The sequence below is a fragment of the Raphanus sativus genome, chromosome 8, assembly GCF_000801105.2.
Source record: "Raphanus sativus cultivar WK10039 chromosome 8, ASM80110v3, whole genome shotgun sequence".
Classification (NCBI taxonomy): Eukaryota; Viridiplantae; Streptophyta; class Magnoliopsida; order Brassicales; family Brassicaceae; genus Raphanus; species Raphanus sativus.
Window position 1 is genome coordinate 11729692 of NC_079518.1, and position 60948 is coordinate 11790639.

General features: G+C 35.5%; 17 protein-coding genes, 1 long non-coding RNA gene and 1 other non-coding gene across 26 annotated transcripts in view; 11 read left to right on the forward strand and 8 right to left on the reverse strand.

Annotated features, from left to right (window-relative positions):
• The window catches only part of LOC130498976 (glycine-rich cell wall structural protein-like), a 1412-nt gene extending 779 nt beyond the window's left edge, over positions 1–633 (reverse strand). The window contains exons 1-2 of the mRNA XM_056992845.1: positions 394–633; positions 1–298 (exon numbers count right to left, since the gene is read on the reverse strand). The exon at positions 1–298 is cut by the window's left edge and continues 243 nt beyond it. Of these exons, the coding sequence (XP_056848825.1) occupies positions 1–298; positions 394–633 (538 nt within the window). The remainder of the gene's footprint in view (positions 299–393) is intronic.
• Positions 634–7625: 6992 nt separating this feature from the next.
• On the forward strand, positions 7626–9476 carry LOC108822972 (F-box protein CPR1). Of its 2 annotated transcripts, none has more exons than XM_018596187.2 (3): positions 7626–8942; positions 9024–9109; positions 9190–9476. In XM_018596187.2, the coding sequence occupies exons 1-2, from the start codon at positions 7762–7764 to the stop codon at positions 9061–9063; spliced, it is 1221 nt and encodes a 406-aa protein (XP_018451689.2). In that variant the 5' UTR covers positions 7626–7761; the 3' UTR covers positions 9064–9109; positions 9190–9476. The 2 variants fall into 2 exon arrangements, with proteins under 2 accessions (XP_018451689.2, XP_056848746.1); XM_056992766.1 differs by having other exon boundaries at positions 7718–8942; positions 9024–9104.
• Positions 9477–11457: 1981 nt separating this feature from the next.
• On the forward strand, positions 11458–12927 carry LOC108819969 (putative F-box protein At1g53360). The gene has a single exon (XM_018592973.2). It carries the CDS (start codon positions 11552–11554, stop codon positions 12710–12712), a length of 1161 nt encoding a protein of 386 aa, XP_018448475.1. The 5' UTR covers positions 11458–11551; the 3' UTR covers positions 12713–12927.
• A 1364-nt stretch (positions 12928–14291) lies between these two features.
• On the forward strand, positions 14292–15659 carry LOC108819970 (putative F-box protein At1g53360). The gene has a single exon (XM_018592974.2). It carries the CDS (start codon positions 14437–14439, stop codon positions 15628–15630), a length of 1194 nt encoding a protein of 397 aa, XP_018448476.1. The 5' UTR covers positions 14292–14436; the 3' UTR covers positions 15631–15659.
• A 1935-nt stretch (positions 15660–17594) lies between these two features.
• Positions 17595–18909, forward strand: LOC108837387 (putative F-box protein At1g53360). Its single transcript, XM_056992492.1, has 2 exons — positions 17595–17730; positions 17928–18909. The coding sequence occupies exons 1-2, from the start codon at positions 17653–17655 to the stop codon at positions 18831–18833; spliced, it is 984 nt and encodes a 327-aa protein (XP_056848472.1). The 5' UTR covers positions 17595–17652; the 3' UTR covers positions 18834–18909.
• A 206-nt stretch (positions 18910–19115) lies between these two features.
• Positions 19116–20812, reverse strand: LOC108822996 (uncharacterized). The gene is made up of 8 exons (XM_018596216.2): positions 20608–20812; positions 20440–20533; positions 20138–20257; positions 20014–20062; positions 19820–19919; positions 19671–19732; positions 19534–19595; positions 19116–19410 (listed from the first exon to the last, which is right to left on the reverse strand). The coding sequence occupies exons 1-8, from the start codon at positions 20757–20759 to the stop codon at positions 19306–19308; spliced, it is 744 nt and encodes a 247-aa protein (XP_018451718.1). The 5' UTR covers positions 20760–20812; the 3' UTR covers positions 19116–19305.
• A 628-nt stretch (positions 20813–21440) lies between these two features.
• On the reverse strand, positions 21441–23455 carry LOC108822994 (uncharacterized). Of its 2 annotated transcripts, none has more exons than XM_018596214.2 (6): positions 22937–23455; positions 22648–22762; positions 22389–22560; positions 22110–22312; positions 21796–21958; positions 21441–21719 (listed from the first exon to the last, which is right to left on the reverse strand). In XM_018596214.2, exons 1-5 carry the CDS (start codon positions 23371–23373, stop codon positions 21836–21838), a joined length of 1050 nt encoding a protein of 349 aa, XP_018451716.1. In that variant the 5' UTR covers positions 23374–23455; the 3' UTR covers positions 21441–21719; positions 21796–21835. The 2 variants fall into 2 exon arrangements, with proteins under 2 accessions (XP_018451716.1, XP_018451717.1); XM_018596215.2 differs by having other exon boundaries at positions 22648–22759; positions 22937–23454.
• Positions 23456–23855: 400 nt separating this feature from the next.
• LOC108819568 (alkaline ceramidase) lies at positions 23856–25480 on the reverse strand. 4 transcript variants are annotated; one of them, XM_056992493.1, is made up of 4 exons: positions 25364–25480; positions 25026–25230; positions 24626–24934; positions 23856–24542 (listed from the first exon to the last, which is right to left on the reverse strand). In XM_056992493.1, exons 3-4 carry the CDS (start codon positions 24877–24879, stop codon positions 24029–24031), a joined length of 768 nt encoding a protein of 255 aa, XP_056848473.1. In that variant the 5' UTR covers positions 24880–24934; positions 25026–25230; positions 25364–25480; the 3' UTR covers positions 23856–24028. The 4 variants fall into 4 exon arrangements, with proteins under 4 accessions (XP_056848473.1, XP_056848474.1, XP_056848475.1 ...); XM_056992494.1 differs by lacking the exon at positions 25026–25230 and having other exon boundaries at positions 25364–25471; XM_056992495.1 differs by lacking the exon at positions 25026–25230 and having other exon boundaries at positions 24626–24925; positions 25291–25460.
• A 2237-nt stretch (positions 25481–27717) lies between these two features.
• On the forward strand, positions 27718–28566 carry LOC108851034 (glutathione S-transferase T3-like). Its single transcript, XM_018624468.1, has one exon. The coding sequence runs from the start codon at positions 27718–27720 to the stop codon at positions 28564–28566; it is 849 nt and encodes a 282-aa protein (XP_018479970.1).
• Positions 28567–28766: 200 nt separating this feature from the next.
• On the forward strand, positions 28767–29504 carry LOC108851033 (uncharacterized protein At4g04775-like). The gene has a single exon (XM_018624467.2). It carries the CDS (start codon positions 28801–28803, stop codon positions 29341–29343), a length of 543 nt encoding a protein of 180 aa, XP_018479969.1. The 5' UTR covers positions 28767–28800; the 3' UTR covers positions 29344–29504.
• Positions 29505–29809: 305 nt separating this feature from the next.
• LOC108819976 (uncharacterized) lies at positions 29810–31571 on the forward strand. The gene is made up of 3 exons (XM_018592978.2): positions 29810–30650; positions 30882–30971; positions 31549–31571. Exons 1-3 carry the CDS (start codon positions 29810–29812, stop codon positions 31569–31571), a joined length of 954 nt encoding a protein of 317 aa, XP_018448480.2.
• Positions 31572–31821: 250 nt separating this feature from the next.
• Positions 31822–33227, forward strand: LOC108819977 (putative F-box protein At1g53360). The gene has a single exon (XM_018592979.2). It carries the CDS (start codon positions 31891–31893, stop codon positions 33124–33126), a length of 1236 nt encoding a protein of 411 aa, XP_018448481.2. The 5' UTR covers positions 31822–31890; the 3' UTR covers positions 33127–33227.
• Positions 33228–34140: 913 nt separating this feature from the next.
• On the reverse strand, positions 34141–35954 carry LOC108820750 (uncharacterized). Of its 3 annotated transcripts, none has more exons than XR_001944363.2 (6): positions 35677–35954; positions 35366–35396; positions 35094–35276; positions 34890–35004; positions 34657–34775; positions 34141–34480 (listed from the first exon to the last, which is right to left on the reverse strand). It is a non-coding gene; the product is annotated as an uncharacterized LOC108820750 (long non-coding RNA). The 3 variants fall into 3 exon arrangements; XR_001944362.2 differs by having other exon boundaries at positions 34141–34568; positions 35677–35953; XR_008937498.1 differs by having other exon boundaries at positions 34141–34775; positions 35677–35953.
• Positions 35955–36114: 160 nt separating this feature from the next.
• LOC108821364 (histone deacetylase 7) lies at positions 36115–38093 on the forward strand. Its single transcript, XM_018594404.2, has 5 exons — positions 36115–36742; positions 36859–37293; positions 37390–37532; positions 37639–37729; positions 37829–38093. The coding sequence occupies exons 1-5, from the start codon at positions 36200–36202 to the stop codon at positions 37853–37855; spliced, it is 1239 nt and encodes a 412-aa protein (XP_018449906.1). The 5' UTR covers positions 36115–36199; the 3' UTR covers positions 37856–38093.
• Positions 38094–41762: 3669 nt separating this feature from the next.
• LOC108821733 (putative F-box protein At1g53360) lies at positions 41763–43144 on the reverse strand. The gene has a single exon (XM_018594721.2). It carries the CDS (start codon positions 43040–43042, stop codon positions 41834–41836), a length of 1209 nt encoding a protein of 402 aa, XP_018450223.2. The 5' UTR covers positions 43043–43144; the 3' UTR covers positions 41763–41833.
• A 1097-nt stretch (positions 43145–44241) lies between these two features.
• Positions 44242–45616, reverse strand: LOC108819978 (putative F-box protein At1g53360). Its single transcript, XM_056991864.1, has one exon. The coding sequence runs from the start codon at positions 45509–45511 to the stop codon at positions 44321–44323; it is 1191 nt and encodes a 396-aa protein (XP_056847844.1). The 5' UTR covers positions 45512–45616; the 3' UTR covers positions 44242–44320.
• A 169-nt stretch (positions 45617–45785) lies between these two features.
• On the reverse strand, positions 45786–47497 carry LOC108822229 (short-chain dehydrogenase/reductase SDRA). The gene is made up of 6 exons (XM_018595261.2): positions 47187–47497; positions 46893–47009; positions 46672–46806; positions 46417–46542; positions 46208–46309; positions 45786–46101 (listed from the first exon to the last, which is right to left on the reverse strand). Exons 1-6 carry the CDS (start codon positions 47322–47324, stop codon positions 45952–45954), a joined length of 768 nt encoding a protein of 255 aa, XP_018450763.1. The 5' UTR covers positions 47325–47497; the 3' UTR covers positions 45786–45951.
• A 518-nt stretch (positions 47498–48015) lies between these two features.
• TRNAY-GUA (transfer RNA tyrosine (anticodon GUA)) lies at positions 48016–48101 on the forward strand. Its single transcript is given in 2 exon segments — positions 48016–48052; positions 48066–48101. It is a non-coding gene; the product is annotated as a tRNA-Tyr (tRNA).
• Positions 48102–48217: 116 nt separating this feature from the next.
• Positions 48218–49707, forward strand: LOC108822231 (iron-sulfur cluster assembly protein 1). Its single transcript, XM_018595264.2, has 3 exons — positions 48218–48596; positions 48965–49019; positions 49301–49707. Exons 1-3 carry the CDS (start codon positions 48299–48301, stop codon positions 49458–49460), a joined length of 513 nt encoding a protein of 170 aa, XP_018450766.1. The 5' UTR covers positions 48218–48298; the 3' UTR covers positions 49461–49707.
• The last annotated feature ends 11241 nt before the right edge of the window (positions 49708–60948 follow it).

Below are 60948 nucleotides of genomic sequence, written 5' to 3' on the forward strand. Positions count from 1 at the left end.
CGGAGGTTCTACCAGTGCGTCCTTCCGTTCCACCATCACAAACTCCGCCAGTGCATTCTCCAATTATTTCACCTGAACCTCCATTCATCTTACCACCACAGCTTCCATCAGTGCCTCTTCCAATTACACCATCAGAAACTCCATCAACCATATCACCACAGAGTCCACCCCAAACTCCGCCAACCACACCACCACAAACTCCACCAGCACCTCCTCCAAACACACCACGACCTTCTCCTCCTGTAAATTTCCAACCACCACCGCCCCCACCGCAGACGCCTCCGTCTCCTCCCCCAAACTCCCAACCACCACCAGTGCCTTATCCAATTTTTTCACCTGAAACTCCACCAGTCTTACCACCACAGATTCCCTCAGTGCCTCTTCCAATTACACCATCACAAGCTCCACCAACCACACCACCACAGACGCCGCCACAAAGTCCACCTCAAACTCCGCCAACCACACCACCACAGACTCCACCAGTGAGCCCTCCAAATACACCACCACTTCCTTCTCCTCCTCTAAATTTCCAACCACCACCGCCCCCACCACAGACTCCTCCACCTCCTCCCCCAAACTCCCAGCCACCACCACCACCAGCTTGTCCCAGAAATGCCACTCAATTAAGGGCATGTTCAAATACCATAAGACGTTTTGGTAACTTCCTAGACTTTGGAAGGGCACAACCATGCTGCTCTCTCATCCGAGATCTATCTGATGATCAAGTAGCTGCTTGCCTATGTGGTTTGGCGCAACCACAAAGTCAAATATATTACCCTCCATCTCGCAATATTTTTATCATTTGTAGGGCTTGTGGTCGCCCGATGCCTCGAGGTTTCATGTGCCCATAATCGTTACTATATGTACGTTTATAAAATTACCTATATACTTTAACGTACTCACTACTTAAACCACAACTAAAGATTTGCGGCCTTTTTTTTTATATCAATACTAATGTAATAAAACATCAATAAATTCTCTTTTACATATGTTGTTTGTTGTTCTGTTTCTGATCACATTATCTAAGCTATTGAAATTTATAAAAGCATGCAGTATATACATGTATGAATATGGTTAGTAATACAATCACTAATAAAAACTATTTTAAGACCTAGTCTTATAGATATTGATCTAGTTAAGAACTTATCCGAAATAATTTAAGCATTAAAATGAATAATCTTTACAGAATGCAAATACCTTATATGATTCTAAACAAACACAAATATTCGTAAAAAATATTAATATACACTAATGAAATAGAGCACCCGATATTTTTTCAATCCTTTTCATTTTTTTTTAAGTTTCAGCTAGTAGTACAATATATTCCAAATCTTTGTAGTATCCAAAATGATTGAACAGATTCTACCGAAGTTTTAAAATATATCTTTGAAACTGAAACATACGCTACAACCAAAGAGCTGAACAACAAAAAACCTACGGAAAAAGAAATTCTTGCCATACTATCTTTGGCACAACCACACTATTTTCGTTCATAGCAAGTGTTTTTTTTTATATAAGTTGCTCCCATGTAAAGATTCTGGAGAAACCTGAATGGTAGGAACTAGATGTGACCCAAGAGTAATATCTGGTCCGTGGAGAGGACATGGTAGAGACGCTCGAGAAGAATATCACATGAAGGATTTGAAGATGCTGGAAGAAAGCTCACTGAGAACGGACCCTCTAGCTCGAGGAAATTCCTAGTAGCTGAGTACCCTCATTTCCCGTAAAATTCAAAGGCGGAGTTAAGTCTGCCAATGATCAAACGAAAATCTCCCAAGAGAAGTATCTTCTAAATCGAATAGGTATAAAAATAGTGTAGATCGATAATTAAAACAATGATATAATTATATGAAAAGAGAAACTCATTTTTAAATTTAAAATCGACAATCATATCGTTCCAACATTTTAATAACGAAAAAAACAGTCAAAAATATATTTGCGGCACTCAAAATTATATAGCAACAATAAACACCAATATACAGTACTACAATAAACAGATGAAGTTTTTTATTATAATTTAAGTAAGAGATGTTTTTGTCTAAAAATGAAAAGTAAAAAAAAAACTAGCAATTCAAATGAACATCATCTATATTATCAAAAGAGAAGTACCATTTAAAATTCCGGCACAGTTTTTCAACTTATTTACATTTCTATGCCACTGATAATTTAATTACACTTCTATTTTAATGATTTGTATTTTCCACTTAATGTATTTTCTAAATTAAATTTGAATTAAATACACTTCATTCACTTTTCCACTAAATCAATATCAAAATTATTTATTTTTATCAGCTTCAAAAAAATATATTCATTTTTATTGTACAAACAATTCATGAAAGTTATAATTTCAACTCTTCATTTAACGAATCTAAATGAAAAAGTATTACCAAATTCAAACCAAAACTGGTTAAATATCCAAATAAATTTACAAATATGGTATCTAAAGAATCAGAACCAAGCCTGATCCGAACGAAAATATTTCGGGTATGCACATATATTTGAATATGTTAGCTATTTTTAAAGTTAACATTCAACATATAAGCTATTTTAAAATTGTCTAAAATATTTGAAAATATAAAAATAGTCAAAATAAACATCTAAAGTAAATAAACAGTAATCAAAACACTAAAAATACTTAAAATATATATTTATTCTCAATCCAAATATTCAAGTTAAACATTTTTTTAATTTAGGTATTTTATTTTACATTACTCAAATTTATATATTATATTATTTTATTTTTAGACTCTGAGAATTTAAAAGTATATATGAGTTTTGAAAATTTAAAAGGGTTATCTAAACCTGAAATGAACCCGCAAAGATCTAAATCAAACTGAAATAAAAATTTATAAATACCCGAATGAAACTGAAATTTTAAAACTCGAAAATCTCAAATCCAAATAGATTTTAACTAAATCCAAGTGCGTACCCAACTATCCACCCCTAACTTAGTCAATGTAAAATGGTCAAATATTAAAAATACATTTAAAACAGAAATTAATATATGTGCAGTCGCACGGATCAATAATACCTATAGTATAGTTTTAAAGAACAAGCGGCGTTTTTCCTACAAAATCTATCTAGTTAATGCTAAGCCGAATAAGTAAACTCATATAGTTTTCTTTTTGTTCAAGTAAACTCATATAGTTTTTATTCTATAACTAGCATTTAAACATGTACCTAGGTGAGATAGTACCTATTAATTGGTGTCAAGTGGATGTACTCCAAAGAACGTAGTATACGTAAGTGCCGCCAGCTTTAAGATGGAAGATGGGTTTTGTTTTGGCAACAGAGAAGATGCTTTACTATAAATAGTTCCAAGACAAATGTTTTTTGAAGAAATCTCGTATACGTAGAAAAAATTCGGATCCTAAATTGCTAACTAGCTACAAGGTATCGATTGTCAAGTTTTGTAATATATCTTATACATTTTTATCATTTCCGAAGGGATATTGTACACTTTTTTTTTGTGCAACAGATACTGTAAACTTATCTCTTTCGATTGGTTGTAATTAGGTCTCAAAATTCAGAATTTCAATCGGGTTTCGGTTTTATCCAGTCGGATTTTTGTTTGTTGGGTTTATCAAAATTAGTCCTATTCAGATTATTTGAAAGTTCAGTTCGGGACCGGTTCGGATTCTATTAAATTCGGGTCGGGATTAGTAAATCTTCAAAGAATCGATATAATCCAATGTACTTTTGGGTTCGGTTCGTAATCGGTTTTTCGATTTTAATATACCTGATTTGAACATATTTTGTAACAAAAAATAAGTAAAATTGGTTCTTCTGGTTTAAAATACATGCTTTAACTTTTTGCCAAAAATAATAATAAAGGAACATCAACCGTGAACATTCAAAATCAAACGAAAGGAAAAAATATTTATTAATAAAAAAGAAACCAAATAAATCAAAGTATAAAACGAATATCAAATTCTTATGAAATGAGAAATATTGTTTAATGAAAACAAAATGTAAATCTAAATATTTCAAGATTCAACAGCTACCTTCAACCATCAACATTCATTAATAGAACTACCAACATTTATATAATAGATAAGTATATTAGATGTTCAATATATACATACTAGGAGTTGAGATCATGTTTGATATAAGATCTTTTTCGGGTTTGAATATTTCAGATTATATCGGATATCCATTTAGATTCGTGTTTGGTTCAGATAATATCTATAATTCGAAATACTATAAAACAAGATTCATTTGGTATTTATGTCGGGTTCGAATCCGTTCTAATTCATTTATATCGGATCGAATTTGGTTCGGAATTTTGAATTCAATTTATTTGACCAGCCCTAATTGTAATCTTCGCATATTGGGCCTCAACGGCCTATATATACACTTAAAATCCGAAACCATTATTAACATGTCTAATAGGTCCCCCAACCCAAGATTATTTTTGATTTAAAGAATCTCAAAAGCATTATCAGAATGAAGAGAAAGAAAACTGATATTTGATAAAAACAAGTATTATTTCTAGTAAACAAATTGGGAAATTCATTGTCATTGCTGAGGGTTTAAACCTCCAAATTTTAAATTTCTTTAATAAATCTTTAAATTAATAATATTCTTAACACAAACTATGAAAGTGGCGCACATATTTTCTTTGTTATTATAGTGGACATAGTTAAAATTATCATTGACGTGATATTTAACTCCATTAGTTTTACTTAAATATATATTTTATTAATATTAATTATTATTTTTATCAAAACATAGTTTAATTTATTTATAGATAAATTAATTTAAAATCTCTAGCCGGTTTATTATGTAAAGCAGTCGTAAAAATCCAAAAAAAAAATAATAACAAATTTTAGAAACTTGTATATGTTAGAAATGATAAAAAATAATAATATTCTTAATATTTTAATATTCTAATCCATATTTACATGTTCTAATACGTGGTGCTTTTCAGTTTTTTATTTTATTTTTATTTGCAAAGCTTTCTAAAGTTTATAAGATAACTGTTTTAATTCATTTTGATTTGTAAATGTAAAATAATTTTAGGCTGATATATTTTTCGTATATGAATTTTTTAATATAATAAATTTTGTTTGTTCATACTTGAGGAAACAATATAATATTTGATTTATCAAAAAGACAAATATAATAAAGTATGTGTTTAAATAAAACAGACGAAGTTAATCTTCACGCCAGTGTTTATAATTTTGTCTACCAAAAAATAATAATAAAGAAACACCTAAATCACTCTTCTTATTTTCGTAGATTATTTTCACTTTAAACTTTCAAACTTTAAATTTTTATAATAAATCTTTAAAACATAGTTTTAAAGTATTTGTTTAAATAAAACAAACGAAGTTAATCTTCACAGTTGGTGTTTATAATTATGTCCACCATAATAAGAATAAAATACCTAAGTCACTCTTCTTGTTTCTGTATATTATTATGAAAATTTAAATCTTGGAAAATTATTATGGGAATTTTTTTTTATGGTTTAAAGTAGAAGTCATAACCATTTTGTAGGTTTTTAATGAGATTTTCTCTAAATAAATTTGTAAAAGTCAATTAGTTAAGATTCATTTTAATTATTCATTATGATTAAAAAAATAATATAATTTTTACTATGGAACAAAGAAAACCAGCATAAAAGAAATTCAGTATAATAAAAGACTAAATGTTTTTTTCACAAACAAATGATATTATCAATTATAAATTATTAAGTAACTAGATTTCTTAATTTATAATACAGAAATTGGTGGGATTGTCCCTAAACCAAACCATAATTAGCGATTTACCCTTAGTTTTCAAGATCCAAAAACTGGACCATTTTACACTTATATCATTCTCTCTCTCTTCTCTTCTCTATCTTCTAATCTCTTTATCTCTCACACATATCATATTTATGCTTTCATTTTTTCACCATAAATCTCTATTTTTTACTCTGATTCTTTTGACACCTATATTGCTAATGTTATTATCTCATACTAATTCTTTTATTTCAAATTTCATATCTTGAAATATACATTCTTTTATTTAGATTTTATGTAAGTTACCAGCTATTTCATTGTTTACCCGTTATTATTATATTTTAATAAATTTGTAACAGATACATAGAGTGTTAGTTGTTACAAATAAGTTTACGGCTATTTGATAGATAATTGATTAACGGTTAATATATGTATTTTTATGATACTAGCATTGTTAACATGCTAACCTGTTTGTTAGCGATTTGTTTAACACGTTAATAAATAGATGTAACCCGATAACAAAATTTGTAGCATGTTAAAATTTTGTTAATTTGCTAACAATTTTTATATCATGTTAAAAATATGTTAACTCGCTAACAAATTTTGTATAACGAAGTAAGGATAATTTTGTCCATTCAAGTCACAAAAGTCATCATATTTTGCCTTTATGTAACATCATAGGTATTTCTCTAATTTGGACCTCCGTTGGGGTATATCACACATTCACTCTTTATAATAAAATTAGAAGTAGATTTTAACCCGCCCTTAAAAGGACGGATATATTTTTCTGTTTTATATTTTAAAAAATAAATTTGTATTTGTGTTTTTAATTATATTTGTATTTTTGTCTGTATAATATTTTTTAAAATGATTAATAAGAAGTTTTAATAATTATATTAAAATAGTTCGACTACGCCTATATCAATAGGTCATGTTCCTTTTTAATAGTATTGATTTTAAATATTATTTATACACAATTTTAGTTGGTAATTTAGTTTTAGCATAGGGATATTCCATTTACTAAAATCGTGGTATAGTTAATATTCTGTGTAACTATAAATATAGTAACTACATTCAAAATATTTTTTTATTATAATTTATTATATAATGGTAAATTATTAAAAATCATATCATTATATTATCATGTAAAAATCTAATGGTATTCGACAGTCATATAGATGCATTGGTCTATGTTCTAAATGACTAAATATATAAAAACTGTCATCATGAAACTTATTATAAAATTATTATGGTATATGATGTCAATATGTATTCTATGTAACGTCATATACATATGTAATATATATTTTGTGTAATATATGATAATCTAGTATGATGAAAATGGACAAAATATGAATTAACTATATTTGTTATGTTCAGTTAATGATTTGAAGATAATCAAAAACATTTTAAAAAAAAGAAATCAAAAACGATCATCTATGCTAACCTGCTGTCCAATTAGAGTCGGTGGTCATAAGAACAATCATGTATTTCTTCTAATAGTTGATAATCGTAGGTCTAGTTTTAATATAATTTTGGAATATAACACGGTTTAGTTTCATTAGACCATATTAGTTAAGTTTAAGTAAACCGGTTGTATTATCTAAGTAGTGTTTAATAATATTGTAACAAACGTGAAAGGTCCAATATTTAAGTAGGTTAGTAACAATTTTTAAATGGTCCAAATTTTAAATGATAATTTTTAACGGTAGATAAATTTAGGATTCTAAATTAATAGAGTAGATACAAAACTATTTCGAGAGATTAAATAATAAAATGTGTGAAACAAAGTAATAAAACTTCCTAAAAGAATCAAAGAAACCAATATTATTCAAACACATCCCACTTAAAAACAGTTGTGTAATGAAAATCACTTTATTCCTTTTTTATAACATTATCCCGAGAAAGGAAAAAAAAAATATCATCATCTTCTTGTTGGTAGATGAAACATCCAAGCATCTTCTTCCAACAAAGTCACTATAAGCACTCAAATCCACTTTCCCTTTAACCTCAAAAAAAAAAGAAAAGAAAAAAAAAGATGGCGAATATGCCGATGGACATCATCACCGATCTCTTCCTCCGTCTCCCGGCGTCGACGCTAGTCCGATGCCGAGTCCTCTCCAAGCCCTGCTTCTCTCTAATCGACAGTCCAGATTTCATCTCCTCCCACCTCCACCACACGCTCCAAACCGGAGACCACCTCATGATCCTCCTCCGAGGACCTCGCCTCCTCGTCACGGTGGACCTCGATTCGCCGGACAAAGTCTCCGACGTCGAGCATCCTCTCAAAGCCGGCGGGTTAACCGAGGTTTTCGGTTCTTGCAACGGTTTAATCGGTTTATCGAACTCACCGACGGATATGGCTCTGTTTAACCCTTCAACACGGCAGATCCACCGGTTACCGGCTGAACCGGTTGATTTCCCCGAAGGGTCGAGGACGCGTGGGTACGTGTTCTACGGGTTCGGTTACGATTCGGTTAACGAAGATTACAAAGTCGTGAGGATGATTCAGTGCAAAGGAGGCGCTGCCGACGAGCTTGTGTTCGGTTTCCCGTACGAGGTTAAAGTGTTTAGTTTGAAGAGGAACACGTGGAAGAGAGTCAAACGTGTTCTTCCCGCGATTCAGTTATTGTTTTACTTTTATTACCATCTCTTGTACCGTCGCGGGTACGGTGTGTTGGCTTGTAATAGTCTCCACTGGGTTTTACCTAGACGACCTGGACTCATCGCTTTTAATACCATCATAAGATTCGATCTCGCCTCCGAGGAGTTTGAGATTCTTAGCTTCCCAGAGTCGCTTGCTCACGAGAACATCGATATAGGGGTTCTTGAGGGTTGTCTTTGTTTGATGTGTAACCATGAGTTTACCTCTGTTGATGTTTGGGTCATGAAGGAGTATAAAGTCGATGAGTCTTGGAGTAAGGTGTTTAGCGTTCCTAAGCCGAAGAGTGTTGAGTCTTTTGACTTTATGAGACCTCTGCTTTACTCCAAGGACAGGAGGAAGGTTTTGATTGAGGTGAATAACGCGAAGCTATTGTGGTTTGATTTGGGGAGTAAGAGGTTGAGGACGCTTAGGATAAAGGACTGTGATAGTTCTTATAGTGCGGAGTTGCTTGTGAGTAGCCTTGTGTTGGGGTGTAAAGGTGATCCTAGTGAAGCTAAGAGAAGGAGAGAGCGTCGAGCTTTGGAAGATAAGATGATGCAGCAGAGGAATAAGAGGTGGTGTATTTGCTCATCTCTAGTTGGTTTTGATGTGTTAATGAGATGTGCTCATAACATGTTATGTTGTTACGTTTTCAGGGATGATTTTCTGTCAAAGGGGTTCAAGCTGGTGTTATGAGCAAAGAAAAAGGGAACTTTGATAATAAAGACCAAACCCATGTAAGGTAACTGTAAATAATCTTATTGGAAGTTTTACTTTTTTATAGTATTTAACTATTTTCAAGTGTATAATATTTTTCTTCAGGTGGAAGTGACAATGGAAAAGAAATGGTCTTACTACTAACTCTCTTAACCTATGTATGTTTAAAATATGTGTATGTAGAAGATATGTGCTCTTTATATATAGAGTTGTTCCACGACCAAACACAACAGCATAAAGGTGTAACAGAGTGAGTATAATAATCGTATATGCAAACTCTTTTTGAGTCATGTATGTTTCTGTTTTTGGTTTTGCATCATTTGTTTCTTATGTCTTGTATGTCTATATACTGGATTTCATTAAACCACAATATATTATAGAAACTTAATGTATTGAAATTGTAGGACTGGACTACTTGAGTCACAATGGTTGACTCAAGAAGTAGTAGAACCAGTCAAAAGTTTACCAAAGAAATCTGATTTCATGCAACTCAAACTGAAGTGAATGTAGCTTGGTCGTTGGGCATATTTTAGTTCTTATATATTTCTTATTTAACTTCTGATGAAAGGGCTGCTTTAGAAGCTTCAATAGTTTTCCTTGTACGTTCCAGCTCGCTTCGTCTGCTTCAGATTATAAGCTTATTTCAACAGCACGCAAACTGCTGAGCAAACGCTTTTGATTCTTTTGCAAATAATAAAGCTCAGTTATCTGACTTGCACAAACATACAGACCAAAATCATATTTTATCATCCAAAAGAAAAAAAATATACAGCAGAAATAAAATACTTGATTGATAATTTTTAAAATTTTTATCTTTACCCTCCATGATACCGAATACTATATGGCAATTTCATCAAGAACAGCTTGTGAAATTAATAGAACTAGGTGATTTTCCCGTGCTCATGCACGGATATAAATATTTATAAAATAAATATAATATAATAGCTGATTGCTATATATTTTAATTTTAAATTTAATTTATAATTTTAATGCAAAATTTATATTAATAATATTGAATTACTTTAATTCGACATATGATTTTACATATGTTATATCTAGTGGATTTAGTTATCATTTAGGTATATTGGATTGCATTCAACTATAATATTTTTTATTCTAAATATATTAAAAATTTGATTAATTTTCTTATTTTCATTTAGGTTGGTTGTTGTCTTCTTTAATTTTAATATAATATATTATTTTAGATATACGGTTGATTAGTTTATGTTACTTAATTATTTTATGTAATCATCTAATAAATTAGATAGATATATCAAAATATTTATATTACTTTGAAAATATATATTTTATTATTTAAAATTATGTTTTATAATAAATAATATTTTTAATATCAAAATTATCTTTCTGAAATTTTGTTTTTATAAAATCACATTATATACAAATATATATATATATATATATATATATATATATATATATATATATATATTCATCTAAGAAACAATAAATATAAAGTAAGTATTTTATTACTTCAAAAGTATATTTTATGTTATTTAAAAATATTTTTAAATTAGAATATTAGTATCTTGAGAAATTTACCTTTTTAATGAAATCATATTATATATACATATATTTTCGGTTTTAAATTTATAATTTTTTTCTTTTTAATATATATGTTATATGGAAAATTTAAAAAAGACTAAAAATAATAGTATTTAAATGTAATATTTTTAATTCATTAAAGGTATCAGTGTAATTAACTATCATGAAAAATAATGTGAGCGCAACACATAAGAAACTGACTTCTCAAATTATACATAGATAGATATATATTTTTATTGTTTAAAATTATGTTTTAAAATAAATAATATTTTTTTCTAATATCAAGATTATCTTTCTGAAATTTGTCACATTAGATACAAATATATATATTTTCATCTAAGAAACAATAGATATAAAACAAGTATTTATTACTTCAAAATTATAATTTATGTTATTTAAAAATATTTTAAAATAGAATACTACTATCTTGTGAAATTTCCTTTTTAATGAAATCTTATAATATATACATATAGTTTCGTTTTTTAAATTCGATTTTTAAAATTTTAAAATTTTCCTTTTTTAATATATATGTTATATGGAAAATTTCAAAAGGGAAACTTAAAAAATAATAGGTATTAAATGTAATATTTTTAATTCATTAAGAGTATCGATGTAATCAACCATCGTGAAAGTTAACGTGAACGCGACACATAGAAAAGTGACTTCTCAAATAATATTATAGAGATCTCTACAATACATAACCGATTATAAACCCTGAAGAAGAAGAAGAAAAAAAACTTCACACCTAGTATGTCTTGGGCCTTGATAGAGCCCATTTAGGATATTTGCATATAAAGTCAAGTCAAAATACATGATTAAGAAAAGAAGGGTGAGAACCTATAGCCTAGGGTTTCGCTCGTTTTAAGCTCTGAACCTATTCTAGGGTTTGTAAAATACATCCGCCATGAAACATCTGAAGCTATTTTCAACCACAACCAGACATGAAACACAATCATCAAACTCAGTAAGAGAATACTCATCAGACCAAATCCCTGTTGATCTACATATGGAGATATTCTCTCTTGTCCCGGCAAAGTCTATAGCTAGGTTTCTCTGCGTATCGAAATTATGGGCATCAATACTTCGTAGTCATGATTTCACTGAGTTATTTCTGACCAAGTCTTTGACTCGTCCACGACTCTTTTTCACGGTAAAATCTAAGGGCAAGTTGTTGTTCTGCTCTTCACCGCAGCCTCATAATCCAGACGACAATTCTTCTCTTGTTGCCACTTCTTATCACCCTACGTTGATTCCTGATTATCATCCAACTTATATCTGTAAACCGGTATGTGGATTAGTCTTGCTTCAGGGATGTGGAACAAGAAAAGAGCGGCTGATTTGTAACCCTGCCAAGGGAAAAGTCCGAACCTTACCTAGTATACCTAGAAATGGAATAAACTCTCCCAAAGGAATATACTTAGGCTATGACCCGCTGGGGAAACAGTTCAAGGTATTGTGTTTGGGTATGAGAACCTATAGACGCAATAAAACTCATTGGACTTTGACATTGGAGTCTGGAAAACTTTTGTGGAGAGAGCTCGAACCCAAATTCAGTTTTAAGGCGAATGGTGATATATGCGGTGATATATGCATAAATGGTGTTTTGTATTTCGAGGGTACGTTGGAAGGGTCTTTTGTGATAGTTTGCTTTGATGTTAGGTCAGAGAAGTTCAGTTTTATTAACAAAGATGAAGACATGTTACCAAAAGCTAATGATCATCATACTAGTCTTTCAACTTTGTTCAACTATAAAGATAAACTAGGTTTACATCGTCGGTTTAAACAAAACCTTGTGTTGTGGGTTGTAGAAGATTCTATAAACCATAAATGGTCAAAGCATAGCTATGTATTTTCTCTTTTGGGGTACAATATAGTCAGAGATAATATGTTTGTTGGAATGACTCGTACAGGTGAAGTTGTCTACTCGATGGGCACTTGCGTTTTCTTCTACAATATAGAGAGGAAAACTTTTAAAAGAGTTGTTATTCAGGGTCTGGAAGGGCTTGAGCATCCTATAATTTGTCGCACCTTTGTGGACTATGTGGAGAATATGAAGTTCATGTAACTGTGTTCAAAAAGGCTTTCATGTATTTTACTTTATACTTTATATATGTCCGGATTTCAATTCTATGATATGATATTAAGGTTGTTTGCATTTAAACTTTGTGCTATAAATTAAGCACATTGCTCTGTTTTTTGTCTCTTCTTTGCTGTCATTTCCTCTCTCTCTCTCTTACACTTTAGGCTCGTTATTGTTTGGTCGGATTACAAATGGACGTCTAGTGGTTGTTGTCTGTTGTCGGGATTTTCATTTAGATTGTTGATACGTGATCAAGTCCATATATGTTCAATCTAACTTGCAAAATCTTCTAATAATCCGTTTTATAAACATATCTTATTGGACAAACTAACTCTCAAAAAGTTTTATTGGATCATATGCATCAGATCATAAGGACCATACATAACCAGATTAGCTGAACCAAAGTAATGTTTTTAGTAATAATACTAAAGATTTAAAACAAATCATATAAAATCAAAACTAGTGTAGAAAGTGAAAACTTGAATGTGATGTTTGTACAATGGAGGATAATGAAACACACAATACTTTTTAATATCATGTCCTCTCGTCTCTACTCTTTTTTTTTGAAACACATTCTTAATTGATTAAAAGAAAGTTAGTTGGGAGCATTAACAGCATCCACAACCACCAAAGGTTGAACAACATTCAGGGCTCTCTTCGCCAAACAATAAGCAGCCATATTCTTCTCCCGTGGGATCCAAACAAAAGAAACAGATTGAATTCGAATTAATGCATAGGGCGGACTATACTTTTAAATATCAGCGTCTCTACTCTATTGTACGAGTTTTCTTAGATAAAGGACTGTGATAATTTGTATAGGGCGGAGTTTCTTGTGAGAGCCTTGTTTTGTAAAGGTGATCTAGTGAAGCTAAGCAACTGTTTAGAAGATAAGATGATGCAGCAGAGGGAGGTCTTGTATGCTCATCTCTTTATGTTTTGTATGTGAAGGTTTATGTCATCTGATTCCTTCATAAGCAAAAGGTGTGATGAAGACTCTAAATGGTTTAGAGGTTTAGACTCAAGCTTAGTAAACATGTGAGAGGCACGTGTGGGTATTACTTCTCTCAGCCAATCAGAAGAGAGTTCTTATTTCTTTGCATTGTATCTTCTTCTTCTTCGTGAGAGTAAGTTCGAGAAGTTTCGACGAGAGTTGTAACTTGTAACAGAAAGAAGAGAGGGGTAGAGAGAGAGATACGATTGATAGAGAGAAAGCTTGAGAGAGTTAGGTGATTGTAAAGACTCTTATTCATCACACATATCTAGTGAATTCCCGGAGAGTCCTCCGGTCCGGTGAGTATAGCGGCTTCTCCACGTTGGAGGAGTGCGGTGAACACCGGGTAACAATCTTGTGTGTCTCTTTCGTTTGTGATTGTTGTTCTTAGTTCGATCTCCAAATCCAAGTAGATTCATGATAGGAATCGCACAGTATGCTCACCTCTTTACGTTTTAATCAGCACAAGTTTTTTAAAATTAGAATTTTATCAAAAAAAGAAAAATTAAAATTAGAAAACATTAAAAATTTTAATTTTATGTTGATAAAAGATTCGATGATTTGGATAAAGGATCCCACTTGTCATCTAGTCTGTATTGGGCTGGGCCTAATACTGTTTAAGGTTTCTTGCATATAAAGTCAGATAGAAATCCAGGATTAAGCGGAAGTCTAGGGCTTGATTCGTCTTGAGCTCTGAAGCGGTTTAATAAAATCTACCATGAAAAATTTGGATCAGCAGTCCTTGGAAGGACTAATATCAATCACGTCCAGACATGAAACACAATCGTCAAACTCGGTAAGAGAATACTCATCAGACCCACAGATCCCAGATGATCTGCTTATAACTATATTCTCTCTTGTCCCGGCAGAGTCTATAGCTAGGTTTCGATGCGTATCTAAAACATGGGCATCAATACTTCGTCGTTCTGATTTCACTGAGTTGTTTCTGACAAAGTCTTTGACTCGTCCGCGGCTCTTTGTCGCGGTAAAATCTAAGGGCAAGTTGTTCTTCCACTCTTCGCCCCAGCCTCATAATCTAAACAATAATTATTCTCTTGTAGCCACCTCTTATCACCCTACGTTTGTTCCTGATTATTGTCCAACTTATATCTGTAAACCGGTTTTTGGATTGGTCTTGCTTCAGAGATGTGGAATAGAAAAAAGGCCGATGATCTGTAACCCTGCCAAGGGAAAAGTCCGAAACTTACCCGAAGTGCCTAGAAAAGGAATAAACACTCCCAAGGGAATATACTTAGGCTACGATCCAATCGGCAAACAGTTCAAAGTGTTGTGTTTGAGTATGAACACCTCACTCTATAATACTCATTGGATTTTGACATTGGAGTATGGAGAGTGTTCGTGGAGAAGTCTCGAACCCGAATTCAATTTTAAGGAGAAAAGAAGTGGTGGAGTAGATCGTGATATTAATATATGCATAAATGGTGTCTTGTATTTCGAGGGTTGTTTGGAATGGTCTTTTGTGATAGTTTGGTTTGATGTTAGGTCAGAGAAGTTCGGTTTTATTAACAAAAATGAAGACATGTTACCAAAGCCTTTTGCTTATGATTGTACTAGGCCTTCAACTTTGTTCAACTACAAAGATAAACTAGGCATACATTGTCGGGTTGAACGAAACCTTGTGTTGTGGGTTCTAGAAGATGCTGGAAATCATAAATGGTACAAGCATAGCTATGTACTTCCTCCTAGGTGGTCCGCGGTACCTACGGAATGTATGTTTGTTGGAATGACTAGTACAGGTGAAATTGTCTACTCGTGGAACTCTTGTGTTTACTTCTACAATTTGGAGAGGGACACTGTCAAAAGAGTCAATATTCACGGTCTGGAAGGGATTGAGCATCCTACATTTATCAACACCTTTGTAGACTATGCGGAGAATATGAATTTTATGTAACTGTGTTCGAAAGGCTTTCATGTATTATTAGTGACTATATTTTGGATTTCAACTCTTGTGACATTTTGTTCCTTTCAGGCTTTGTTTGGATTCAAACTTTATAATAGCTTTTGCTACAAAAATGAGCATTGAACACACACTATTTTGTTTTTCTTTTGTAATCTTCTCCATCTGTCTCTTCTCAAGATGTTTATTCTCACACGTTAGGCTCGTTATTGTTTGGTCGGAGTACACGTTTTAGCAGTGGCATCAAAACATGAGACGAGTATTTGTTATTGTCGAAAACTGTTGATACTAGATCAATTCCATATGTTCAAGCTTAACTTGCACAATCTTCTAGTGATTCATTTAAAATGGGAGCACAGTAAATCTTGCTTGACAAACAAACTCTGAGAAGTTTTATAAGATAATAATAAGCATCAGATCACAAGCACCAGCATAACCAGATCAGCTAAAACAAAGTAATGCTTGTAATAATGCTACAGACAGACAACGACTTAAACTAAATCATACAAATTAAAAAATCAGAGTACAAATGTCCTCTCTCTACTGCACGAGTTTTCTCAAAACGGACTCTGCGCGGTGCTCGAATCCGGGTAAAGCCCATTCATGTTGAATAGTGTCGAGACCATCCTTCTCAGAATTTTTAATATGTATATATTTATTATTAAAATTAAAAAATATATCAAAAGATATTATGATCAAAGCAGTTCAAAGATTATATATATTATTAGTCTTACTAAAATATATTTAATAAAATTTTCTAAGAGATTGTTCAAGTTAAAAAAATCACACATGAAACAAGTCATATTTCTAATTTAATAAATAACCAGATCTTCATTCGCGTAACCGCGCGATGTTATTTTCTATTTTATATGCATATATATTTTTTTTTACATCATTAGTATACATTTTTAATTTTAATCATATATTTAAATGTTTATATAAGTATTTCAAATACAATAATTTATAGTTAATATGTTCTAAATAGTCAGATATTTAAAATCGTCACATGTATTTGTTGCTTTTCTATATATTTATCTTATTGTATTTGCATTTAGTTATTAAACATATTAATATGTTCTTGAAAAAATATATTTTAAAATTATTTTGTATTTATTTTATGTTAAATTTTTGCCCGCCCTTCAAAACTGACTTTTTAGCAATATTTTTACGTTTATTCATTTTACATAATATATTATTGCATATACATAAGTTTAGTTTTAATATAAGTGTTATATAGTTTCCTAATTTTAAGTCGTTCTATTGTCATATTATATTTTTTAACATAAAATTTTATATTTATGAAAATTGAATGTATAATTTTATCAATTTATATAACTTTATCATATTTTATGTAATAATTTTTTAATATGATTGATTATGATTATAAAATAGATAAAATTAGGATAGAATTTTTATTTTAAATTTTATAAATAATAACTGAATATATATTAATGCATAATAATAGTTATTTGCTAATTAAGAAATTAGTGAAAATATTTAAATAAAGTTTTTGAAAATTAAGATATTGTTAAAATGTTTAGATTCTTTTAATATGATTGATTGTGATTATATAATGGATAAAAGAGGATATAATATTTATTTTTCATTTTAAAGACAATAACTGAATATATTAATGTATAATAATATCTCAAAACTAATTACGAAATTAGTGGAAATATATATATATAATATTGAAATTAATATCTTGTTAAGATTTTTTTAAACTGGTTTAGAAATTTTTAATATATATAATATATATATATATATAATTTTAAATTAAAAGATATCAAAAGATATTATATTATGATTAAAGTAGTTCAAAGATTTTATATATTATTAGTCTTACTAAAATACATTTAATAAAAAATTAAGGGTTTAATGTGTCTTGGGCCTAAAACTGTTTAGCTTTCTTGCATATAAAGTCATACATAAACACAGGGAAAAGCGGAACGGAAGTATATAGGGTTTGGTTCATCTTAAGCTCAGCGATTCAATCTAGGGTTTATAAAATCAGCCATGGAAAATTTGGAGCATCAGTTCTTGGAGGGTCTAATCTCAACCCCATCCAGACATGAAACACAAGCATCAAACTCGGTAAGAGAATACTCATCAGACCCAATCCCTGTCGATCTACTTATCGAGATATTCTCTCGAGTCCCTTTAAAGTCTATAGCTAGGTTTCGCTGCGCATCAAAATTCTTGGCATTCATACTTCGTCGTCATGATTTCATGAGTTGTTTCTGACAAAGTCTTTGACTCGTCCGCGGCTCCTTTTCATTGCAAAAACTAAGGGCAAGTTGTTGTTCTACTCTTCACCTCAGCCTCAAAATCCAGACGACAATTCTTCTCTTGTTGCCACTTCTTATCACCCTACGTTTGTTCCCGATTATCAGCCAACTCATATATGTAAACCGGTATGTGGATTGGTCTTGCTTCAGGGAAGTGGAAGAAGAAAAGGGCCGCTGATTTGTAACCCTGCCAAGGGAAAAGTCCGAAACTTACCCAAAGTGCCTAGAAAAGGAATAAACACTCCCCAGGGAATATACTTAGGTTACGATCCAATCGCCAAACAGTTCAAAGTGTTGTGTTTGAGTATGAACAACTCACTCTATAGTAGTCCCAATACTCACTGGATTTTGACATTGGAGTCTGGAGAGTGTTCGTGGAGAAGGCTCCAACCCGAATTCGATTTTACGGAAAATAGTGGTGGAGCAGATATTGGTGATATTAATATATGCATAAATGGTATTTTGTATTTCAAGGGTTGGTTGGAAGGGTCTTTTGTGATAGTTTGGTTTGATGTTAGATCAGAGAAGTTCGGTTTTATTAACAAAGGTAAGCCTACTTATGATTATGCTAGTCCTTCAACTTTGTTCAACTACAAAGATAAACTAGGTATACATTGTCAGGTTGAATATGACCTTGTGTTGTGGGTACTAGAAGATGCTGCGAATCATAAATGGTCCAAGTATAGCTATGAATTGTCTCCTTTGGGGTACGCGATGGCTACAGAACTGATGTTTGTTGGAATGACTAGTACAGGTGAAATCGTCTACTCATGGAACTCTTCTGTTTGGTTCTACAACATAAAGAGGGACACTGTTAAAAGAATCTCTATCGAGGGACTGGAAGGGCTTGAGCATCCTACATTTATCAACACATTTGTAGACTATGTGGAGAACATGAAGTTTTTATAACTGTGTTCAAAAGGCTTTCCATATATTATTTACTTTGTGACTATTTTGGATATCAACTCTTGTGATATATTGTTCCTTTTAGGCTTTGTTTGGATTAAAACTTTATAATAGTTTTTGCTACAAATTGAGCATTGAAAACATACTGTTCTGTTTTTCTGTCTAATCTTCTCCTCTTCATCTTCTCACACACGTTAGGCATTGTTGTTGTCGAATACCGTTGATAGTAGATCAATTCCTTATGTTCAAGCTAACTTACACAATCTTCTAGTGATTCATTTAAAATGGGAGCACAGCAAATCTTATTAGACAGACAAACTCTGAGAGTATTATAAGATAATAAGCATCAGATCACAAGCACCAGCATAACCAGATCAGCTAAAACAAAGTAATGGTCGTAAATCGTAATAATGCTACAGACAGACTTAAACCAAATCATACAAAATCAAAAAATCAGAATACAAATGTCGTCTCTCTACTGCACGAGTTTTCTCAAAACAGACTCTGCGCGGTGCTCGAATCCGGGTAAAGCCCATTCATGTTGAATAATGTCGAGACCATCTTTCTCAGCGCCCAAGCTCTGTTGGCCAATTTTGCAAATACAAGACAGTACAATCAGGACTTGGACCAATGCTAGAAAGAAACAATGTTGGATGATGATGATTCAAGAAAGACAAGAAGGTGCTTGTGATAGAGATAATACCTTTGATGCATCAAAACCAAATCCACCACCCATTTGCATCATTCGTTGTGTATCATCAATAGCTGCATAAGAAAGATGATATAACTTGCAATGAGTAAAAGAGTTCTGTGAGGAGAAATGGTTAGGTGAAGACTAACCATTTTCATCTCCAAGAATGAGACTAAATAAGCCTCTTAGTCCGAACAAGTTCAAGAAGTACCTAAGACATGGAAAGAAGAAGAGGTCATGAAACAAGAGAATATTAAAAAACATAAGAGTGTCATCCTCTATGTAACTAGATAGATACCATGAGCGGCTGCTGACATAGCTAACATCAACAGTGCTCAAGTCAATCCCGTTCTGTAGCATAGACCTGAACCTCTGAGTCAGTGGAAATGGTATTTTGGCTGTTAAGATAAGATTAGGTAAGTTTCAGATACTGTCGAGTCTGTAAAAGCTAAAAGGAAGGAGGGAGAAATATGTAAAAAGGGGGAAACAAACCTGCAACAAACCCAGAGAAGAAGAAGTTGACCCATGCATAAGTGAGTGTCTGGCATATACAGTAGAGTTCATCAGTTTTCCTATAACACGAAGAATGATAAAATAAAAAAAAATTGAACATTACCTGTGGTATAATCATAGAGAGATTTTTCTTCATCATATCCATGGCCATGTTGGGATCAGAAAACATCTGAGCTTGTGGGTTTTGTGCTTGGTCCTTGGGCACATGTAGCAATCCATTTTCCTGCACCAATGAAGCAAAATACTTAAACTTGAGAGAGAGCACAGAAGCTATACCGCTTAAAGCCTTTCTAATTCTATAGTCAAAGCTGGTGCAAATCAAGTCGTAGTAAAGACTGCTATTGTCAGGAGACTATACCCCCCAATCTCAGAAAGTTGCAAACTTTAACAATCAATCAAACCTACCTCGTTGCTGAAGTAGAATCTCCGAGCTCGGAAGGACTTGGGCGGGATGAAATTGGCGCCGGCCTTCAGATTCCGAGCCCTGATTACAACTTGCCTGAAATACACCAAACCCCCAATCAGATGATTCTGATAAACAGATCTGTTTGTAGAAGAAAGATGATGACTCACCCTTCTTTGACGATCTTCGCGTCGGGAGTGGGAGACGAACGCATGAGCTTGGAGACGAAGTAGCGGAGAACACCGATTAGAACCATCACTACGGAGAGAGGGATCAGAACCCAGTCTCTGATCGCCGTGTCTAGTACCAGATCTTCCGCCATTTGATAATTCTCTCAAGAGTTTTCGATCGGAGAATCGAGGATTCCAACGACAAGAAAAAACTGATTTAACCAAATTGGATCTGATAACCGAATTAAACCGAACTGTGTCTTTAACCACCACTCCGTTTTTTTTTATAAAGCTCACCAACCGTACCAGACCGCCACAAATCGTCCATATCACCAGAGCTAACCGGGATATTTTCCCTTACCAAGTAGGATGACGTAACTGTTGTTGTGACGACGGTTTACTTGTAAGGCGTACAATGAACTGAGAAGCCCCACACATCCAATTTTATCGTATATACACATAAGTAATGCATGAGTTTAGAACCAGTCTTTCACATAGAGCCGCCTCTAAGACTAGTGAGTGAGCCTGGCAATTCAATATTAATCTTTCATATCATGTAAAGTTTCATAAGATAGTAGTCACCGTGGCATTCAATTTTTCAAACAAAATCCGCCATTGCACTAATCCTCTGTAAAACCCTTAATTTACCCCCTAGCGTTTTTAACACTGATGGCGTTTTTATGTGGTTTATATCCTCTTCTGTTACAGATAACTATGGCGTTTGCAATGAAATTGGCTGAGAAGATAACCATTTACTCTAGGCCAGCAGAAAACATAATAATTAATAAGCAGAAGCAAATACTCTACTGCTTCCTAATGAACACACAAACAAATAAAATAACTTTTTCTATTTACTTTTTTCTTCCTAAAACATTCATTGCTAAATAGCGTTGAATACAAACCATCTACACCATTTGCCACTTAAATAGTTACACAATTACACTAGAGTTTTCAGTACTAGAAACATCACCATATATACTGTATCAACCTAACCATATTGATACACAACAAAGGAAGATGAAAATAGCATTAAAGTTAAAAGTGAAAAGGTACTTTTCTTCCCTATCAGAGTTCTACATCCAAGAGTCATGAGTAGGTCCACCTAGATACACCTGCAAGAGGATTGTGATACAGATATCAATAGCTGGTATATAAATATCATAATCTGTGAGATCAAGCTTCACTTACACTAGTAGTTCCTAGTCAATTAAGTCAGAACCAGAATATATCAAGACCGCTTGTACATTTGGCGCCTCAGCATCTCATTTACCCCCACAGCTGAAATGCTCTCACACCCAAGAAGCTCGCGGAGCTTCTCATCACACTGAATAGCCATTGGATTTACCGGGTCCTGTAAACATATTGAAAAGCAGAATCAACTATGCATAGTTTTCTTGTGTATGACCATTCAAAAAGGATTATCTTATTGAGCTTTTGTTTGGCAGTAAGAAGGGAAACTTTGTGAAGAAACAAAGGAGGAACCAGAGACTTTCAACACTAACCTCTAGATTGTTGAGTTTTATATATTCCCACACACGGCGAATAATCTCTTCCTCAGTCATCTCCGTCTCACCAGTGCCAAAGAACTTAGCAAGTGGCTCAGATAATGCAACAGTTGAGGAGGTTGAACTAACAGGCTCTGTGGTCTCAGTCTCAGCCTTAGTCTCCACCTCAGCTTTTGCCCGTTTCGCTTGACCAGAGTCCTCTGCTTACAAACAGTCAGTAACTTGAATTAACCAAAGACATTCGAAAAAAAAAAGAACTTGTAATGAAAGCATTACTTGATGGATCAAGGGGGAGAATATGCTTAGAAAGCAACTTATTCATCTTAAACATATCAGTACAATCAGTCTCGAAAACCACACGCAAAGCATCATCACAGATGATCTTCCGCTTGTTACTCGGGTCTTGGAGGCTGTTCTTCCTTATGTACGCCCACAACTGCCTCACAATCTGACAAACCAAAAGCCAAAAACATTAACAACAAACCCCAAATGGCTTTAAATACACCATTGTCATAATCGTGAATGAGCATATAACCTCAGTTCTGGGAAGGGCAGGTTCACCAACAACGACTTGAAGCTCCGGAGAAACTCTACAGACTTTGTTAAGTCCTCCAGGACCACCCTTTCTTTTAGTTCCAGTTGGTGCACTGCTATAGAGACAAACCCAAGTCATAAAGCTAATAACTTTACATCAAATAAACAAACTTGACTTAAAGATTTAAACTTTCCTAAAAAGGAAACCTCCAGTTACTGCAATTGGAAAGATTACGAACATTAAGCATCAAATTAACGAAACCGAACCCTAATAGTCCCAAAGATCGAACCTTTCTTTTGGGGATTGACTAACAGAGGTGGTTCCTTGTGGAAGTAGCAAAGAGGGTCCTTGTTGCTGACGCTGCCGCGGCGGCATGTAAGGAGGATACGGCTGCTGGAAATTGAGGTCATAAGAGTGGTAAGGAGAAGGGTGGAGAGAGAAATGGGGAGGAGGAGGGTGAAGTGCGAAATGCCCTTTCGCCGGAGCATTGACGCCGAAATGCAGTTGCTGAGGAGATAGCGAGGGTGGAGGTTGTGCGGTTGATAAGGAAGCTGGTGGGAGGAGGAGATTGATTTGGTCTCTGATGAAATTGGTTTTGTCGGAGAGGTCTAACCCTAGCTTAGCCTCGAGGTGGTGAACGACAGTGGATAAGGATGTGAGAGAGGTGGGGTCGGATTGTCGGAGCAAAGTCTCGACTCCTTTCGCTAGATCTTGGTCAGACACCATTGACGGTGGAGACAATTCACGGCTTTTATCATTTACTTAAAAAAAAATGTTTCTCTGTCTTATCCGCTCTCTCTCTATAGTTACCCTTGTCTCTTTCTCTCTCTTCTTCGTTGTCTCTGTTTTATCTCTCTCTGTATAACTCGATGAATGACGAATATGCCCTTCATGGTTGCTTAAATAAAATAAAAACAATTTTGTTCGACGTAGTTCGATTGATTTGTTGTGTTCACCCAACTCACGAAATCATCACATCAGAGATGATGCCAAGATCCTGTATGTGGAACCCTAGTGACGACTGACAAGTTCGGTGGTCTGCTCTATGTCTTGCATTGTTCGCCTCTACAAGAAGGATCTTGGTGGCTTCTTTGAAAACGGTTTGAGCTTCCCGACATAAAAACACATGTAGACCAACACACAAGAGCGAAGGAAGATTAAAAATCTATAGTACAAGTTAAGAAGAAGAAGCATGTGGTGATATTGACTGACGCAAATTAAAAATCAATTCTTCATAAAATCATCACCGTCCCCAATAACTAAGACAATAAAAGAAAAATCTAGACTGTAAGTTTCTCACTTCCCAAAAAATAAAACGAAATGTTCCGACAAAAAAACTATATATCTCTATATATAATCTTCTTCTTCTACGCTCTTCCTCTCATTGTGTCTTCGGCTTCTCAATCTTGACATAAGGAAGAACTCCAAAAAAGTACTTCACCTTCGGACTCCACCCACGTTGCTGAGCTCGACAGAACATCAAAAACGTGTTCGCGCAGTACGAGTTAAAACCCATAAACACATGCCACAGAGCATGCCCCTGAGGATTCACAGGCCACCGAGACACCCTCTCGCAGAAAACACGGTCGCAGAACCAGCAAACGCTTCCCACCAGTACCGTCGCAACGTACCATTTCGCGATCCTCTTGGCCGCATCGTCCTCCGTGTGAATGTAGTACTTGTACATCCTAGGGATGCACAGGAGGCAGAGCACCACGTAGTGGACCTTGAAACCGATCCCGAACCTGACGTAAGCGTGGACCACAGCGAAAGCAGCACCGTAGAGGAAGAGAAAAGTAGGCATGGTGCTTCTGTAATGCCAGTCTGGTGAGTAGAGGATGTACATGTAAAGAAGTATCTCCCACACCATTGGCGTCTCATCACTCTGTTGTAGCCTGGTTTGGACACATAACTATAATCAGGATAAGGTAACGCACGTGTGAAAAAAGAGAAGGGTGATAATATATAAATAACTTACACGTGCTGTAAAGTGGCGTGGTAGAGCATGCTGCCGATGATAAGGATCATGTTGGAGATGTGAAGGATGGTGAACCTCTTCTCGAAACGTTGTCTTAAGGCGTTGACGAGACCGATGAGAGCCAATAGGATGCCAGGGAAGTTGGAGATGGTGTTGTGGAACTCAGCGATGTAAGATGAGTAGGCGTAGTTCTTCTCACAACACTGTGTAGTAGAAGTGACGGGACCCCAAAAGCTCGATATCCCCTCTGCCATTTTTCTATCCTCCCTCCTCCTCTCAGTAATTAATGAATTTTAACTCCTTCAGACACTAACATGATTCATTACAAAATAAAAAAGAAGCTTTTGAATCATTCATAGATTAAAGGTAAGACATTTACTTGCAGAGAGGTGCAACATACCTTAAATAATAAGTATTAGAACTAACTAATGATTAAAACATGAAACAAGACACGCTAATGGTGACAGACAGTTAGGATTTCAAAAACTATTCCTCTCATGAGATAACCACCATCACTCAGAGAAGTCGTTGACTGAAATCGGAATCTAGACACTCAAATCTAGTAGAACAAATCAGATAGGAAAACTCCTCGTCGATTCCAGAATCTGACAGGAGACAAAAAAAAAAAAAAAAAAAACAGAAGCCATGTGAAACGAAATACAAACCGTTTTCTCGCCAACGCGGAAAGAAATCTATCTATCGGAGGAATCAGATTGAACAAATCTTCGTATGACCGACCTTTTCGCTATCTCTTCTCCCCGATCGATCGTTACTCTCTTCCTTTAAGGAGCATTGTCGTCTTTTGCTTCCGGGATTTTGGATTTAATTTTTAAGATTATTTTGGCACACGTCGACATGTGATGATGTGGTGAAGGTGATAAACTAATCATTACTCATTTTTATTGTATTTATTTATGGGTGGGTCCCTTTTCTTTCAACGTGTTTTAGAAAATTACTATGGACATAATCTAAAGATTCTAGTTCCTACGGCCTACAGATTTAGGCATTTCACTTAGCATTTGTTTCTTTTTTACACTTGGTAATCACCGATAGTGTGTAGTCAATTACATATAACATGTGTCATACTGCTGAACAACTACACAGGTAATGACTTCACGACAAAGTTTTCAGCAAAATAATTAGAGACATCTTTGATAGATTCTCTAGAATAGACAACTCCAATGTAACACTTCATTCTGTAGTACTCTAGAACTTTCAACAAATTTTACATTTAATAATCTGCAAAGAAAATAATTGTTTTGGACTCAAACTTGAAATATGAATGCAAAAGCTTTTAAACTTTTAGAGTATTTGCTACAGTGTTTCGCAAATACTTGTTACTTTCTTATTTATTAAATTTAGGCATTCCACTAAATTTTTAGTTGTTCTAACACTGGAAAGAAATTAAAGTTAAAAAAAAACATTGAAAAAGATTTATTAAGTAAGCGTTCGTTTCTTAACAAAATTGAATGGGTAGTAAAAGTGAAGTGGGATTGAAAATGATCCTTAACTAAATGTAAGTGTCTCTATCTCTACTTGGAAGTTGAAAATCTTTGATATTAAGGTCTTATGTTTTTATTTGTTTTGATGTCACCTTGATTTGCTTGAGACAAGGCTTCAGTAAGTTATAGAGTTTTTTCTTTGTGTTGTTCGAATCAGGAATACCTACAATCTAAGAGCACCTTTATCGCCGGTTATTATGGCATTTCTTATGCAATTAAAGGCCAAAAATAAATGAAAAATGCTTATAGACGAGTGAAACGTTTGTTAAATAAGAAGTGTTTTATGTCGTTCCTTAAAGGCACGTGTCGCTCCCTTGTACGACGCACACTTCTCTCCTTCTCTCCTTCTCTCCTTCTCTCCTTCTCTCCTTCTCTTCGTCTCCTTTCTCGACATCTCTCTCTCGAAGGCGAGTAGACCCAACTCTGTCTCTGTGTTACCGATCTCTCCACTCTTTATCTCCATCTCTCCTTCTCTCCTTCTCTCATTCTCTTCGTCGATCTTCTCACCATCTCTCTCTCTCGACGGCGTCACCGACATAGGATTTGCCGATCTCTCCGCCGATCTCTCCAACGATTTGCTTTCTCAGTCCACGACGAGATCACCGCCGAGCTCTCCGCCGATTGTCTACCTCAGTCGACGCCGATCTCTCCGCCCTTTGCAACCGACTCCTCAGTCCATCGATCTCTCCGCCGAATCGAAAACAAAAAAACAGGTATGCCTTTGTCTATAGATTAGTGTTCTGTCCTGATTAGTTTTGTTTATGGAATATATAAAAATGTTAATTAAGGTTTTCGATTGACAAATTGACTGGTTAAGGATAGGATTGTAACTTAGGGTTTGCGATTGACAATTTGTCTAAAGATTAGTGTTCTGGTTATTAGAATTGTTTTCTTGATTGTAACTTGATTGTATGCTTGTGATGAGTATTTGATTGTATGGTTGTGAGTATTCGATGCCTATATCTTCCATTGATGAGTATGTCTTCCATTAGTAAGTACTATTGTTTAGGTAACTTGAACAAATTACGGTAGATTTCATTAGCAAGTAATGATGTATTTAACTCTAGGTTGAAGGTTTCAAACATTGTAACCATTAATGGTGTATTTAACTCTAGGTTGAAGGTTTCAAACATTGATGACTATGTCTTGTCGCTGCTATAGCAAAAAGAAACCATTAATGATGTAACCATATTCTGAAAAGAAATTTATTAGTGTGAAATGAGTTGAGTTTGTTTTCAACCAACTCGCTTACAGTTTGAAGTTTGTTTGTGAAATGTGTAATAGCTTTGATGGTTTGTGTACTGTGAATTGAGTTTAGTTTAGTTTGTTCTCAACCAAATTTGAATCTGTATTACAAGTTAATTTTCGCATAGCTTTGATGGATGTGTAATAAGTTGTGATTAGACTGTGGTGGTTTATGGTTGTAACTTATTACTAGTTCTAATTTTCACCTATTTAACCCCAACCCTCCTTCATTGTATCATATATTCCATCATCTTCTTTCTCTCTTCCTTCATTGTATCATATATTCCATCATCTTCTGTCTCTCTTATGGATCAACCGCTTCCATATAGCCAGTCCTCTAGCTATATGAGCCTTCTGCACAGTCAGAATGACAGTGTTCTCCATTCGAACTTTCCTTTTGAGAGTTCTCCTTCTCCTATCAACATGGGAACAAACGAAATCCCTTCTTTCAGTACCCTACAGTCTGATGCTCCAACTCCACCCGAAGTGAGACCAAAGAGGCGTAGGATAAGGCAGCAATGGACCCCAGCCGATGATGAGGTCCTGATAAGTGCGTGGCTAAACACTTCTAAAGATCCCATTGTAGGAACTGATCAAAGGGGTTTGACGTTCTGGCAACGCGTTGGAGAGTACTACTCCTCAAGTCCGCATGCTAGGGCTACTGGTGACAAGAGAGGGCATCTGAACTGTAAACAAAGGTGGCACAAAATCAATGAACTGACCAACAAATTTGTTGGCGCCTATGCAGCTGCAGAGAGACAACAAAGCAGTGGTCAGAGTGAGAGTGATGTGCTGAAGGTCGCTCATGAAATCTACCACAAGGAAATGAACCTTAAGTTCAACCTTGAGCACGCTTGGTGCATTCTAAGGTATGAACAGAAATGGCAAACACTCAACACTCCTCAAAGCAGTGGCAGTGCAAAGAAGAAATCCTATCCAGAAGTTTCAAGCCCCAATGGTGAGGAAGAAGAGATACGGCCTGAAGGTATCAAGGCTGCTAAAGCAAGAAGGGCTAATGGTGGGAAAGGAAAGGCTGCTGTTCAATATGACCGCATTTGGGAGATCAAGAAGGAGGATTTTGCACAGAAGGAGCTACTGTCAAAGCTAGCAATTCTCGACACTCTGCTTGCTAAAAAAGAACCCCTAACTGAGGCTGAAGAAGCAGTCAAGAATAAGCTACTCCTCCTTATTTGAAAATGTTGTCTGTTTAGGTTGAAGGTTTCAATGTGTTGTCTGTTTGTTTGCTTCTGTTTTTAATGCTTTCTACTTTATCAATGTAGTTCCTTTGCATCTGTTGCTTTGCTTTTGTTTCTCTGTTATAAATGTTATCAGCTTCAATGTATAAATAAATGTTTTCTTTTGGTTCATCTGTTGCTCTGCTTCATCTGTTGCTTTGGTTCTGTTTGTTTTTTACAGGTTAGGGCAGCAATGGGAGTTGATTACAGCTATACACAGCCATCAGAATCCGAGCATTATGATGGGAACACAGAAGAGAGTGCCTACAGTGAAACAGATGAGCTGATTCGTCTTGATCAAGCAGAGCTAAGCTACAATTGCCCTGAGCCGCACCAGTACCCTCCACAACCGGAGGTGGAATTCGGATTCCCCCAGAAGTGCTACTGTGGTGGTGATCCTCTTCTGGAAACCTGTTACACCCGAAATGATCCCGGTAGAAGATTTTACACTTGTGAGAATAGGGATGATGGCGACTGTCATGTTTGGAAGTGGTGGGATGTTGCGGTTATGGAGGAGATGAGAGCAATGGATGGACAGACGCGTGAACTGGCTCAAAAGGTTGATTCTCTTACCCAAATGAGTGACCATGAAACAGAGCAGAAGCTGGCTAACCTAGAGATGATTGTTTCTGAGCTAGGTAACAAGAACCAGAGGTTAACCAATCGCTTTGAAATGGTTCTTGCTGCAGTGGGATTTCTTTTAGTGGTAATAGGTATGGTTCTAATGTTTAAGTAAGTCCATCGTCAAACATGGTTGTAATGTAATGTTTTTAGTGGGATTTCTTGTATTATTATGGCCTTCTTTCTCTCTTGTATTATTATGGCACTCTTTCTAGATTATCAGAACTTTGTATTATTATTATCAATGCAGAACTTTGTATTATTATTATGGCAGTCTTCTAGATAATGGCACTCTTCTTGTCACTCTTGTAATTCTTGTCTTCTTCTCACTCTTGTCTTCTTCTCTTCTTCTCACCCGTGAGTGACTGACTAATATTACACCCGTGAGTGAGTGAGTGAGTATGAGAGAGTAACACATAAAGCCATAACCCGTGAGAATGAATGTGTGTATCACGGGTCTTTGAAACAAATATCTGGACCTTCTAGGCTATAAGTATGAGAGAATTTCTCTAGTTACAAATATACAAATCATCCATCTTCAACATTATTTCAGAGCATTTTTTTTTATTTTTACATTTAAAATGGCATCATCTTCTTCCCATTTTCATTACCACAAAAGCCGTAATGATGATGCTGAATTTGAATCTCTTTTTGACGAATTATTAGAAATTCCCGATGACATTCCCGAACCAAAAATGAGGAAAAAACGTGCTTTTATCGAGAGACACCGGGAAGAAGGAGATATAAAGCTCTGGAATGATTATTTTTCTGAGACTCCTACATACCCTCACAATATATTCCGGCGACGGTTTAGAATGAGCAAGCCATTGTTCATGCGTATTGTCCATCGTCTCTCAACGGAAGTAGAGTATTTTGCTCCAACACAAGATGCAGTCGGAAGGTCAAGTCTATCACCGCTCCAAAAATGCACCGCAGCAATTCGTCAGTTAGCATATGGTGGTGGGGCTGATACGGTAGACGAATATGTCCGATGTGGTGAAACAACAGCTCGAAAATGCTTGCACCAGTTTACCGCCGGAATTATTCACTTGTTTGGCGATGAATTTCTAAGACGGCCTACACCGGAGGATCTTGAGAGACTACTACATATTGGAGAACAACGTGGGTTTCCCGGGATGATTGGAAGCATCGACTGTATGCATTGGGAGTGGAAGAATTGTCCTTCCTCTTGGAAAGGTATGTATTCCCGAGGAACCGATAAACCAACAATTGTGTTGGAGGCCGTAGCTTCTTATGACCTTTGGATATGGCACGCTTTTTTTGGAGGTCCGGGTACTATGAATGATCTTAATATTCTTGAACGATCACCTGTTTTTGATGACATAATTTATGGAAGATCTCCGCAAGTCGACTTCACTGTCAACGGAAGGGAGTACAATTTCGCCTACTATCTCACCGATGGTATTTATCCGGAATGGGCGACATTTATTAAATCTATCCGACTACCACAACAGGAAAAACATAAATTATTTGCTAAAACCCAAGAAAGAATTCGAAAAGATGTTGAGCGTGCCTTTGGAGTCCTGCAAGCCCGATTCGCCGTTATTAAAAATCCATCCCATTTATGGGATAAAAAAAAAATATCAAATATTATGAGAGCATGTATAATACTTCATAATATGATTGTTGAAGATGAACGACGTACAGAGACTGAAGATGAGACGTTCCAAGGTCAAGATACTTCTTTTTGCGTCAAGATCCCGACTGAGCTTTTCACTCCAGGTGATCGTCGAGAAAGAATTAAGGCAAGCCCAGTCCATAAACAATTAAAACTTGATCTGATCGAACATATATGGAATCAATTTGGTGTTTAAATAAATGTATTTTTATTCAAATTTTTAATGTTTTCGAGTTTGTAATTTTTTTTCCTAAGACCACATTTTCATTAGTTATCTATTTTAATGTTATATGTTTTATTATAAACACAATTAATTAACTCAAAAAAAAATTAATCTAAGAACCTCTAAACGTATCTACCAATAATGTTCTGTTTTAATCACGTTTCTTAGCTACGTTTCTTAACCTACACATATTAATAAACTATTCTAAGAACCTTAAATTTTGTTTTAGCAATAAGGATGCTCTAAGGGTTGCTTGATGCAGGAAAATTGATTGCTACATGTTAACAACGACGACCCCCCCCCCCCCCCCCAAGGTCAAAAAGGTTTTCTGATCTTAGCATGGCCATGGATATAATTACGTAGAGTACATGTCAGTTTTTTACCTCTCTTATTTTTATTTCATGATTTCCTTGCCTCCCGTATTTTTGGTATAATTGTGTGGTTTAACTCTGGAGAAGTCACAGTTGATGATGAGAAGTAAGATAACTGATTTCATATAACCTTGGTTTTACACTTTACTTAAGTTACTCCATAAACAAGAGACATAATTTTTCTTTCAGCTGAGGTTGATGATTCTAGCTGCTTAATTTTTGTCAATTCTTTGAGAAAGATTCTAATGACCCCATTTATTACTATCGTTGCAAATAAACTCACCGATTATGTTTTGGGCCTATAAAGCCCATTTAGGACACTCATATAAAGTTAATTAGTCGAAACACGGGAAAGAAGAAAGCCGAAAGCGTCTAGGGTTTCGTTCGTTTCAAGCTCTGGAGCTATTCCTTGGGTTTGTAAAATACGCGATGGAACATTCGGAGCATCATGTCTCGGAGAATCTACTATCAACCACGTCCAGACATGAAACGAAGTCGTCGAACTCGGTAAGAGCATACTCAGACCCACTAATCCCTGATGATCTGCTTGTGGAGATATTCTCTCGAGTCCCAGCAAAGTCTATAGCTAGATTTCGTTGCGTATCGAAATTCTTGGTATCCATACTTGATCAAGCCACAGAGTTGTTTTTGACCAAGTCTTTGACTCGGCCACGGCTCCTTTTCACCGTAAAAGCTACTAATGGCAAGCTGTTGCTTTTCTCTTCACCTCAATCTCATAATCCAGACGATAATTCTTCTCTTGTAGCCACCCCTTATCATACGTCTTTTCCAGAATATATTCCACGTGATTTATTTAGCACAGTATGTGGACTGGTATTGCTTCAGGGATGGAAAGGAAAGAGGCCGGTGATTTGTAACCCTGTCACAGGACAGTTCTTAACGTTACCCAAAGTTTCTCTAAAAGAAAAGAACTTACCCAAAGTGAAAGCTAAGAGTAACCGCACAAAGATTGCAGGAATGTATTTAGGGTATGATCCAATCGGGAAACAGTTCAAAGTGTTGTGTATGACCTCGTCACTTGATGAAAGACCAAACACTCATCTGGTTTTGACATTGAAGTCTGGAAAACGTGTATGGAGAACGATCGAACACGAGTTCCATTTTGAGGAGAACAATAGAATGAGTGGTGAAATATGCATAGACGGTGTTTTGTACGTCGGAGGTGGGTTCGGAGATGCGTTCGGAGACGGGCTATCTTCTAGGATGGTTTGCTTCGACGTTAGGTCTGAAAAGTTCAGCTTTATTAACGCAGATGAAGACATGAAACTAGTGGGTGCTTATGTTGTGGGTGGTTTGACTTTGTTCAACTACAAAGGTAAATTAGGTATACATGAGAACAGATATGACAATAGACTTGTGATGTGGATTCTAGAAGATGCTGGGTATCATAAATGGTCCAAGCATGTCTTCGTATTGTCTCATTCGCATTACGACATAGTCGAACGGAGCATGTTTGTTGGAGTAACTAGTGGTGAAACTGTTGTGTCGGCATCGCACCACAAACCTTTCTACGTTGTATTCTTCAATTTGGAGTCTAAAACTTTTAACAGAGTCTATATTCAGGGACTAGAAGAGTTTAATAAGCATCCGTATGTAACTCTTCACACCTTTGTCGACTATGTTGAGAATATTAAGTCTATGTAAGTTGTGTTCTTTTTTTTGGTGCAACGATAATTATATTACTAGTGACTTTTATTTGGATTCCAACTCTTGTGACATTGTTCCTTTTAATATTGTTTGGATTTCATCTTTATGCTAGTTTTTGATCTGAACTTCATCACCGCGAACATTGAACATATTATTTTGTCTATGTTGTCACTCAGTTGTGAAGAGTTTCGTTGTCTATAAGCACCCATTCTTATGTTTCTTTGTTGTTTATCACTCATTGTTCTCAAAATCGTTGGTTAATTACGATTATAATAACCGTTTTCACAGACACATTCATATGATTGTGAAACAAAAATGGTTTTGACAAGTCAAGTCAATGAGGAGTAGGACTTGAGAGAGAAGTCAGCTGAAATGAATCTAGCATCTTGTTTGTACTCAAGTTGCTTTATAAAGAAAATAAAATAGTTTCATCTTTTTATATCAAGCACAGGTTTTGATTCTAATTTACAGGCATAGACTCATCATGAAAGCTTAAATTCTAATTAAACTATTCTTAAAACATCTAGTAAAATACGTTTATAATCATAAAGCTAAAATAAAAATATGCATACTAATATATTAATAGTTTTTATATATTAAAAGATTTTGAATGACAGTTTTAAAATTTTATTGCATATCGCAAACATACTTTTTATATTATAGTAATTTTAACAAAAAAAGATCTTAACATTTCTAGAATTATTGCATTTTTGAATTCAAACAGACCACATAACTACTAAATATTAAAAATTAAAAACTTCTTCATGTTGATTATATTTTGCTAAAGTTGTAAATATTTACAACCAAAATGTTCACTTAGATTATATTTTAATTAAAAAATATTTGCACACATCACAGATTAAACTCTTGGTTCTTAAGATTAAGCGGAATGAGTATTAATTAGATTTTTCTTTTATTTTTTATTTTGTTTTGTCTCTACCTTTTTTAAAACTATTTTGTAATTTATTGATATGAATAGATAATTTAGTTTATTTCTTTCACCAAATTACGGAGTTAAAGTTTTTGTTAAATAAAAAGTGAAAAAGACACATTTCGTTGTTATTATTTTTTTGTCTTTCCTTTAACAAGGTTCAATGGCACTGCTATCGTATTATTATATATAATGGCAGACTTTTCCTCTACGTCAGATTCTTTTAAATGAATGTGGGTCTCATGTAATTAGCTGGTTTAATCTCTCCTTTGTGGCCTTGGGTTCTCTGGAATTTATGGGAAGCCAGAAATAAGCTTGTGTTTGAGAATAGGACTTTCACAGACCAGGAGATCATCCTCAAGAGTATTAAGGATGCAAAGGAATGGTGTCGCTCGCAAACAGATAACAGAGCCTCAAAGGCTGAAAAAAACAAACGACACAGAAAACATAAAAACTGGTGCAACAGCAGATATAAGTACGTCTCTCATGTAATCCCCCATGTTTAGAACTGTATTGTGTAAAAACCACAGTGATTTCCAATGTCTGAGAATATAACTTTAACAGAAATATTTAACATTCTGGATAGTTTTGCTTACAATGCAATCGAAACTGTGAGCAAGGACTATGGCTGTGTTATGTTCTTTTCTTGGTTGTCGGTACAATGCCTTGGCAAGAGCCTTATTATTATTGCCTCAAACTCCACAGAGCTGAATAACTGATATACCAAAAAAAAACATATACAGTTGTAAAAAAGTTTCATAAAATGTCAAAAGAGTTATTTCTTCTGAAATGGCATGAAGAAATATGTCAGTTCACAATCTCAAGATACCTGCATGGATGTAGCCTTTGTGATCCATCCTAAGACAACTTTTCCACTTCTTTCCAACGGTAAAGACATGAGAACTGGATGCACAGTCTTGTTCCTTCATCTGTGATATTACCACCTGAAAAAGAGTTTGATATGTTCAGTTAAGTGGACATTATCTCAATGCAACTCTTTCACAGAAAAAAACAGATGAATGTTGTAACATACGCTGAATTCACTGTTTGAATTTCGCATCAGAGACTCAAGTCACTCAACGTGGATTAAGAATCTGCAGTTCAATAAGACCAACGTTACCTCACTGCCATTTAAAATATAGCAACGTGAATCTTTTGGTTATTCCTCTAGTTCTAAGGTCTTTCTGCTCAGATAATTAAATCTGAATCAGAGTATCTGCATCACAAATACAAAAAGAGAATAACACAAATCAGAAGGCGCATTTTTATAACCTAAACCACCCAAATTCACGGTCTGGAGCTTACAAATTAAATTCTGGAGCCGCCACGAAGCTATCTAAAACCAAAAGAAATTCAGTCAATGAATAGATTTTCAAAAAATAAATAAATAAAACATAAAGGTCATAGGAATAATATGCGAATGTGTAATCATAGTCATTCGGCAAACTTGTATGTTATCTAATCTGAGATTCATGACAACATAGTATGAAACAACGAAATCAATATTGAGAATCAACGAACAACAGGAAATCCAAAAGAGTTGTTTTAGTCAATAGTAAATCTTGAGGATTTCCATCTTAGGCATATTAATTAGAGAGTTAGGGGTATTGATAAACCTCTGTATCGCCTGATCAAACTCATGACGGATCTTTGAGATGTCGTCCTCTTGTAGAAAATTACGGCACTGTAACAGGGAAAGAGGTTTTGGAGTTTGCTTGGAAGAGAGTCTCGACGAAGCTGGTAGCAACTTATAGATGATGAGACAGAGTGGGAGGTAGAACAAAACAGTAAATAAGGTATTAAAGAGCATATTTGATTGATTGAGAAGAGCTGGGGGTAACAGAGATTACAGAGAAATCGACTTTGTTGAAGACGAAGCGATTGAAAAGATGAAATAATAGTGACGTGACAAAAGGAAGCTTCGCTATTGGTCGATTTAATTAAACGATGTGGATAGCCTAACTGTTGAGATTATTTAGCTTTTAGTATAGTATATATATATATTTTTATAATCCTCAAAGAAAAAAGAAAAAAAAAACAGAAATAGCGCAAAATAAAATCGATCTTTCTCTCTTCTTGGCGGAACAAAAAAAAAGAAGAACGCAGAGAAGAAGAAAGAGAGAGAGAGAGAGAGAGAAGATGGAGAATGCGGCGAGCTTGGCTTCAGGTCCCGACGGAAGGAAACGGCGCGTGAGCTACATTTACGAGCCAGGCATCGGAGAAGGCAATCAACGGGTATCCCAACAGATCAGTACGACTCACAACCTCATCCGCAGCTATCAACTCCACAACGACATGGATATCATCCGCCCTACCCTCGCCAAAGATTCAGATCTCATTCAGTTCCACTCGCCGGAGTACATATCATTCCTCCGCTCAGTCACGCCGGAGTACATCGACGACATGCAGGCTTACAAGTCAGAAAACGTAGACGATACTAGTACCCTCCAGCTCTTCAACTTAGACGAGTCGGACACCCCTCTCTTCCCTGGCCTCATCGATTATTGCCGTCTCTACGCTGGTGGTTCTATCTCCGCCGCCTCCAAACTTAACGGAAACGAAGCTGATATCGCCATCAACTGGTCCGGCGGGATGCACCGTGCCAAGAGAGATGAGGCTTGTGACTTTGGCTACGTCAACGACGTTGTGCTTGGGATCCTCGAGTTGCTCAATGTCTTCAAGGTAACTTCTTCTTTGATTAAGCGTTCGGTTCTTGAAATCTTGATGTTTCTTGATTCGCAAGTAAAAGAGAAGTTTCTAACTTTGCCTCTGGTTCTAAATTTTAGTTTTTTTGACAGCGAGTTCTCTACATAGATATTGGGTACTTCCATGGAGATGCGGTACAAGAAGCATTCGACAAAACTGATAGGGTTATGACTATTTCTTTCCACATGCATGGTGCCCAAAGAAGTGGATACATAACAGACTACGGGGTAGGAAAGGGAGAATACTATTCTCTAAATGCACCACTGAAGTATGGTATGGACGATAAGACTTTGGTCAATTTATTGGTACCTGTTGTCCACAAGGCTATGGAGGTTTATCAGCCTGAAGCAATTGTTCTTCAGTGTGGCCCTGATTCGCTAGCTGATGATGTCTTGGGTGAATTCAACTTGACTGCCAAGGGTCCCGGTACTTGTCTCTCGTACATACGATCATTCAATGTTCCTCTCATGCTCTTGGGTGGTCCAGGTCACAATCTCGGAAATGTTGCCCGTTGCTGGTGCTATGAGGTGTGTATTCAGTAACTTCAACTATTATGTGTGTGTTTTCAATTATAGTCGTACAAGTCTTGTGCTTAGTGCTTTTTCTGGTTCCCTTTGGTGCAGACTGCTGTTGCGGTTGGAAAAGAAATTGACGAAGATCTCGATAACACTGTGTCCGATGCGTGCTTTCACCCAGATTATCAGCTTCGTATCGAGCCGGGCTTCATGGAGAATTTAAACACACGCGAATATATTGCAAACATAAAGTAATCTTCTAATACCTTTTTACTTCATTGCCTAGTTAGTTCAGAAGATGTATCTAGTCATAGAACTCTAGTTAAGACTTAAAATTGTTTGTGCCTTTGATTATAGGAGGACACTACTAAATCAACTTTCTCAAGTGATACACGCACCTAGTGTGCAGTTTCAAGACACTCCACCAATCAGTCAAGTTACAGAAGAAGTAAGAACAATTTATGCATTGTATTACAAATTTTATCAGTTCCGGGTTAGTTCTTTTTACCTACGAGGCCCTTAAGATTCTCATTTCATATCTCTGCAGGCTGAAGAGGACATGGAGACGAGATAAATCCAACGTATATTGGCGGGTAGTGCTAGTTATGAATCAGACTCTGACGAGGACAAGTTTTGTCTCGGTGTTGGTGTCATAGTACAAGGACTCTTCACTTAAATTCCACCTCATTGAGTATTACCAACATGTACGTATAGAGCAATAGGTGTATAAACATAGCACCATTACTATAGATCAACATTGGATTTTTCTTCTGTAACCTTACCATCATTAATGTTGGATACTGTTAAGGCTTTATTTGACGAAAACGTAGAAAGATGTTAGCTTCGTACTTTTCAAAGATCACTTTTATGAGCGTGTAGCTGACTCATGCTGAAAATTACAATCTACAATACACATTAATCAGAGAAAGCTAACAACACCTTGCAATTCTATGGGAGATAGTTTTGGCATACTCATCCCTCTTGGACTTGTGTAACTGCAGAGTCCTAATTAATTTACCTATTTAATATTATTTTGCCATATTTAATTCATATAGCACTTCTATTTTATATAATACATAATATAATTATAGAATTTATAAAAAATAGTAACTTTTTTATTTTCGTATTTTATAATAAAAATTTGGTTAACATTGATTTATTAAAATAATATATTAGTAATTACGAAATTAATTAATATATTATTTTATAAAAAATAAATTCTTAAGATTTTATTAAATTTTTTCAACAGATTTTGTTATAATTTAAAAAATTCAAATTTATAGTTGGTTTATTATTAATTAAATAATCAAATATGTCTCATTAACTAATTCTGTAAATGGTTCTACTAGGACTTGTTAATGGTATATAAAAATAAAATCCTAAATTAATAGATTAGATTAATTTAAATCTTCTTTAAAAAAAATATAATATGAAATTAATGGTAAAATAGTAGAAGTCAATCAAAAAAGTTATATAATACATATATAAGTTTAGAACTTCAATGGGTAAAATCCTATTAGAGATGCCAAGAGAGCCAAATAAAGAAGGCGTATAAAAGCATTGATTCTAACACTCACTAAAAGCATCTTTATTGGTATATTTTAACACATCTTAGGACAATATAATAAAAAGGAAAAATTGAAATAGTGATCAGAGATGTGTATCTCAAGATCTTCCACAAGAATTGTTTTGGTGAGACTATTAGGGTGACATGACACTAAATTTCATTTTTTATTTTATTTTATTAACTTTTCACATTTAAGATATATCTCTCCACTTATCCCATTAAAAATGCTCTAACTAACCCAAAATATTAATTTTTATTGTTAGTCACTGTGTAATAAATTTTAATACTAAAACACCCCTACTAGTGTGATATAATATGCTCTCGCTTCTCATGATCTGATTATTATAGGTGTATATGTATAATCTCCATTAATGTGAGTGAGGTACAAATTTTCCGGCTTTAAGGTAAAACTAGATTTTGATCCGCGCTTTTGAAGCGCGGGATATTTTAATATGAAAATTTCACTAATAATTTAACAAATATTTTGGTAATTTTTAAAGAGTGTGTATTTAAAATATTTTTGCATTTAAATCAGTATTTTTAAATTCAACCCGATTGTAATTATACCGGTTAATCCGGAGATCTGACAATTCAATTTATGTTTTTAAAATATTCATATTAAAAAATCACTAAAACCCGAGACTAACCAATTGAACTGATGGATGACCGATATGTAATCTAATTGGATTTAAATTGTAATAGTTTCATAATTTGTAATCTTATAATCGAAATTTTAAAGTTCACTATTTTGCAATTTATGAAATTATGATGTTTCTACAAAATTTTAAAGAGAAAATGATAGATATAAAATAATTGAGATTAATTATTATATTATTTGGAAACATTGATAGTAGTATAAAAATATATTGTTTGGAAACATTGATAGTAGTATAAAGAAATAAGTATATTGTTTGGAAACGTTGATAGTAGTATAAAGAAATAAGTATATTGTTTGGAAACATGGATAGTAGTATAAATAAAGAAACATTAGTGATTTAATGTATGTTTAACTATAAAGTATAAAGGTGTATTTAATTTAAAAACTTACAAAATAAATGTTAGGTCCAACAGAATGTTTCTGTTTTAATAAGATAGATTTAGGGGGGGGTTATTGAAACTAAAATTTGTGTGGAGTTTTAGAATTTTACAAGTTAATAAGAGGTTTTTTAAAGTTGAGTAGATTTGATGAATTGGTGCCAAAAATTTTGTATAAATTATCATTGATTGTTATTGATTATCATGAATTTCCATATATAACTTTCTTTCTCCAAAACTTTCCTTCTAATATATATATATATGTGTGTGTGTGTGTGTTTTTCTAAAAAACACTTTTTGTGAAATATAGTTATTTGATACTAAAGTAAAATTTTGCTTTATAATAATGATAGTCTTGCTTAACTTTTATTTATATTCTTATGTTTAATATATATATATATATGTGTGTTCTAAAAAAAAATTCGTGAAATATAGTTATTTGATACTAAAGTAATTTTTTGATTTTAATAATGATTGTCTTGCTTAATTTTTATTTATATTCTTATGTTTAATACAAAACTATGAATTTTCTCATAATGTTGTCTCAAATGATTTTGTTATCATTTTCTTTCTTTTACTATCATTCACTTAACAGTAAAAATGTAATACAAAACTTTTATATTTGTGTGTATGTGTGTTTTAATTTCATAGATTTTAAGAATCTTATGAGTGTACATGGTATTTCCAAAGTTGAGTATTATGAGTAAAACTAAAGAAAATCCATGTCCCAATAACAAGAAACTTTAATATAATTACAAAATCTATAAAAGCTAAACTTTTTGAATAACAAGAGATTTATATAGAATTTAAAAGTCCATAAACCAATAACAAATGATTTTAATAAGATTGTTAAAATCCACATACCAATAATAATGGATTCTCTAAATTTTCTAAATCAATTAAAATTCAACCACCAATAACCCCCCTTAATTTCCATCAATGTAACCTTGAAGGCCTTATCTTATGGATCTTGGCAGCACCAACAAGACTTACATCAATGTTAGTGCTGAATTACATCCTTTCTTGATTGTTTCCTTGTCATGGTTTAAATCAAATGTTTGTTTGAACCTTGTTTTTCTTTTCTTTTCTTTTGCTTTTTTTCAGAAAGATCCTATTGAACCACAGTGTTACAATGAGCTTCGCGACAAAGATACTATCAAGTTTGGTAACAGCAAGAAAGATACTATCAAGTTTGGTAACAGCAGGTATGCTACTGAAGAACATTGCAATTTTTCCGCTTATTAATTATGAATAATGATCGTGTCTGTTCTCTTTTAATTTTAATCAATCTTTGCTTGTTTGTGTGTATATTGTTTTGGTTAACTCAGTGCTCCTAGGCATCTAGAATCACTTTTCCAGCGGCCATATCTAGAATCACTTGTTCGAAGCTGCTTATCTTTTTGATATTATAAACAAATAGTTTATCTGCAGGCTTATCCAGATCTTGGGCACTCAATCACTAATAAAGAGCTTGAGTTTCTGGAGCCATGGATCAAACTACGAATGAAGAGTTCTTCTTCTTTGTCGTCTTCTTGAAAGCTTTGAGACGGTAGTGTTTGCCCAACTACTTCAGTTATCTATTTACTTCTACTATAAATGCATCTTTAGAAGACTGTGTAAGTTTGATTGAACATATGGAATTTGGTATCAATTATCGACATACTCTATTTCTCAAAAATTAATCAACATACTCTAAATGAAACTTTTGACGATAACCACCACCATACGTCCTTGTGTTTGATGCCAATGCTAAAACGTGTAATCCAATCAAACAATAATGAGCTTAGAGAGAGAGAAGATAAAAATCTCAAGGAAGCAAGCGGAGAAAGAGCATCACTGATAAAGTAAACAAAATTTATACAGCAAAGAATAAAACATGCATGAAAAAAATTGAAATACACAAACAACTTGAAAACGAGAAATATGTGAAAGCCTTTACATACACATTTATTACATAAACTCCAAATTCTCCACGTAGCCTATCAATGTGTTTATAAAATGATCCTTCTTACCCTCTTCAACTTCAAGTCCCTCAACTTTGACTCTTGTAGAAGTCATACTCTCCACATTGTTGAAGAGAAGGAAGTACCAGTTTACAGGGCGGAAGGGGTATGACGAGTATACAATTTCACCTCTACCAGTCACTCCAACAAACTTGGTATGCTTGACCATCTCTTTATCCAAAGGAGACAATGCGTAATCCAGCTTGCACCAGTTATGATTTCTAGCATCTTCTAGAACCCACAGCACAAGTCTTGTCCCATATATATCATCCTTCTTATGATGTATACCTAATTTACCTCTGTAATTAAAAAGTTCCAAAGAATCCAACTCACATGCACGCTTTTGTTCCATGTTAATAAAGCCGAACTTCTCAGACCTAACGTCGAAGCAAACTATAACAGTAGATTTCTCCATCTTAGCTTCAAAATACAAAACACCATTTATACATATATCAGTAGTTCTACCAAGGGTCGTCTCAAAATGGAACTTGCATTCGACCATTCTCCATAAAAGCTTTCCAGATTCCAACGTCAAGACCTGATAAGTATTGGGTCTTTCATCACGTGACGAGGTTATACACAACACTTTAAACCGTTTTCCGATCGGATCATACCCAAAATACAATCTTTCAAACACTACAGGGTTACCATTGGGTAAGATGTTTTCTTTAAGAACATTCGGTAAGGTTAGAAAATCTCCAGTGGCAGGGTTACAAATCACCCGCATCTGCCGAGGTAATACCAACCTACAGAGTGTGCTAGGGTTATCAAATGAAATCTTTTCTGGAAAGATCATAGGCGTTTGATAAGGGGTGGCTACAAGAGAAGAGTTATCGTTTGGATTATGAGGCTGAGGTGAAGAGCAGAAGAACAACTTTTCATCAACTTCTAAGGCGAAAAGGAACCGTCCACGAGTCAAAGACTTAGTAAGAAACAAGTAATTGAAATCAGGACGGCGAAGGATGGACCCCAAGAATTTCGATACGCAACGAAACCTAGCTATAGACTTTGCCGGGACTCGAGAGAATATCTCCATAAGCATATCATCAGGGATTGGTGGGACTGAGTATTCTCTTACCGAGTTTGCTGATTGTGTTTCATGTCCGGATGTGGTTAATACTAGACCCTCCGAGGACTGCTGCTCCATATTTTTCATCGCTGGTGGATTTTACAAACCCTAGAATAGCTTCAGTGCTTAAGACGAACGAAACCGTAGACTTGACTAAACTTTATATGTAACATTCCTTTTTTATTTATATGCAACATTCCTTTTTCTAATATATATGCAACATTCCTAAATGGGCTGTATTAGGGCCGAAACATAGTCGGTGAATTTAGAGCTTTTAAGAATCTTTTCACTAAAGTTGTGTAATGTACGTATTACTTAGGCTTAAGTCTATTGTATCCAAAGGTTTGTTGGTATCCTCTAGCAAGGAGTATTTGATCCATTGTATCTAAGGGTTTGTTGGTATCCTCTAGCTAGGAGTATTTGATCCTATTGTAAACTATTATCTAGCACACTGATTTGGTGTAGCTAGAGACTCTTTGATCTAGTGGATTTTGGGAGCCGAAGTTCTCCCACGAGACGTACCGTGCCGAAGGCCGGGAACTCGTTAAATCTTGTGTGTCTTTATATTCAGTACTAGACCTAGATCAAGTTAACTTCTAACCTAAGTAACCTAAGCTAATAATCTCTACATTTTCTCCGGTGATATAAGAAGCATCGTCAGAGGCCAAGAAATCTGTTGTGGTGGCCATGTCATCTGTTGTCCCCAGCCTGTTGAGCAGAGTTTTCTCCTCATTGTCTCTCCTCTGTGAAATGAAAAACACACATCAAAATCATGATGAGAAGAAAAACTTAACATTATTTGATAACAACACAAGACAGTTTCTTTAAAAAACAAATCACGTCAGAGTTTCGGGTGATAAAAGAGGCAAAGTGTGTTGGCACAACCACAGGAGCTACTGCGTTCACTCTTGCCTTCAAGCCATTTTTTCTTTTCTTTTCTTAGTTTCAAAGTTATTGACAGTGATATATACATATATAGATTCATGGATTAGGTTAGAGATGCTAAGTTGGTCCTCTTTGCACAAAAGGTAAACATTGTACCCATACCTGTAATCTCTGAAGACAAGAAGAACATTGATTACTTAAAAGTTAATCCTTTTGTTCTAGTCTTATTTGGTGTCTAGACTCTGCTTCGACTTCTTTTTGGTTACCGAATCATTTATCTTGTTGATGAATCCATTCTATTTTATTGTACTGATTTGAAATTTTTAGTCTAGCGTAACATAACTAAGAACAAGTAATAATAAAAGAAAAAACTTTAAGAACAAAACTAGATTATATTATAAAGAATCAAAACAGTAAAAAATGAATATTATTAGAAGCTGAAACCCAAAAGTTTAATATATAGGAAAGCCTTGAACGCACTTACATAAACTTCATATTCTCAACATAGTCTAGAAAGGTGCCAGGAGTTGTAAACTGATCCTTAAACTCTTCTAGTCCCTGAATATAGACCCTTTTAAAACTTTTCGACTCCAAACTGTAGAAGGAAACGTAGAAAAGTTTTGATAGTTGGTCGTTTACTGTCCACACAACTTCACCTGTACTAGTCATTCCAACAAACCTGTTATATTCGACTAGCTTGGAACACGAAGGAGACAATGCATAGCTATGCTTGGACCATTTATGATTTCCTGCATCTTCCAGAACCCACAGCACAAGTTCTTTACAAACCAAATTATTTGAATCCCTGTAATGTATACCTAATTTACCTTTGTAGTTGAACAAAGTCAAAGAATAGTACCCTAGTTCCATGTCTTTATCTGTGCTAATAAAGCTGAACTTTTCAGACCTAACGTCAAAGCAAACTATTCCGAACGAAGCTGATCCGAAGTACAAAACACCGTTTATGCAGATTTCACCTCTCATTCTATAGTTCTTCCCAAAATGGAACTTGGGTTTGATCGTTCTCCATACACGTTTTCCAGACTTCAATGTCAAAACCTGATGGGTGTTTGGTCTTTCATCACGTGACGAGGTCATACACAACACTTTGAACTGTTTCCCGATTGGATCATACCCTAAATACATTCCTTCAATCTCTGCTCGGTTTCTCTTGGCTTCCACTTTGGGCAAGTTCTTTTCTTTTAGAAGAACTTTGGGTAAGGTTAAGAACTGTCCTGTGACAGGGTTACAAATCACCCGCACCTTTATTTTCCAATATTCCTGAAGCAATACCAATCCACAAACTGTGCTACACATATCAGATGGAAAATATTCGGGAAAAGACGTATGATATGGAGTAGCTACAAGACAAGAGTTATCGTCTGGATTATGAGGCTGAGGTGTAGAGTAGAGCAACAACTTTCCCTTAGCTTTCACGGTGAAAAGGAGACGTGGACGAGTCAAAGACTTGGTCAAAAACAACTCGGTGAAATCATGACGACGAAGGATCGATGCCAAGTATTTAGATACGCATCGAAACCTAGCTATAGACTTTCCCGGGACTCGAGAGAATACCTCGACAATCAGATCGTTAGGGATTGGTGGTTCTGAGAACTGCGTTTCACTTCTGGACGTTGTTGATGATAGATTCTCCGAGATCTGCTGTTCCATCGCTGATGGATTTTACAAAACCTAGATTAGCTTCAGAGCTTACCACTAACGAAACCCTAGACTTCGGGTTAGCTTCCACTTTTTTTTGTCAACATATACAAGATTCCTAAATGGGCTTGGGCCATAGTATTATTTAGTGTCATAAATAGGGGGAAGATGGGGCATCAAAAGAAAAGAAAACAACATAGGTAATCTAGTAGTGCGTTGATTCTCGAATGTGGTTTGTCTTTTATCAAAGAAATTGTCTTCTTGTAGCTTGTCATTGAACATAATCTTTGGTAGATTAGATATGTTCCATTTACTACTAATTCAAAATGAGAAATTAAAGTATCCCACATCACATGATCATACAACAGTAACAAATGTATGGTTTTTTTCTTGTACATCATCAAAAAGTTTTATTGATATATGAATAATTATTACTAGTTGGGGATTTTGATTCAGAGCCTGGAGGGCATTCCTCCGGCGACCACTAAGGTTTCACCGGTGATGTAAGAAGCATCATCAGAAGCCAAGAAAGCGGTTGCAGCGGCCATGTCATCCGTTGTTCCCAGTCTGTTGAGCAGAGTTTTCTCCTCATTGGCTCTTCTCTGTGAAATGAAAAACACACATCAAAATCATGGATGAGAAGAAAAACTTAAACATTATTTGATTACAAACAAACAAACAAACAAACAAACAAACAAACAAACAAACCACTTCAGAGTTCCGGGTGATGAAAGAAGCAAAGTGTGTTGGCACAACACCAGGAGCTACTGCGTTCACTCTTGTGTCCGGTCCCATCTCAGCAGCAAGTGCCTTAAGAAATAAACAGGTGACCAGTGAGTAAGAAATGTTGAACCACCACCATCACCATAAGTGAAAGAAAAGAAGAATATATTTAAGGGTTTATAAAATCATGACACCTTGGTTAGTCCGAGAAGAGCTGTTTTAGTAACTCCATACATTGCCGTTGGTACTTGCGGTTGAAACGCAGCAATGGAGGTTATGAAGATTACAGAAGAACCCTTCTCTAAGTGAGGAGCCATATCCTGGTTTTGATAAGAAATAACCATTGCAAATGTCAAGTTACTTTGAGTACATGAGTCAGAAAGATGTCAGATTTTTATTCTCTAGGAAAAAAAAACTATTTGTCTTTAAGCAGAATGATTAGTGGTTACCTGGAGGAGAAGGATAGATGATTTGACATTGACTTCCCAAAGCTTGTCAAGAGCAGATTCTTGAGTAGATAAGATTGGGTCAGTAGATGGATTCACCGCTGCATTACACACAACAATATCTATCTTCCCATATCTCTGAAACACAAGCCAAAGGAAAGCTGATTTATGAATAAAACACCAATGAAAGATTAATTAAAAAAAGGTATGTCTTCACATCTTACTTGAACTGTCTTTTGGACGAGAATCTGGCGATGTTGAGCATTAGAGACATGACAAACGATTCCAAATGCATCAATCCCCTGAGCTTTAAGCTTCTCTACCGCCTCATCCACATTTCTCTGCACACAATTTAATTGAAGAACTCAAATTTAATTATTGAAATAAGAGCTTCTAACTTGGATTCACTCATGCAAAGCAAACAAAAAAAACATTCATCCAGAAAGTCAAATCCTAGAAAAAAAGGTGGAAGCTGTCGATGATTCATAGGTAGAAAAAACAGAGAATTGGAGGAGGACCTGTTTGCGAGAGGAGACGACGACAGAAGCGCCTTCGAGGCCAAGCCGCTCAACGATACCGAAGCCTATCCCTTGCGTCGATGCCGTCACGATCGCTACTTTACCTTGGAGTCTTTTTGGCACCTTCTTCTTCTCCATTTTTTTTTCCGATTTGATTCCTTTTATACACACGTCTGGATCTCTTGACTCGTTCTTTACAGATTTTCTTTCAATTTTCTTACATAGAAACACGCAAGTACAAGTCTTCAGTGAGAATGCAGAAATGGTCGGAGTTTAGTAGTCAAGAGTGTTACGACTCTTCAAGCTTATCATTAACAATTTTCTAATATGATTAGTGAAGATACATATTATTATAAAAAAGAGTTTTTTTCTTAAAATATTATTATATCTTATCTTTTATGAAATGTTTTTTTTTCTTTAATCCTGATTAATTTTTTTGAAATAGAGCTTCAAAAGATTATATAGCATTTAGAAAATAATAATAATATGATGTCATATTATAGCACTATTGTTTCTACTGTGTAAATTACAAAATGCGAAGTCATTGAAACGGAAGAGTGAAGATGACATGTTATTTGGTATAAGGATGCAGACCGTTGCTGCAAAGCCAAGAAGAGAGCTGGAGAGTGCAAGCGATGACGTCGCTTTGAACGGGATTGATGAGGTAAGGAATCTGGTTTGAGACAGAGATGTTTACCACCAGGTTTCTGTAGATGTCTTCGTGTGTTAGTGAACCAGTGATGGCCGATGGGGGGACCAAGATCATGAGGCGTTTATTGGATAAAATTAAGAAAGGTAATTATTAAATAGGATAACGGAAGTACAACGTCCGACCTTAGCTCAGTTGGTAGAGCGGAAGACTGTAGTCTGTGACAGCAAATCTTTAGGTCGCTGGTTCGATTCCGGCAGGTCGGATTTATTTTTTCTATTTTCTTTTTCAAGCTAAGCTAAAATCTTTTTAAAGAAAACAAAATATCAGAGAACCATCCACGTGTCCCATCATATATCTAAACCGAACCGCCTTCTTTTGTAGCCCATAAAGCAAAGGGCCCCTCCTAAATTCCCAATCTCATCTCTCCAACATCCACGGAAACAAACCCTAATCAACGACGATGATGCTCAGGCAAGCCGCGAAGAACGCTCTAGGCCTTACGTCGCGCCAATCGACCCCGTGGTCCGTCGGTATCTTCCGATCGTACCACGAGAACGTCATCGACCACTACGATAACCCCCGCAACGTCGGGTCTTTCGACAAGAACGATCCCAGCATCGGCACGGGTCTCGTCGGAGCTCCCGCGTGCGGTGATGTGATGAAGCTGCAGATCAAGGTCGATGAGAAGACTGGTCAGATCGTCGATGCTCGTTTCAAGACCTTTGGCTGTGGCTCCGCTATCGCGTCTTCGTCTGTCGGTATGTTTTCAATTAGGGTGTTTTGATTAGTTGTTCTGAAATTGATTAGTTTTTTGATAGAATTAGGTTTCATGTTGATTGGTTATTGTTGAATTAGGTTTGCAATTGATTGGGTCTTGATGAATTAGGTTTCAAATTGATTGGTTCTTGTGGAGGTGGTGTTCGAATTAGGGCATGAGTAAGAACTAATACATTTGTCGGATCATGTAATGAGATGTATCCTTGTGAAGTGTTTTTATTTATCAATGATTTATTTGTTATGGTTCTTGTGCGTGGTAGCAACTTGTTGTATCCTCTCTATTGTCATGTCTGATTCTGTTTTGAGGTTTATATTTTTTCTAATATTTGATTGGTTTTAATATTTTCAGCCACTGAATGGGTGAAAGGCAAAGCTATGGAGGAAGTTCTGACCATCAAGAACACGTAAGTTACCCTTTGTTTGTCTCTTACAAGTTACGAATGTTGTTATGATATGTTGTCGTAGACACTACCTAAGACAAAGGTGATTTTGTCTTCATGTTCGTGTCTTGAAGGCATTAACATGTAGTATGTTTTGGGTTTTTGCATTACTTGAACTTGGGATGTCTTTACTCTTCTTTGACTGTTAATATGCGGCCAGTTATCTTGACTATTATTTTGTATCTCAATATCTGAAACCCTGAATTGAATGTGTGGTATCCTTTTTTGTGACATAATTTTGCTAGCGAAATCGCCAAGCATCTTTCTCTCCCACCAGTGAAGCTCCATTGCAGTATGCTAGCCGAGGACGCCATCAAGGCAGCTGTGAAAGACTACAAGGAGAAGCGAGTGAAAACAAACGGTGCTGCAGCAGTAGCAGCAGCTGGAGAAACCGCGCAGGCTTGATTTTCCTCTGCTGATGTTTTTATACCATGACGTGTATATGATGGTACAAACAGGAGATGTGTAAGAGAAGACTACGTGCAACCTATGGTATAATCTCTGAAGGGTTAAGTCTAGGAATATTATGAATAAACTCTGTTTGACAAATACATCTGAGATGTAAGCTGTTTGATGTTTTGTTATGGTTTTCCTTCCTTTGTGAGATTTATTATCTATTAAAGACAAGTCAGCAATTACTTTTTTCTGTCTATCTACGGATCTAATGGCTTTCCATGAATTAAATATACAAAGAGCGAGGTGCAAAAATGAAGATACTGAGAAATCAAAATCACAGAAAATTGCATTTTTGTTCCATCTCTGTAGCATTTCCCCTTTTAACCATGACCACTTTTTCTATATAAACTACTCACACTGTTACATATCCAATTGCATTTTTGTGACGGGCCTTTACGTTGATTAGCTAAAGGAAGTGTCCATAATTGTATCGAACAGAAAATACTCATATTATTCGTATCAAATAACTACCGGCTGTTCCTTTTATTACTCAACACAAGTGCTCAAACAAACTTTTGTTCTGAACTATTTGCTAACATACTAAAAACACTTTCTAAATTGTGATCTGAGTCTTGTTCAATGAGACAAACTCTGGTTTGCTTGAACGGTGGCAGGTTTCATGGATGATCTTTAAAGCGAAGCAACTTGGACATATTTAGCAAAATGGTGAAGAATCAAAGTTAGCAGTGTGATTCTTCCTTTATGGGATCTTAATACATTTCTCCTTTTTTCTAATTAAAAGAAAAAGAGAGATGACGTACAGACATGTCTATTACAATTGTCTTTCACTTCCTGTTTGTCTTCTTTTATTTTAAGCTAACCATGTGATTGCCTTCAAAAGCCAAATTAAGAAAAATACATGATCAATCTAGATGAATACCATAGCGAAGATGACATACACTAAGAAAATATATCGTCTTGTTCGCCTAAACAAAACTGGTCCCCTGTTTCTCTCAATCGGAATCTAGTTCCTGTTATCTCGTAATATATACCCGCTAGTCAATGTTTATAAGTATACATACATAACATTCTCTTCAAATATGTGGAAATGAAGCATTAGAACTATTAGAACTATACATAACATTCTCTTCCGAATATGGGTTCAGTGGAGACATAGTGACGTCTCAAACCAATTGAACTACTGAATCTTTAGCATTAAATTGTAGTTTTAACCGGGGACAGCTGCCCCCCAACCTACACAGCGTAGATCCGCCCCCGTCAGTTGTGTTGTTCATGATATTTTAGTGGTACCCTTGATTAGTTTTTACTCTATAAAAGATCTTATTGTTTTAAAAGTGGAAGACAAATCAAGTTTTCACTGACACTTGTGCACCCTAACAATGTTTTCCATACCAATCGGATCTTGACGTACCAGTGCATGTGCACCTAAGAAAGCGGTAGATGCTAAATCAACGGAGACCAAATCGTATATTATTGTAGTGAGGACGGCATGCAGCAGCAACCATTGAATTATATATTTAAAATGTTTAAATAACGATTGTTTATAAAAAAGTTATTAGAATATTTTAATATTTGCCTTAATAAAAAATGAGTGTGACCGGATGGTATGATTAGAGTATAACAAAAGTTTACACTTACACATATTTTATCTCTACTCCATATTACTCTATCATACCTTTTCTGTGTCAAATATTTACTCTTGTTTCACTTCAATACATCCAAGATTATATAAGTGAAACTATTTTTCGCCCATCTACTCTAGAAAAGGAATATTTTGTTTTCACCTTTTTTACCCTAGAAAAGCAAGAGTAAACCGGAGAAAAACAAAAAACTACATGTCGTTTACACTTCTTTTCGATGCTTCCTTGCATTCTTTGTGATTAGCGAGCAAAAAAAAACATCCATAAAATACGTTTTTGATATATAACTTTTCCAACGAGCCAAGTTTCAAAGGTGAGGTTACATTATAATTACGATCAACGTCAACGAGGAAAGCTGATCACAGCAAAACAAATGAGAAGCAACAAAAAACTGTTATTAGAAACAATCCAGCTTTATTATATGAAGATCTCCACCAAACAATCATAAGACAAATTTATCAGGGTACAACAAAAGTAGACGATTATGAAAGCAAGTTACAAAAGAAAAAAAAAGTAGACGATAAAAACACTCGAAACATAAATTTCAAATTGCAACACCTCCACACACATGCACAAAGTGACGTCGTTTTCTGTATTTGGAAGCTCAGGCATGGTTTTTTTTTAAACAACACGTAGACAGCAGAAACAAAGACCCGGACTGTAACGCCCCGACCCGCCCACGGCTAATGGGCCATCCACGCCCGCTCTCTCGGCCCGTGGGCCCCATCCCATCCGACGGTCGATCGTTAATTTTCCAAGGCTCGAAATCATCATTTACTGACCCTGCAATCACCACATGACCTTTCCCCGTGCTTTGGCCTCACTCACACGGTATCGCGAATCACTTCCCGATAGGTCACCCATCCTTTCACTACTCCAGCCCAAGCACGCTTAACTCTGGAGTTCTAAACGGATGTGTGACAGAAAAGGTAAGTCAACTTTGGTGACATAGGTAGCCAAATCAATTCTCTTAAGCATTTTCACATATCACAACTCGGGATGTTACAATTCACCCCCTCTCAAAGAACGCAACGTCCTCGTTGCGCTCTACGACAGGTCTCAAGACGCCTCTCAGGTCAGAACTGAGACGGCTAACCAGCTCTGATACCACTTGTAACGCCCCGACCCGCCCACGGCTAATGGGCCATCCACGCCCGCTCTCTCGGCCCGTGGGCCCCATCCCATCCGACGGTCGATCGTTAATTTTCCAAGGCTCGAAATCATCATTTACTGACCCTGCAATCACCACATGACCTTTCCCCGTGCTTTGGCCTCACTCACACGGTATCGCGAATCACTTCCCGATAGGTCACCCATCCTTTCACTACTCCAGCCCAAGCACGCTTAACTCTGGAGTTCTAAACGGATGTGTGACAGAAAAGGTAAGTCAACTTTGGTGACATAGGTAGCCAAATCAATTCTCTTAAGCATTTTCACATATCACAACTCGGGATGTTACACGGACTACCGATGCATTTACCGTCATTAAAATTGATGCTGTCTCGTGTTAAACATCTCTCCTTGCATGTTTCACCGGGGGGATCCGTAGATGAACAGATCCCGTTTGGAGTGATACACAGATTAATAGGAGGAGGACAGAGACCCTGGCACTGGCCGGATGCAACTGCCCCCCAACAAAAAATGAATTAATGTAATTTATAAAGATACAAAGGATTAATTTCAACCATAAAAAGCCTTTTAATCTTTATACGTGTCTAGCTTGACATGTGTTATACTCTTTCTTTTTTTCCTAAAAATCGCATCAGTTTAATTTGTGATTATTTTCCTTATTATCCATTAGATAAAAGATCTTTCTGACCATAAGATAATTAACAACCTACTCCATATGAAGAATGAAGTATCAATTAATAATTTTTGATTTTCGATATTAGGATTATATCATAATTACAGTAAAACTAATTGTAAAATGTTTAGAGCTTTTGAAATATCTTTAAGACACAATCTTTTGTTTTCTTGTTAATTAATTAGTTCTCTAAACAAACGAACCTGTAGCTGATTGGAGGATGAAGAGACAAACAAAACATGCAGCAACAACAGCTGTGCTCAATCTTAAGCTCCCCATTGCTCTTCCTTCTTCTTATTTTCTTTCTTCTTTATGATTTATTTAGCCAAAAGAAGGGTTAAATTTATAGCAATATGGTGATGAAGAGAGGGAAAAAGGTCAACCATCACAAAATTGAGCACATGATTTCTTTTTACATGCCCATAGGCCTTATTCTGCGTGATTAGTGATGCGTTAATTTTTTGAAGACTCGGAAATTTTATTTGCAATAACCACATAACGTTTTTCCGTATTTTGGTTTCACTCGCATGATATCACGAATAATCCCGATAGATAATTCAACTTGGAGTCTAGGCTTACCGAAACTGTCCGTCAGGCATTCCACACAAAGACCATAAATTCTTATACGAAACAGATCTATGAGTGGAAGTAGCTATGGCTTAAGGACAAGAAACCGAGATTTATTAACACTACTGTTTGGGAGGAGCTGCAGGTGCATTGGGCAAAGCAGGAGGCTATAGAAAAGTCTCTTAAGAACTCAGCCAACCGAATGAATAATCGTGGCGGAAAAGGTGTTTATGTCCATAACCTTGGGACTTGTACCATGTCTTCTAAGAAATATCAATTTGTAAGTTCTAATTTTTTAAGATACTTTTTAAATATATTTGATTTTTTAAATATATTTATTGATTACTTTTTTAGGTTCAAGCAAATAACGGTAATCCCGTCGATTATCTCAATGTCATTAAGGAGGCATACACCAACAAGAAGACCGGCGAAATTCAGAATATTGTTATTAAAGATGTCATCGACTTGGTGGAACCCTAAAAGAAAGCATATCTAGCTACTCAAGAGCATTTCGATGACGATGACTTCAACTAACGTTGCTCGAAAGCGAGTAAACCAAATGGTGGAACAGGTAATTTTTAAAAAAATAATTCTATTAATATTTAATTTTGTTAATACTTAATATTTTACTTAATTTAATTCCATCACTATTTTTAGGCTCTTCCAAAGAGGAAAGGTCGTTTAGTCGGGTTGGCTCGTCGTGCCTCGTTTTGTCCTTCTTCATCCCAAGCCACGTTGTCTGATTCCATGATCATAGAGCAGCCGCAGAACAAGGATGACCGGACTGTGGTGTTGGAGACGCAGAATGCCACAATTCTAGCTGAATTGGCGGAGAAAAAGAGGACTAACCTGAAAATAATGGAGAAGATGAAACGTTTGTTTCCTTCAGACTCTTAGTTTTTTTTTTCAATTTTAAAACTTTAAATGTCGTTTTCAGATTTTACTTTTAAATTATGTAAAATATAATTTCTATAATATTTGTTTCCCATTTCATTTTTTCTATTTATTCAAATTAAATATATATAATATAAAAATATATTTAAAAACAAAAATTACAGATTCTGATGAAACTAAATCGATCGGAACATTCTGACCAACATATATGTCAGAAATTTCAGATACCAACATTCGTCGTAAACGTCTGATACTGCATTTCGTCGGAAATTTCAGATGCCTATTTTTGTCGGAATATTCCGATGCCATGTTCGTTGGAACATTCTGACGAAGTATTCGTCGGAAACTTCTGATGCACACATTGTTGGAAGTTCAATTTTTCCGATGGCAATTTTGGTTGGTATTTCTCCGACAATATACCAACGTCTTTACCGATGACGAGACATCCTCGGAAAAACATCGGAAAATACAGCGTCGTATTTCCTCGGAAATTTGAACGGATTTCCGATGAAAATATTTATTGCGATGAAACCATACCGACAACTTTTTGGTAGGAATTTCATCGGGATTGGCTCATTCCGACGGAATTCCGACGAAATTCGCCATCGAAATTTGCATGTTTTCTTTTAGTGACGTGATGAAAATAGAAAAAGGAATATCATAGATTAAAATAGTTAGTGCACTGGTCGTGACTATATACGTTATTTTTAAGCATAACATAGTCTAACAATCCTACATTATTTTTAGACCATATATATGTGATCCAATAGATGTCGAAGACTTGTATTTATCTAGGAAAAATTATTTTTATACTATACTATGCCTAAATGCTTTATAATTCTGCTACATCAGTATTAAGAAGGCTTAAACGATTGCCACATAAGCATGATTTCTTTTTAATTAGTGTTTAAAAGATTCTCAATTAATATATAATGGATTTTAGACCATATATATGCGGTCCTATAGATATCGAAGACTTGTACTTATCTAGGGAAAATTATTTTTATACTATGCTATGCATAAACACTTTATAATTCTGCAATATTAACATTAAGAAGGCTTAAACATTGCCACATAAGCATGGTCTCTTTTTAATTAATACAAATTTAAAGTTATAGCTCTTTAAAAGATCATCAATTAATATATAGTGGATGTTGATGTAGAATATATTAAACTTTTTTTACAAAAAAAAATAAAAATATTACCCTTTTAAAAAAATATATTAAACTTCCTGTGCAAATATGATCATCTTGTTCTACACCGTAAACAATCGATCATCTTGTTCTATACCGTAAACAATCATCATTTCAAGGACTTGATTACTTGAGATTTCGGTTAAGAGATCATAGAAATCTCTACATGTATAAGTGACAATGCTTAAGTAAGAACAGGTGGCCTATCAGTTTCACCACAAACAATTATAATATATATGTATAAGTGACAATGCTTTCAATAATTTTATGATTTAAGTAGACAAATCTTTTTTTTTACTTTTCTCACGAACTATATACTATAGTTTATTTAGACTGTAGGATACTACAAGTCAGAATTTATCTGTGTTTGAGATATGATTAGTATATGGCATAGTCCGAAATTGTTAAAAGGTCTTTGAGATCTTTCAGAAAAACCGTGAGCTTTGTGACATTTGTTGAACTTGGCAGTTGTCGTAAAAGCAAATCAACTTGGACGGCAGAATGGTGAAGGAGCAAAGTAGGCAGTGTGATTCTTCCTTATGGGATCTTCTCCTTTAACTGAAGTACATACAAGTCTGTTATATTTGTCTTTCATTTTGTCCTGTATTTTTCTGAAGCTAACCATGTGATTGCCTCAAAAGCCAAATTAAGAAGAATATATGATCAGTCTTGGATGAATACTCTAGCGAAGAGGACTACACGCAAGGAAATATATCGCCTTTTTTGCCTAAACAAAACTGGTCCCCCGTATTTCTCAATCAGAATCTAATTCCTATCATCTCATAATATATACCTGCTAGTCAATGTTTATAAGCAGTATACACAACATTCTCTTCAAGTATGTGAAAATGAAGCATTGGAATGTTCTCTTAATCTCCCTTTGATCAGTTGAGACTCTCTTAATATAGAGTTGTAAGTATTAGGATGGTTTAGTCATTGGTTTATTTCGGTTATTAGATTTATCATTGGTTTAGGTTTTTTTTTGCTTAAACCAATCTATATATATAGAAACAGTTGTACAGTGTAAAGATTGAGCTGAATAACAAACTTTCACATTTAACAAACTTCGTCTTCTTCTCTCATCTCTCCACCATTGTTGAGCTCCATCTTCAGTTCCAGATCTCATAATCGATCTTATTATGGTATCAGAGCACACAAACCGATCTTCCGCATCAAGATGAGCTTTCCGGTGACTCTGTTTTCGCGTTTCTTCGACCTTCTTTGTCTTGCGATTCGCGATTTCATCATTCAGATCGCTCTTTACCTTGCTCATCTTCTTCGATTGTGCCTTTGTTTACTTTGAAGACCTGGAATCTTGACGATCTCTTATATCTCGTTGGATCGATCTCGTTTCTGCTTTCTCGTTAATGGCGACTGTTCCTCCTGAGAGATCTATGGTGGATCAATATGATAATCCGTACTATTTGCATCATAATGATCATGCTGGTCTTGCTTTGGTTACTGATCGTTTGAATACAGCTTCGGAGTTTCATTCTTGGCGACGTGCAGTGCGTATGGGTTTGAATGTGCGTAACAAACTGGGATTCATTGATGGAACGATTCCCAAACCAAATCCTACGCATCGCGACTATGGCGCCTGGTCTCGTTGCAATGACATGGTAGCCACATGGTTAATGAACTCCGTTTCTAAGAAAATTGGTCAAAGCTTGCTCTTCATCAACACTGCTGAAGGAATATGGAAGAATCTTCTTGCTCGTTTTAAACAGGATGATGCTCCTAGAGTGTTTGATATTGAGCAGAAGTTAAGCAAGATTGAGCAAGGATCTATGGATGTATCAACATATTATACAGAGCTTGTGACTTTATGGGAAGAACACAAGAATTATGTTGAACTTCCTGTATGTACTTGCGGAAAATGTGAATGTGATGCTGCAGTTCTTTGGGAAAAACTTCAAGAACGGAGCAGAGTAACAAAGTTTCTGATGGGGCTTTCTGAATCGTATGATCAAACACGTCGTCACATCCTTATGTTGAAACCAATTCCCACCATAGAAGAGGCTTTCAACATTGTTACTCAAGATGAAAGGCAACGTTCTCTTAAGCCTGTGACGCGTGTTGATAATGTGGCTTTTCAGAGTTCTGTAGACTCTGTCCTTACTCCTGAACAGAATGCGTATGTTGCTGCTTATACTGCTCGTCAAGCTCAACGACCTGTTTGCACACATTGTGGAAAATCTGGCCATACAGTTCAAAAATGTTTCAAGCTTATTGGCTTTCCTCCTGGTTATAAGACACATGGTTCTACTTACATGAACAAGAATCATCTTCAGTCTAAACCACAGTCTCAAACGCCTGCTCAGAACCAGATGCTAGCTCATAATCCAGCACCCATGACTCCTGCTAATACTGCTAATGCGATAGCAAATGTCTATGCTACTGCTGGATCATCTCATCATGCTACTCCATCTGCTCCTGGTTTTGTACCTCACATCACTACAGGCGGTAACAATGTCATGTTGCAAGACTTCACACCACAACAAATTCAAAGTCTGGTTGCTCAGTTCAACTCTCATGTTCGAGTTCCAGAGACTCCTGTTCCTTCCTCGTTGACTGTTTCACCAGCATCAATTACTGATCATGGCATAATGGCTTCCACTTCTTCTTCGGGTAATCTTTCATTTCCATCTAAAAGTCTTACCTATTCTGATAATCACCTCAAATTCCAACATCATTCTCTTTCCACTTTACCATCTTTTCTTCCACAAAATGCTTGGATTGTTGATAGTGGAGCTTCTAGTCACGTTTGTTATGATATAGCCATGTTCTCAGTATTGACACCAGTGTCTAGTATATCAGTAACTCTGCCTAATGGTAGTAAAATTCCTATTACTCATACTGGTACTATACATCTTAGTGAGTCATTGATCTTGTATAATGTGCTTCTTGTTCCTGACTTTCATTTCAATTTGATCAGTGTGAGTTGTTTGGTAAGAACATTAACTTGTGCTGCTCATTTCTTTCCCCATGGTTGCTTCATTCAGGAACTTTCTCAGGGCTTGATGATTGGGAAGGGTAGCTTGCATCACAACTTGTACATCTTAGACATTGATTCATCTTCCATTGCTTCGCTTCCATCTTCATCATCTTTACCTGCTTCTTTTTGTGGCTCTGTTTCGGTTGATGCTCGCATTTGGCATCGTCGGTTAGGCCACCCATCATCTTTGATATTACAAAAACTCACTTCGTCTTTACCATCTTTCAAGATTGAAGATCCTGCAGAGAGTCATTGTACCGTTTGTCCTTTATCAAAACAAAAACGTTTATCTTTTACTTCTCAAAACAATTTGTCTTCAAAACCGTTTGATCTTGTTCACTTAGATATTTGGGGTCCTTTTAGTGTTGAGTCTGTTGAGGGTTTCAAGTATTTTCTTACTCTTGTTGATGATTGTACTCGCACAGTTTGGATCTATATGTTGAGGAATAAAAGTGATGTTTCTACTTGTTTTCCTGCTTTTATTGCTCTTGTATCAACTCAGTTTAATGCTACTATTAAAGCAATCCGTTCTGATAATGCTCCAGAGTTAGCTTTCACTGATATTGTTACAAAAACAGGAATGATTCATTACTTTTCTTGCCCTTATACTCCTCAACAAAATTCTGTTGTTGAGAGGAAACATCAGCATTTACTGAATGTAGCTAGATCTTTATTGTTTCAGTCTAATGTTCCTCTTGCATATTGGAGTGATTGTGTTACAACAGCTGCTTTTTTGATCAATCGCATGCCTTCTCCTTTGCTTAAAAACCTCTCTCCTTATGAGTGTTTGACTGGTAAGGTTCCCACTTATACTCAACTTCGGACTTTTGGGTGCTTATGCTATGCTTCGACTTTGTCAAAAGACAGAAACAAGTTTTCACCTCGTGCCATTCCTTGTGTTTCTTGGGATATCCATTGGGTTTTAAAGGATATAAACTTTTAGACTTCGAGTCTCGTTCTGTTTTTATATCAAGGAATGTTATTTTTCATGAAAATGATTTTCCATTTAAAACATCTGATCTTCTTCGTGAAACTGTTGATATGTTTCCTAATACCATCTTACCTATGCCTACTCCATTGCATTTTGTTGAGTCTATGCCTTTGCCTACTGAGCATTCTGATTGTCATGTGCATAATTCTTCTAGTAGTTCTTGCATTCATTCTCCTCCGGTTGTAGTTACTGAGCACTCTGATCCTGTTGTCAATACTGAGTCCTTAGCTAGACCAAAACGAACTACTCGAGCTCCTAACTATCTCTCTGAGTATCTTTGTAATCTCGTCCCTTTCATTTCCACTTCTAAACACATTTCCTCTGTTCCACCAAATCCTGTTCCTGTTTTTCCAACTCCATATCCTATTTCCTCTGTTCTTTCATATGATAGCTTATCTCCTTCCTTTCAAGTCTATACTCTTGCTTACTCTCTTGAAAGAGAACCCAAAAACTTCAAGGAAGCGATGACTTCTGATGTGTGGAAACAGTCAGCGAATGTGGAATTGGATGCTCTTGAGCAAAACAGAACATGGGATGTTGTGACTTTGCCTTCAGGTAAGAATGTGGTGGGTTGTAAGTGGATATTTACCATCAAATATAATCCTGATGGTACTGTGGAGCGTTACAAATCGAGACTTGTTGCACAAGGATTTATTCAACAGGAAGGTGTTGATTTTCTGGAGACTTTCTCTCCTGTTGCAAAGCTGGCGAGTGTGAAACTTCTGCTGGGACTTGCATCTATTAAAGGTTGGAAGCTCAGTCAGATGGATGTCTCCAATGCTTTTCTACACGGTGAACTTGATGAGGAGATTTATATGAGTCTACCTCAAGGCTATACGCCTGCTCCTGGAGTTATTTTACCTCCTAATCCTGTCTGCAGACTTCGCAAGTCTCTATATGGTTTGAAACAAGCTAGCAGACAGTGGTACAAGCGGCTTTCTTCTGTCTTGTTGGGAGCTAACTACGTTCAATCTCCAGCTGATAATACTCTCTTTGTGAAGGTTTCTGGCTCTTCATTTGTTGCTGCGCTTGTCTATGTCGATGATATAATGATAGCCAGTAACGATGATGATGCTCTTCTTCAGTTGAAAGACTTGCTTCGTTCAGAGTTTAAAATCAAAGATCTTGGACAAGCAAGATTCTTTCTTGGCTTAGAGATTGCTCGTTCAGCGGCTGGTATTTCTGTTTGTCAACGGAAGTACGCACTGAATCTTCTTGACCGATGGATCCCACCCTGCATCTTACGAAATTCCTTGGGAAGCTTTTGTCTACGCCTACTCAGTATAGGGAATTGATTGGTCGTCTACTGTATCTCTGCATCACTAGACCAGACATTACTTATGCTGTTCATCAGCTAAGTCAATTTCTCTCGGCTCCTACTGATGTTCATTA

Coding starts and splice junctions, on each gene's coding strand:
- LOC108822996 (XM_018596216.2), bottom strand. CDS start 20,759: ATGGCGGAAGATCTGGTACTAGACACGGCGATCAGAGACTGGGTTCTG. Junction 20,258..20,439: donor GATTCTACTTCAGCAACGAG/GTAGGTTTGATT, acceptor TCATTGGTGCAG/GAAAATGGATTGCTACATGT. Junction 19,733..19,819: donor TATGTCAGCAGCCGCTCATG/GTATCTATCTAG, acceptor TCCATGTCTTAG/GTACTTCTTGAACTTGTTCG.
- LOC108822231 (XM_018595264.2), top strand. CDS start 48,299: ATGATGCTCAGGCAAGCCGCGAAGAACGCTCTAGGCCTTACGTCGCGC. Junction 48,597..48,964: donor TATCGCGTCTTCGTCTGTCG/GTATGTTTTCAA, acceptor TAATATTTTCAG/CCACTGAATGGGTGAAAGGC. Junction 49,020..49,300: donor GTTCTGACCATCAAGAACAC/GTAAGTTACCCT, acceptor TAATTTTGCTAG/CGAAATCGCCAAGCATCTTT.
- LOC108819978 (XM_056991864.1), bottom strand. CDS start 45,511: ATGGAACAGCAGATCTCGGAGAATCTATCATCAACAACGTCCAGAAGT.
- LOC108819976 (XM_018592978.2), top strand. CDS start 29,810: ATGGCATCATCTTCTTCCCATTTTCATTACCACAAAAGCCGTAATGAT. Junction 30,651..30,881: donor CGCCTACTATCTCACCGATG/GTATTTATCCGG, acceptor TGATTGTTGAAG/ATGAACGACGTACAGAGACT. Junction 30,972..31,548: donor GACTGAGCTTTTCACTCCAG/GTGATCGTCGAG, acceptor ACTCTGGAGAAG/TCACAGTTGATGATGAGAAG.
- LOC108819977 (XM_018592979.2), top strand. CDS start 31,891: ATGGAACATTCGGAGCATCATGTCTCGGAGAATCTACTATCAACCACG.
- LOC108822972 (XM_018596187.2), top strand. CDS start 7,762: ATGGCGAATATGCCGATGGACATCATCACCGATCTCTTCCTCCGTCTC. Junction 8,943..9,023: donor ATGCAGCAGAGGAATAAGAG/GTGGTGTATTTG, acceptor TTACGTTTTCAG/GGATGATTTTCTGTCAAAGG.
- LOC108821733 (XM_018594721.2), bottom strand. CDS start 43,042: ATGAAAAATATGGAGCAGCAGTCCTCGGAGGGTCTAGTATTAACCACA.
- LOC108819970 (XM_018592974.2), top strand. CDS start 14,437: ATGAAAAATTTGGATCAGCAGTCCTTGGAAGGACTAATATCAATCACG.
- LOC108837387 (XM_056992492.1), top strand. CDS start 17,653: ATGGAAAATTTGGAGCATCAGTTCTTGGAGGGTCTAATCTCAACCCCA. Junction 17,731..17,927: donor AAACACAAGCATCAAACTCG/GTAAGAGAATAC, acceptor GCAAAAACTAAG/GGCAAGTTGTTGTTCTACTC.
- LOC108822229 (XM_018595261.2), bottom strand. CDS start 47,324: ATGGAGAAGAAGAAGGTGCCAAAAAGACTCCAAGGTAAAGTAGCGATC. Junction 46,310..46,416: donor CTCTTCTCGGACTAACCAAG/GTGTCATGATTT, acceptor TTATTTCTTAAG/GCACTTGCTGCTGAGATGGG. Junction 46,102..46,207: donor TCACCCGGAACTCTGAAGTG/GTTTGTTTGTTT, acceptor TTCATTTCACAG/AGAAGAGCCAATGAGGAGAA.
- LOC108822994 (XM_018596214.2), bottom strand. CDS start 23,373: ATGGTGTCTGACCAAGATCTAGCGAAAGGAGTCGAGACTTTGCTCCGA. Junction 22,561..22,647: donor CTGCCCTTCCCAGAACTGAG/GTTATATGCTCA, acceptor TTGGTTTGTCAG/ATTGTGAGGCAGTTGTGGGC. Junction 21,959..22,109: donor TAAAACTCAACAATCTAGAG/GTTAGTGTTGAA, acceptor ATATGTTTACAG/GACCCGGTAAATCCAATGGC.
- LOC108851034 (XM_018624468.1), top strand. CDS start 27,718: ATGAGCCTTCTGCACAGTCAGAATGACAGTGTTCTCCATTCGAACTTT.
- LOC108821364 (XM_018594404.2), top strand. CDS start 36,200: ATGGAGAATGCGGCGAGCTTGGCTTCAGGTCCCGACGGAAGGAAACGG. Junction 37,294..37,389: donor CCCGTTGCTGGTGCTATGAG/GTGTGTATTCAG, acceptor CCTTTGGTGCAG/ACTGCTGTTGCGGTTGGAAA. Junction 37,533..37,638: donor GAATATATTGCAAACATAAA/GTAATCTTCTAA, acceptor CTTTGATTATAG/GAGGACACTACTAAATCAAC.
- LOC108851033 (XM_018624467.2), top strand. CDS start 28,801: ATGGGAGTTGATTACAGCTATACACAGCCATCAGAATCCGAGCATTAT.
- LOC108819969 (XM_018592973.2), top strand. CDS start 11,552: ATGAAACATCTGAAGCTATTTTCAACCACAACCAGACATGAAACACAA.
- LOC108819568 (XM_056992493.1), bottom strand. CDS start 24,879: ATGGCAGAGGGGATATCGAGCTTTTGGGGTCCCGTCACTTCTACTACA. Junction 24,543..24,625: donor CACGCCACTTTACAGCACGT/GTAAGTTATTTA, acceptor TGTCCAAACCAG/GCTACAACAGAGTGATGAGA.